Genomic DNA, 68,089 nt, shown 5'->3' with positions numbered 1-68,089 from the left:
TAGGGAAATGATGAGAGAGGGGAGAGGAAAGTTGATGGGGAACAAATTATGAACTGGAGCATCTGTGGGCCCTCTCCTTAAGAAACAAGAGACCAGATCACGAGAGATATGGAGAAGGCTGAGGTACTCAATTTCCTTGCCTCAGTCTTCACTGGCAAGGGCTCTAGCCACACTGCCCAGGTTGCAGAAGGCAAAGGACTGGGGGAAGATCCACCCATTGTAAGGGAAGATCAGCTTCAAGACCATCTAAAAAACTTGAAGGTGTACTAGTCTGTGGGTCCTGGCAAGATCCTTCCACTGGTCCTGAGGGAACTGGTGGATGAAGTTGCTAAGCTGTCAAATTGGATAAGGGTAGATTTTGGTTAGAAATTAGTAAGAAGTTCTTCACTGTGAGGGTGTTGAGACACTGGGACAGGTTGTACAGGGAAGCTGTGGATGCTCCATCGCTAGATGTGTTCAAGACCAGGTTGGATGAGGCGTTGCAGAATCTGGTGTAGTAAGAGGTGTCCCCGCCTATGACAGGTGATTTGGAACTAGATGGTCTTTAAGATCCCTTCCAACCCAAACCATTCCATGATTCTATGATCTTTCCCTTTCCTGAATCACCATCATAGTCTTTTCACCCTTCTGCCCCATGAGAACTCACCACTTCTTTGCCTGCCAACAGCCAGAAGCGTGCCACAAGTGTGTAGCTGAGGGAACATCTCACAGACACCTACTTGTTGGACATTGGGTGCTCCTGCTCTGGTGGCACCTGGACACCTTACTATTGTCCTATGAGAGCCAGGTCTACCATCATCCATGGCAATGTGAGCAATGCTGTGTTTCCTCCAGCTCCTACTTGCAGCTCCCTGACCACTCCTGCAGCTCATGGGGACACCTAACCTCGTGCCTGTGTTTCCCATGTGTCCAGCACCTGCTCTGCACCACAGCTGTTCACCTCCACTGTTGTCTCCTTCTTGGTCCACCTATTCTTCTCAGACACCTCTCTTTGAAATGCCGTTACACCAAACTTACTTTTTTCTGCAGTCTGCTGAAGCCTGTCAGGGCACAGAGTTGCTTTCGTGGGTGCTATTTGCAATTTACCACACAAGAAATACATAGTTTTACATTACTGAAATGCTATTTGTGCTGGCAGACTGGAGTTCTAACTCATTTCTTTTGCAATGGATTTGCTATAAATTCTTAAACCATAAATGAATTATTTTATTTTTTTTTTTATAAATCCACAGATACAAATGACTACTTGGCTACATAAATGCCATGTTCACTTTAAGGGAAGGATTTATGCCAGTAATGCCATGGTTTGTTCTTGTCATTGTGGTCATCACCTGTTACTTTTCAAGCCAGTACAGGTGCACAATGTGTCTCTTGTCCTCCTTCTCCTTCTCATAATATTATTAAATTCTTTAAAACTTTTTTTTTAAAAGTTAGAATCATGAACCAGTGCTGGGGTCGGTATGCTTTTGAAGTTGCTTGGTTTTGCCATCTGTGACAAGTGCATTTAACCCCTTAACCAAATTAACAATAATTTGGTACAGACTGCAAAGGAGGTAAAGGCTTGAGTTGTACCCAGGCCAAGAACTCCTCTCGGAAAACCACAAAGAATCAGAATGACCCAGTGAGCACTCATGCATGTGAGCTTGGATCACTGACCATGTGATTAACACATGAAAAGCAGTGGTTTGTTCAAGAGTCATTTATCAAGGAACAAAGAAAACTCAGGGTACAAGGAGTCTTGTGCATAACTTCCCATAGTATGCAATTTGACTATGAGCTAACCACTTTATCCCACAAATATGACAGCCTAAGCGAGCTTTCCTTGAGGTCTCCCTGCTGGTCAGTGTGACTGCATGATGGTGAGCCCCCCTTTTGCTGGGACACTTCTCAAGGTTGCTCCTCAAGACCTTTTACCAATGCAGACCATTTGATGAACCCAGTTCAAGTGCTCCCTGAATTGCTACTGGAACACACACCAGGTGACTTTTTCCTTGAGCAGGTTTGCCTCTCAAGGTTTGAGATTCCTTACCTGAGACTAAGACATCTGTCCTTACCCAAGGTGGAGAGACCTATTACTTGCAACAGATCCTTGGTAAGTGAGTGATAGCATGCTGAATTAATGCTAATTAAATCCATGTGTCTAATTCCATCAGATTTAAACCATTGGCCAAGTCTGGGGCTAAGTCTAGAACCACATGCACCTATGCTCCTCTCTGAGAAGGAGTTTAGAAAGCAAGGGAGTCCATTGTGAACATCATGACTCAACAGGTGCTTTACCTTACCCTTTGTATCTCTTCCATTAATCATAAACTGTTGACCAAGTCTGAGACTAAGTTTGGACCTAGCTGCACCCAAGCTCCATGAGGAGTGTAGAAAGTGAGAATGTCCGCTCTGAACCTTGTGGCTCAATAGGAATGCTCCCCAACTCTTTTCCACCTCCAGTCTCTGTGCAAATCATTCTAAGCTGTTTCAAACTTGATTTTCCTTTGTATGGTTCATCCAGGTATTAAGTAATAGAATGAACCTTGCTATCAAACTTCATTAAGTCACACTTCTACAAACTCACATTAAAAAACCACTTTTGCTAATACCTTTGATGGTGATTCTTTAAGTGAGCTAAATCATTTGTCTGTGACACCATCCTGGCCAGATTGGCTACAGAGGCTATTGCCTGAGGGTCTGGGGAGGACTGTACCAGGAAAATGGAGCCATGCAGTAAAACCCATCAGTCTCCTGAAAGCAGCAAGGGTGGCAACACATCAAATGAAAAACAAGTAAAACCCAAGGCATTGTTCTCACATTGTCACAGAGTGTCCCTGTTAGCTTCAGCTGTCATGTTCGCCCAAAATCAAAGACGTGGAAAAGGTCAGAGAAATTGAACTGCTGAACTCTTCCTGTGGGTGCAGTGGGTGGAATAGGAACAGTAATTAGCCAGAGGTCATTGTTGTGTGTCATATGGCTTCTAAGTGCAGGTAGATAAGTTACTTGGTAAGTTGTGAAGAAAGTTGTCTCATTAGAGAGATCCTGCTGACAGCTTCTAGTAAGACAGCCTGTCAACAAGGTAGAGGGAAATTCTGCCAAAAACTTTTGGCTACAAACAATGCATAACTGTTGAGCTTGTCAGGTATGTTGCATGCCCATGGAGCTAGAAATAAATGTCAGGCCGTTTGACTCCAGCATGACTCTGCCATATTGCCCATGGAAGAGTCCCTGTTTTGTATTACTTGTTTCCAGCATTGGCATTAGATGCATGTAAACCACAAAGATCTTTATATTCCTAGAGGTCTTTTGGTACAAGCAGTGTATAAATGGACCACAACCAACACCAGCTGGTCAACTATACATAGCAGGTCACAGATCACAGGTCACAGAAAATTATAGGTGTCTAGTAGCATCATAGCACCCCTCAGTAGCGAGTATTATAACTCTGCAGTCTAAATAACAAGCGTCTGGTGCTCATACGTCTGTTTTGCAAAACCAGCTTGTTTAATCCTAGAAAGGGAGGAAAAGAAGAGGGTCGTTCACAGCAAACAAATGTTTTAGTTTTTTTCTCCCTCAGAGATATGCTACCATCAAATCCAAGTGGAGGTATCTTAAATAAGCTTTCCTAGTTGAAGAGCTCAAAGCAACCATTGTACCTCCTGCCAAGATATGTATGATCTGTGAGGAACACAAATAGCACCTTTGGATAAAATAGCAACTAAAAGTTTTGGATATGGTTCACTCAGTGCAGAAAATTCAAAGGATAGGGTTACTAGCATAAATTAATCTTTTTTTTTTTTTTTTTTATCCTGACCTCATCTTTTCATTGTTAATAGCTATGAATATACACATACACACAGACACACACAAAAGAATTACTGATTTATCTTTTAAGGAATATTATTAGCTATCTAAATTGCCTCACATGAAGGATCTCCTTTTACTGCTACCCTTCTACTGTCATTTACTGTGTAGCAGCTCAGTACATTGAATCAGTAGAAGTACAACTGGCAGCACCCCCTTTGCTTTTTATTCACAGAGGAGCTGCTCAGCTCATACTGTTTGACAGAGTGGGAACACCCAGCAGCCAGCCTGTTCTGCCAGAGGTGCAGTGGCTCTGTACCTTTGGTTAGAGTGGGGCACGCTGCTGGCTTGCAATGGGTGATGCTAATGGCCCCATTGCACCACAGAGCACAACCTTGCACTACCTCTGCTGCTGCTAACCATGTCTCCTGTTGTAGTTGTGAGATGTTCATCATAAAATAGTCCACAGCAGAGCAACCTGGTGTAATGCTGGATGTCCCAGCCTGGTGGAGGTACAGGTGGCAGAGACCATCTTCCTCCTTCCTTCTTCTTCGGTTCTTCCTTATTTCATCAAATTCATAGTGCCTACCTACTTAATCAGTGGTTGAGACACAAAACAAGCCTCAGAAACCAATGTGCTGGTGACAAAATGCAAAGGCTGAGCCCAGAAAGAAGCCAGGGGTTCTCTGAGGCTTACAGCATGGGCTTGCTCTTGGAGGAAAGCAAGGATGTCAGTCTTCTAGTTTGTGCTTCCCCTTGCCCCCCATTTAATTGCTGTGGAAGTGGGTTTGGTGCTTTTGCTCTTTGTGGGTGGAAGCACCCAAACCAGCAGGTTGTGCTTCAGTGACTTGTACACATTCGTGAGATCTGGAAGTTCTGAAGGTGTGGTTTTTTTTTTTTTTTTTTTTTTTTTTTTTTTTTTTGTTTGTTTGTTTTGTTTTGTTTTGTTTTGGATTGGGTTCTTTTTTGTTATCCTCTGATACAGCAATTGCTGTAAACTCTTTGCTAAAATGCTTATGCTATGGATTGTACTGTGAGAAATTTTTACCTCAGAGGAAAAACTTGCAAGCCTTTATTTAGCTAATTTTCACCTATGGAAAAGTAAGGAATTTTTTTTTTTTCCCTAAAATATATTAATTCCATTAAGTGATTTCTCTCATTTGCTTCCAGTTTTGTAGCCATGATGAGGGGCCAATGATTAAAATGGAGAGTAAGTAAATCCTGCATATATAACTGTGATTTAAGGACTGAAGAAGAATGATATACCTTTTTTCCATGCTCAGTGACCCAATTAACAGACCGAGTTCTAAGTAAGGTCACAGTGCCCTCTGCTGAAATATAAAAACCTACATGAACAAATAAACAACATTTAAAAAAAAACCAAACTGGCATAAGAATAACATAATCCATGTTCAAAATATAAGGGATTAAAATAGTTTTGAAATGCTGTTTGGGCTCTTAGGCTTTCCCTTCACAGTAATGTGGTTTGGAACCATTTTGATTTTGATTTTGTGGCTCAGCTATGTAAACATGTGCAGCATGGCTCACAACAAAAGCCTCAGAAAGCATTGCTAGCATTACTGACGCAGATAAAAATGTTAGTGGAAATGTCTTTCCCTTACTTATACAGAAGAAAGAAATGGTAAACTGGTGAGTTTTTCAAAACGGGTGGAAGTCCAAGAACTCAATTTTTATCAGTGTTTTCTAGATTATATCTATACTGAGTTAGAATGTAACCTCACCCTTCCATTGGAGGGGGAACGGTTAATGTGTCATTTTGCTGACTGCCTTTTTCTTAATGGGTGTGGGAAACCACAATGACTAAGAACAGGAGAGAGAAAAACATCTGATGGATTTTTAAGGCTAAACTAATATTGACTATGGGCTCTAGAAGTTTGACACCTGGAGAAAAACTGATATAGGTGGAAAAACTCTGTAACAGGTAAGGAAGAAAGGACTCAGATGACAGAGGTGGAAATGGCCACTTCTGATATTCTGTGCCAGGAAATGCACAAGGCCTGAGCCCCCGCACAGTATTTAAAGAAGATACGCAGGCACTGGGTTAAGAACAAACAACTCTGTAGGGTCTGCTACAGCACTTTTTGAGCAGGCTGATATTGCAATCAGCGGCTGGCACCAAATATCCCAATGTACTTGCCATCCTGTGTCTTCATCTCTACCTTTCAGTGTGGTACTGAAAGACTGAAACTATCTTTATTGCCATGCAGATCTTCTCTTTAGAGTCCACAGGCTAATAACAATTACTTTGACAGAAGCATAGCTTTAAAAGAAAAAAAAAAAACTAGCTAGCAAAGAAAACCAGGCTCCTACCTCCCAACAGAGTTCAGTTTCTCCCAGCCTCCAATGCATTGTTGCTGTATTTTATTCAAGAGGCAAGAGCTTCTGAGGTTTTGTTGCAGTGTTTTTAATTACGATGTAAAATGGCAAGAGAGCTATGGTAGAGCTATCTGAGAACATCTTTGCTGGATGATTAAACCAAGATCTTCAGTCATGCTGAGAAACAGCCCAGATTTTACTCAACAGCCTCCTCATAGTTTTTTGTTTGAAGATGGACATCTGTTGGAGATTTTCTGTGAGGAACATCTGGAATTTAATGCTCAAGATGAAGTGGGAGCTAAGAGGCAAGGAAAACCCCTTCTTCAGTAATTTGTGATGTCTCTTTTATCCTTCCTTCATTTCCCCAGTGTTCCCACCCAAGATATTCTTTCATGTGTGCTCACAACAACCCACACTTTATGCTTCTTAACGTGAAGCTTGACAGATAGCTTCACCCAAAGGTCATTCTAATTCCCTTCATCGAGATTTCAATTTAGAGGCTCGCATTAACCCATTAATTAAAGTGACCTCCTTTTTATTAGAGCAGCTTCACCTTAATCAGTTAATGTGATTGCAAGGGGGTTTTTTTGTTGCTTTGCCTGGCGGGGAGGTCTTGTTAAGAGGATAGGGGATCTGCTGGAGAGGTGCCAAGTAGCAAAGCAATACAAGATCCTTGCCATTTGGCACTGCTTCTGGGTACAAGCATACTGAAGCTGCAAACACCCTAGCAAGCGACTGCTCCTCCCAAACTGGTTCCTATCAGCTCGCCATTACAGGCTATAGCTGAGGCATACCAAAAATGCCTTTTACAAATGAGCGCAAGCCTCCTAGGGTCTGACATCCCCTGTGTTAGTTAATGCTCCTAGAAGGCTCACAAAAAGTTGTGTTTCAAGAAGCTTCACTCCAAAATGTTTAACTTCAGAAATATCTAGCTACAGATTCTGGACTTCTCCAGCCACATCCTTTCTCTCACTGACTTCTGGCTCCAGACAGGGAAGGGTGATACCTCTGCTTCTCTTGTGGAAGTTTGTGTTTCCTGTGAGTGTGAGACCACAATATGCACAGCAGGGTTTTTTTTTTTTTCCTTCATCCTTTGGAAGTCCTGTAAAGTAACCAGAGGTAAGTTTTGATTTTGCACATTGCAGTGCAGCCTCAGGCTAAACTTTCCTTGAACAATTTCCTTCATAACAGAGCTTCCCTTTTTCTGGTAATATGTCAGGAAAATTTATTCTGATAACAAACATATTCAGCTGCTGCCTTCATTTGTTTTTCCCTAGCTGCTACCTCTTGATCTAAGTGTCTGTTAGGATGAGAGCATGCATTACTCCCTATCTGAAGCAGAGGTGACAGTTGTATTGAAAACTGGAGTAATTGCTTCTTTGCAGCTCTGCAATAAATTATCTTGTGGTATAACAGAGGAAGGAAACAGTAGCTGCTGTACTTGTTTTGTTTGCTCTGGCACTGCCTTGGCCTAACACACTCTGTTCCCTGCCCTTCTACGGAAGGGCTGTTTCCTGCATGGGAACCCATTCCTGTTTGTGACATACTTTATCTGAAAAAGAAAAATCTTCACAGCATTTATAGAAGTTCCTTTCCTAAACTCATCCACTTCCATCATGGATCAGCTCTCTTTCTGGGTATTCGGTGACCCCTCCACTTTTTCTCTGGGACAGTCTCTATACACCCAGTGAGAGTCGCTTTCTGGATGAGCTTTGGCTACTTGGTTGGAAATTAAACTATTTATATATATATATAATTACAGCCTTTGATTTCAAAATGAGTCCTGAAGATCTGGACACCCCATTGCTAATGCATTATGTATATACATGTGGACTGTGTTTTCTTGATAACAGTATAATTGACTTCCCATCTCAAAAAAAAAAAGATGCTCAAGTCTATCTCTGCAACTTACCTGTCTCATGAAAAACAAGTCATACTACTGCAAATGTATCAATGGTAGGGAAGATGCAGGTAAATCTGCATTAGAGTCAGTGAGCTCACACAAAACCCACGCTTGTCCCTACCCACTGTTAAATTGGGAAAGAGAGTTGCTGGTTTATTTGGTCTGAAAAATCTCACTGATAGCTCCTCAAGTTGTAGTTAGGTTCATTAATTGTATGAGAAGGTGCTTTACACATCCAGGCTGGTTTGTTGTTGTTGTTGTTGGTTTTGGTTGTGATTTTGGTTTTTTGTTCCTTTTTCTCAAAAATCTCACTGATCTCTCCTTGAATTTATGTTGGATTCACTGATTTTATAAGAAGGAGCTTTACACATCCAATATAAGGACATGGTTTGCAAGAAGCAGAAGTTAAAGCAAGAGTTCAGAGACTACAAAAAGTAGAATTAAACAGTCTTTAGGTACAAATTGCCAAATTACTTCTGCAACAATTCTCCTGAATAAAACACCACACTTAAATTAAAACACTTATTCCTATGCCCTTCAGCTCATGTAGCTGATAATTTACAGGTTAAGCATTTATGTGGTGGCACCTTAAAAAACATGAGAAAGATATCAAGATGACTGTCTTTAGAAATCAAGGCCTGTACTTATGGTGTTGTGCCTCTGCCTAATAAGAAATGTCATCTCCCTTTGTACTTCCACATTGCAGGTATATTCTACCACACAGTATGCCCCTGTTCAACTTTATTACTTTTCCATAAAATTTATATGAATTCTTAATGTTTACAGTCAAGTCACAGTGTTTGTCTTTTAACTGTTTGATCAGAATTTGGTTAACTATAGATGTGGTCTCGTGTACTGGTTCTTATGTAGGTATGTGAAACAGAAAACTACAATTTTGACTCAAAGCACATTGTGCTCCTAACAGAGCATATACTTCTCTATCCAACAACAGCCTTCCCAAACTACTTCAAAATAGAACTCTGTCAGATTGCAGTCATTTACCCTTCCACAGATCCTGAACACCAGATTTCATAGGCACAGAGGGAAACTGCACACAGTAAGATTTTTGTAATCTTAGGATCTACTTTGGGAAATATATTAATACACTTACGTGCAAACTCATCTATTAAAACACGTAAGTCTAGAAACTGCAGTTCACTTAAGAACAGTGGTTTACTACTTGTGTAATCAGTAACTGCTAGCCATATGCTTCGAAGTGTGAACTTAATTTATTAACTTCATTTTAGAAAATGGCTTCTATGTCACTATTATGATGTCATGGAGTTTGAGTAGGACTGCCTGGTGTGGGGGTGCAGGGAGAGGAAGGAGTACATAAGGACTTAAGCATGAAAGCAATGAAATTTAAGTATCATACAGAAAAAAAGTCCAAAAATTCCTATGAAGAGTAGACATCAACATTTCTAAGCATCATACTGGTACTCATTTATTTTTATCTAAGCTCTGGAACATAAACTGTTTAATCTGGTTCATTCAACATGATAGCTATGGAAGAATTCAAACCTACCCTGACTCCCACATTGCAAAGGGCCTGTTTAACAGTCAGTGAACACTGCACACGAAGATAAGCAGTGGAGATCAACGTCTTTACACAAGTTCTGTGCTGTTAATTCCTTCAGTTTGTTAGAGACAGTGTCCCCACAGGCTGCTTATTTGCAAAAGATATTGCATGCATCTACCTGTTCTTGAGTGTGTTGTTACAATGTGAATCATGGGGACAAGAGAATTTAACAAGGGAAGTATATTTTGGGTAATAGCTCTGTTGAAAAGAAACAGATTAGATTTTGGCACTCAGGTCAGTCATGGTAGACTAAAACAGTGGGAAAACAGGAGAGGTCCAACCCATTCCCCAAGATGTTTTGGAAATAGTTAATGGGGAAGAAGGATGCAAAATTACTCAGAAAACCCCACAGACAGAAAAACATGAGCAATATCAGAAACTGAACACTCTACGAGAACAAGATACTTAACCAGAGCAGCTTCCCAGCCCTTATGGACTGCAGGGAGAGTGGTGAGGAGAACTCTGTCCCCACAAACCAAAAGGAGAAAGGTGTGTATGGCTTATACAGAAAAGAGACTGTAAAGAAATTTTTCTTAAAACTCTTGTTTTCTTCCTTGTCCAACTATCAAAGCCTGATATGAGCCTTACTTTACATTGGTCTGCTAGCTAGCAGGAAGAACCCAATGGCAATTATACGTAGATGAATTATAGAAGCATGTACAATTGTATCTTATAATACTTCATATTTCACTGTTTTGCGGGACAGAAAAATCTGATACCAATATTGGAATATGAAAAAGCAAAATTTAACCAAGAACATGCTGTCTTATGGATATTTATATTACACTATTAAAAAACTACTCAAAAGCAGAAATGTGCAATATATACCCCTGAGTGATGCTCATCATAGAATCACTTCCCAGAAATTGAAATAATCTGAGACCACAGATAACTTTGGTGTTGTCTGTTACTGAGAACACTTGTCACTCATCTGCACCAGAGATGGAAGAAAACTTATTACATCATATTTCATATGCTGCAGATGGAGTAAACAATCTTCTGCTGAAGAGCCTCACAGATATTAAAAAGATGACACATTACAATCTGAGTTCCATCCCTAAAAGCTACGAGTCACACAAAACACACCCTGAACTGATCCTAGGGTATCTTGTTGAAAATAGTACTGGAAACGTTGAACAGGAAAGAGTTGTATTTCTAACTGTTTATAGCACTTCTGATTAAAAACTATTACTTCTAAACTTGCACACACACAAATAGTTCTGAAATATCACTTTATTTTTATTTTCTGTTTAAAAAATATAAAGACAAGTCATCACATGTTCTAGGAGTGTTTTCTCAGAAAAAAAAAATTGTAAGTCAGGGTATTTAGCTATCATCCCATTCAACCTGGACAAAGATGAAACAAAGAATTTGCCTCCCAGGCATGGCAATTAAGTCTGCTTTGTACTTTTAAATACAATAGAAATCAAAAAAGAGAAAAAGTTGGCCTTTAATGACAAAGCTTATACAGACTGGTTGCTTTGAAATTTCTCTGTAAGCTGATCAAGCCAATTTCTCACTAGCGCACCAAATGCAACACCTTACAAGAAAAGCACAAATTTATCTGCATTTTTTTATGGTACGGGTTAAGGGAAGGACACAAGAACAGGTACCAGATGACATATCAGGAAAGGCTAGGCAGACCTCAGGAGATTCTCAGATTGCTTTCTCACAAGATCGTTCCTATTGTATCCCAAACCCATTTATTTTTCAGAGTTTCATCAAATAAACAAGAAAAGGTGGACTTCTATGAGTTGCCAGTCCCATCATTCCCAGCCATGCAAGTCAATGGCCCAGACAGAAATTTCTGGTTTTTAGCAAGTTACAATTCTCAATACAATTTAATATGCAAAATCACAGTACTCTCAAACCATATAATTAAAAAGCTCATAAATTCTTTCAAGCCAAAGTTTGCCTTACATGCTTCAATACTGAATATTATTTCAGAATTTTAACTAGCACAAGACACAGGAAAAAAAAAAAAAAGGCATTAGAAAATTAAAATACACTTGTGTACTCTAGGAAAGGAAGGAACCTTCCCATAGAAGCTAGAACAAGTATGAGCAGAAGAGGTGGAAAAGTAATTACTGGGAAAAGCTCACATAAATACTTTTGAAGTTCGGAAGTTACTGCTTTTCTTAGCACTTCTAGATGTTTGGACACTAGGACACCACCAGGATCACCTCACACAAATATAGCTGGGACCTACCCTTTCGACCTTCACTGACCACTTCACCATAAGATACAGCTATCCTCAAACTTGCTGGACTGGGCTTTTTATTCACAGCCAGGTGACTGTCCTCAGATGTGTATCCTTCCTACATAATGTGAAAAGGAGTTGAGGGGAAGTAGAGGAAATCACAGGACTTGCCCTGAGTGGGAAAACATAATTTTGTGTCCTGGTTCAGAAGCTATCTGTGGCCTCAGCTGTCGCTGCAGTCTTACAATACATAGAATTAATTCTATCTTATCCTAAAACATGTCCCGGCCATTATCCTGGCTCTCTAGGCATGGGTCCCCACCCCCTCCTATAGTGAATTTTCAGTGGTGCCTTTGGCCAGAGTGCCTCATTGATAGTACACTTAATCTGATCACTGGTTCAAGTAGTTTGTTTATTCTTCTGCTGTTCCTTTGTTGTTGTTTTTAAAACACTAAAAAATTACAAAATAAAATGGAAAAAAAAACCCACATGTGGAACAAGAACATCAGCCCTGATGTGCCTTAAAATGTTCTAATGTGTTGCATTAGAGCTTTAAACTCACCTTTCTTTCTCTAGTTCTGTGAGTTTTTAACTTACTGCAGAACAGTATCATTTGAGTAAGGAGAGGAAATCTATTTATCTACAAAGTCTGACTATGAAGAGGCAGTTCTTGGGGGTTTGGGAGAGAAATGCCTCATTTTTAAGATCTCACCGAGCTCCAGGAATGAGGTGAAAAGTGTATGGGTGACTCCTTGCAGGCAGTGGCAGCTGGTGCACTTGGAGAAGAGAGGCTGGGTACATCAGTATTTTTAACAGCACACAACCACAGCAGCACCTGGGCTGGCAGTCACTTCTGGAGATGGCCCAGGACACGGTGTCTCAAAGCAGGGTCAACTACAGCAGCTCTTCCACAGATGAAGATGCTGCAGCCCTTCTGGCAGTCTGTTCCAGTGACTGACCACCTACTCTGTTAACAGTTCTCCTGTTTATGTGGACTTGCCCACATTTCAAGGTGTGCCCATCGCCTCTTGTCCTGCGTGACAGTGGGTACCATCAAGAACAGCTCCATCTTCTCCATTCTGCCACCAGGCAGCTACAGATGCCTCCAAGTAGATTACAACACTGCAACCAGCTCCCACCAAGCTGAAATGACTCTCCGCTCATCATATTAGGATGACAGACTTCAGAGACTGGCCCTTAACTTCAGTCACCATTCCCCATATTCCCACTTTGTCACTGAATGAAGAGCAGGATACATCCACAAATATCACAGGTCTATTGGTGTTTTCAATGAAATAGTTCATAGTGTTCACACAACACACATTACAAAATTAACTGATATAAGAACAGAGACACAAGATTTTACTGCCTCGTCAGATGTAAAAATTTATTTATGCTATTTATCAAGTGTTTAAATTTACACAAAAGACAACACTTTGATATCAGGTCCAACTGTCCATCAGTAAGCCCTACATCAGAATTCCCTTGACACTTCAAAGTACAATTTTCACAAGATGGCTTAGAACAGCAGAATCTCATAAATAATGGCCAACTTCACAAGCATGAAGGTCACTACCTCATTGGTATTTCTAAGCTATGCATGACCAACAGCACAAAGGAAGTCTTAAACCATTTTAATCCCCAAACACTATCACTACTGCACTCAGAGCATTTAAATCACCTTGCTCTGCATTAATAACACCAAATATAGCTAAAGATTCACCACATCTCTCCCTAACAAAACACCTTTTTTTTTCTTTTTAACGTTATACAAGCACTGTGCATCAAAACTGCAAAATACACAATCATCCATTTGGCTTGGTTTTACAATAAAAATAGCTGTCATTTATGTGTTAACTTCATCTCTTGTGTTGTGCTCCTTTCCTCTCCCCTCTCACTTAGGGAACCACACCAGACTAGGCAGTTTAATTGTAGCACTGAGGTAGCATATTTTAACTGAACAGAACAATAGATCTGCAACTGTGCCTCCTCTCCTTTAAAGCCTAAAAAAAAAAAAAATCCCCAGTTTTTCAACTTCTTTGGAGAAGACAGGCATATAGTTCATTTCCAACAGCCACACTAGTTTGGATTCAAAGCACAAAGCATCTGAACAGTAAATAACATTTCACCAGCTAGAATGAACGAGAATATATACAAGAGGAAGGAACTATGTCAGTTTTATCAGAATTATGGTTACATTTTAGCTCTATGGCTCCTATTGTTTCCTATTATGAAATGCATTTTTACAGTCTCTGAAATTTACTTTCAAAGACTAAGATCCTGAAAAAGGGCAGCTGTGTCTCAATTCTTTTAAATAATTTTCACACTACTTGAAGAAAGGGTCAAATAACTGCAACAACAACAAAAGAAATAAAACTGACTTAGTATAAAATCACTAGAAATTAGCAACATGCATGTATTAGAAGAACTGAAGCTAAGGGAAGAGACCTAACATGCCTGAACAAACTGTGAGCACTTTCCGTTCAACTTAAAAGTTAAAGCTAGGATAGCCTTGGAAGAACAAACCCCAACAAAACAACAAACTGCAAGGGGAGCAGCTTAGTTTCTTAACAAACTGGGAATAACAGCATGTCAGCTTTGCCCTTCTGGCTAAAAGCTTTAAAAGAAAAAACTGAAGTCAATCTGTACCCAAGACTGCAGCCTTAACACCCAGACCGTTTATTTACTCTCACAGGCACCTGTATATTTAAGGGTGAATAGTAAACAGATGGTCTTGTTAAATGATATTGCACAGTACACAATTCTCACAGAGTCCTCGTCTGGATCTTTCAATCCTCCCTCCCCATCTTTCATACAGCAAAGCAAAAATTTTACTGCAGTTAAGCCCCCTCGAGTCAGCTGCATGCATAGGGGAAACTGGTTTTTAACACCTTGGAAAACAGACTGAGAATGTAACAGAGGTGACTGATAAATAAACCCTCAGGAAAACACCTAAACAGTGGAGGGAAAATGTATGTTATAATGACCAATTCAAGCTGTTTATGGAAACTTTAATGTTAATTTTTCAAGTAAACCAAGAGGCACTCCAACACCTGTTATCAAAAATTTAAGGCTTTTAAGAACACCCTTTTACATACAAAAGGAGTATTATGAGAAGAAAATTGTTTACAGTAAATACAAACATCTGCAAAAACTCTGAAACCTGTTTATACAAATACTAATAAATTCTTTAATATTTTGTACAACTAGAAGGTGCACAGATTGGCATTCAAGCGGTCAATGCTGGCAAACATCTGTCAGACAATAACATGATTTACTTTGATAACAATATAGTTTAAAATGCCATAAATTAAAAAATAAGTTAGTTCACATTTTTTTTCCCCCAGCTTTTATGTACATCTTAGTCTTCAAAGAGATCGTGTAGCCTTCTTCAGAAGCTCGAGGTCTTCCCGTCGTCTTTTGATTGCTCTGGCACAGCCATACTCTTCCAGTTGTAAAGGGATATACTTTTCTATCTGAATGAGCCCATGCCCAGCAGGACTGGTAAACAACTTAATCCAGGATGGCTTAAAGTTTCCTCTGAAGCCCAGAAAGGCCAGGCTTCCTGTGACAAAAACAGCTCAGTGTTACCAAACTAGCCAAAGCCTGTCCAAGCACAACAGAGGACCAGCTGGGAAGGGAACAGCATGCTCCTCTGAAATTCTCCCCTCACTTTATTCAGGGCATTAATCCACTGTCCTCTTCACATGCACCTCACAAGGGAAATATCGATTTGCAATTTCCTTTTTCAATATTCAGCATTAAATACTCTGAGATCTTCAGTTGACAGCACAGCTACCGGGACACTTACAAAACTGCTTCCTCAGACAAGAGATGACAGAACTCTGAACAGATGAGAGCTACCCCATGTGGCTTATAAGGCAATCGTTCCTCAAAACACCCACAGCTTCCCACTGCTACCTTCAAATTTTGTTAGAACAGGAAACACTACCCTCACACAGGAGATTGTTTAAAAATAAATTCATTGAGTGAGGCACAAAATACAGGCTTTGGGAAAAAAGCCTGGGGCTCTTTTTCTATAATTCACGGGCACAAAGAACTGCTATCTGCTTTTCTGCTTGCAACAGGCCCCACAGAACACCCTCTGAGGCAATGGAAGGGTTTTCTGCTCCATCTCCCACCCCCACATCTCAACCAGGGCTGAAATGCAGCAGCCCACACCAGTGCAAACTGACAACCCTCCTCCGCCAGCTGCATCCTTTTCACACACCCTGTGACGAACTCTCCATGCCAACATAAACACACAGACCAAGGCGGTGGCAAAGGAATACGCAAAATTTCCACCAACCGTTGCTCTGAAGATAAGGTGGTTTGGCTGTCCCCAGAGACATTAAGGCTTCTGATAAATCAGGCACTGCTACATCACCTCTTGTGCTCAGCAGAACGACAGACCTGCAGCAGAAATGGTACAGAGACAGCACTTGTTAGAAATTTTTCTTTATATTCTGCTAAATGCTTTTGCAGCCAGCTGGCCTCACACTCCACTTGCTTAAGAGGCAAGTGGCCATGTGGTGTCATTGCATGACACACAAATATACAAACTCTCTCTGAAGGCAGTAACTAGAAAAGCACCCACCTACGATTTTTTTAAAATATCTTTTACGTTTAACTTCAAAATCATTGTAAAGTGCTATTTAAATATAGTTTAATGTTTTGTATAAAAAATCTTCAGAAATTGATTCAAAATTAGAATATTAGAATGTTGATTTTTCTGATGCTAACATTTGATCTTTAACAATAAGCAGTTTTTTTCCTTAGATAGGAAACAACATGATATCTTGTCACGTAATTCTTTTTCAGTGTCCTTAGGTGACCTTATTGTTTAGTTGAAAAAAACCTTTTTGAGGTGAAAGAAAAAAATGGAAAATTTTTAGTGTTCAAAATCCAAGTTGCTTCATTTTCTCAACAAAGGCTAAACTATCTGTTAAAATTCTCCTGTGTTCCTCCTCTTCTTCGATTTAGGTACATGTTCTGCTCACTTTCAGTGCTGCTGTATAGACCTCATTATTTAAATACTTGTTAGAGAGCAGAGCTACAGCTTACAGGACACACTGGAAATAAATGGTCATTATACGTACCTCTGTGGAATTCCAGATTTCAAATATCCATCTACATGCTTAACGTCTACTCCAGAGAATAATTTCTTTCCTGACACTGTGCCAACACAGGCATCCACTACAACAATAAGTACACCATTATCCTTGATGGAAAACATAGTGTCATTGACCTGAATGGGAGGAGAAAGAGAAAACATTTTCTTTCTTTCTTTCTTAAAGTTAATGTGAATCCAGCAGCGATTCTACTGCACTCAGTGCTAACCTACATGTAATTGAAATACAGTGATGTACTAATCTCCTCAGAAATACTTGCTTTTCCCTAGCATCTCTTCATTTTCCCCCTTGCGGGAAGGCTTTCAGTGAGACTTCAAAAGTTGCATGGGAGCCTTCAGTCCTTGGCTTCTGCCAGGAGATATACATTTCAGGGTGACTTGCTACCTGCCTTGGCCAATGCTCCTACTAAAAAAGCTAAAATTCAGATACTGAACCACTTGGACTTCTCAGCAATAGTACAGTTAATCTGTCTCTGCAGCAGCCCAGTTCCAGCCGGGTTTCTTCCCATGGAACTCTCTTGCTGTTTAGTATATGGCGCACATACTCCTGCAGAAGTTTATAGCTGCTAAGATTGCACTGCTCATGTGCTAGTTGTTTAGGTAACTCAGGAATTTTACTATTTAGAATCATAGTGTCATTTAACATGGAAAAGACTTTCAAGATCACCGAGTCCAATAACCAACCTAAACCTATCAAGTTCACTGCTAACTCATGTCCCTACACTACACGACTTTTAAACATGTCCAGGGATGGTGATTCAATACCTCCCTGGGCATCCTGTTCCAGTGCTTGGCAACTGTTTCAGTGAAGAACCTCTCCTAATCTCCAACCTAAACCTTGCCTGGTACAATTTGAGGTCACTTCCTCTTGTCCAATTGCTTGTTACTTGTGAGAAGAGACCAGCACCCACCTATCTACAGCCTCCTTTCAGGCAGCTGGAGAGAGTGGTAAGGTCTCACTGCTGCATCACTGTTCAGACTTTTCAAATAGCTGTTTCAGTGTCAGGTGCAAGTCTCCTTCAGCATCCAAATAGAGAAGCCAAAGTAAACTACTCTTTATACAGCATCACATCACTAGGCTTATCTGGAATGCATCAGAACAAACAGATAAATATCTATGGATTCTTTACTAATTGCTATTTGAAGGAGTTTGGCAAAGACTCATTCCATTAACTACCCAATTTGTCCTCACAAAACCAATTACAACAACATGGATTTAACTAACAGGTTGTATAGGTTTTTTGCTTTGTGTTTTTCCTTCTTCAAAAGTAGCCATGAATAAATGTGTATCCGTGCAGATTTGAACATGCATCTTCAATTTTAGACTCTCCCTTACTGGTACATTTTTCTCTCCAGCAGCAAAGGATTTGAATACAAAATGGAGTTTTGGACCATCATTTTCTAAGGTTAAAACATCAACTTTTTGACTGTTTGGTTTCTGAGCTATGAGCCAATACTTTTTATTCACACGGAGGACTGAGGTTAGCATTATGTAGAGCCATAATGCAAACTGCTAAAAAGAAAGATAGAAGAAAATTATCAAGAATACTTACAGAAATAAATGCTTGCTGACCTCTGCTTAGCTCTTTTTTACCAGATGAATTAATCTGCACAAGGAGGTAGGTTTTATGAGGATCACTGGTGAATGCCATCTGGATAAGAAACGAAACACATTAAGTACACATATCCATGGGTCTTCAACATTTTAACATGCCAGGCAATTTGTAACAGACCTCCCATGCTCCCAAGCAAATACATCCATTTGTCAGTAGCATTATTTATGGTCCTATCAATGGTAATAAATAAAACAATGTATAGCGTAATGCATTTTCTTCCTTACTTTCAGTATTTCTCTCAGCTTTTATAGCTAGAACAGACAATGCAATTTCAAGTTCATGCTAATAAGGAAAGATCCAAAAAAGAAGTAGAAGGTTCGCCAACAGCATATAGATCTCGGTAGCAAAGATATACTACATGGAGTACAGACAATACTGTAGTGGAAGACATCAGATCTACTTATGTTCCTTCTCTGTAGCTCTTGGAGTGAAAGATGGAAGCAGCATTTTTCAAAGAACAAAGCCTGAAACCTTTGTGCTACAAGGTACTCCCCACTTTCTAGCACACAGCAGGTTAATAAGATGACCACTGCAAACTGGCAGGTGCAGTATTCTGTGCTGAAAAGTTCTGCTTCAAAACGAGTAGACAGCCAACACCACTATACAGGTTCATGAAGTTTTTTCCTTATTGTATTTTACCTGAGTTGTGCCACATTTTGTACATGGTACAGTATTTTTTACTGGCATCTGCTTTATGACAGTTGGTGCTTGATAGTATTTTGGGTAAGCTTCTGCCATGCAGTTACTGATCCTTTTTGCTGAATCTTTGGTCACAATCTTGATTCTTTCACATCCCTGAGATGAGCAATAACTGTGACCAACCCTATCATATTTGGCTTGAAGAAATAAAAAGAGTAATCTACACAAAAGAAGGAAAAAGAATACAGATCAATTGCTGGAAAGATAGGCATTTACGTCAAACTTTAACAGCTATAGTTCATGATTTTCAGAAGCAGATAAACTACAGTATTAACTTCTGCATCATTGTTCAATTTTTTTCAAGATATTTACAGTTTAATAGAGTTAGGAAGTCTCTACTGACATATCTGAAATTCCCAAGAATTAAATGAGACATCATAATGAGTGCATATGCTTTGAAAAGAACAGCCACTCCTCAAATAAATGGCTTGCAGACAACCAAATATAAACTGCAGAGCATAAACTTTTCCTTTTTTCTAATCTCAGATCTTCACAGACACCCAGCAATAACTCCTTGGATATTTACTTTACCCACCAGTACTGGACAATGTAATTGTACTCAAAGTTGACCACATCTTAAAGCTCTCAGAAGGATCTCAGTGGCCTCTGTTAGAAGTACTTTTGAAAGACAGACTAGGGCTTTCAAGTACTTTGAAAAGGCTGAAAACAGATCAGGATTTTCAGAAATACATTCTTCAAATGTTCTTGGAATAGAAATCTCCTATGAAATTTCCAGAATTTTCAGTTTAACAAGAAGGCACAAATTTTCTTTGACGACTTAAAAATTACTTCTTGAAAGACATTGCTCTGCAGCATGCTGGATACTACATTTTCCCCAGGCATAGGGTAGGAAACATCTGTGGAACTGTGATGCTCTTGGAAACGTATTTCAATGAGAATTACTGTATTTTGGAGATTGAAAGTCACAGAAAGTATTCTCTCAAATAGGCTGTGGGCCCCTTCACAACAGCTTTCCTCTTAATGCAGGTTATCTCAGCAACTGCTTTTAACACTATCAAACCGGAAATTTTAAACAACATCTTCCAAGAGGGTCTAGCTACAAGGAATTACCCAGTACTGTTGTCAAAGTAAAATCTGTTGTCTGATCGATTCTTTTCGAGCTCCACCATTGAAGACACAGGCACGTAGCGCTCCAGCTTGCTTGACATGGCAGATGACCGTCTTTGGAAGGTTTCCAATCCTATAGTAAATTCTGTATTTGGTTGATAACAAAGACCAACACGAATCCAGTCATTCCTGAAAACAAAATAAAATCTATGAATCACAGAACAAAATAAAATGTACAAACAGTTTAGACATTCACTAAACAGATCACTTAAAAAACAAGTAACAGAAACACAACACACTCCCAAACCGACAACCAGAAGGTTTTTCTTTCCCCTCTCCACACACAGTGTTTCACTAAATGTCAGTCTTGAGATGTGTTCACTTTCATATTTTAGACATTCAGTAAGTTTTTCTGACAACAAAATCAAGTATACTGAATTATTCAACTTCAGTTCTCTTCAAATTCACTATTTGCACATTTTGTTCTCCAAAGGATTTTCCTTAAAGACCCTGCACTAAACAAACGTCCAAGGTTAGATGCAGGTCTATTGCTTAATGTCATTCTTGTCATACTTTAGTAGTTGTGATTATGGAAAAAATACCAACGAAAGATCCAGCCTTACTGATAGCTGCAAACTCTTACGCATGCTAATTTTGGAGGATATTACTTCAGTTATTGTCTCACGGACCAATGACATGAAAGAAAGCAAACATACTTGTTGAAGTTAATGAGATAAAGATAGGTGACATTTGGAGCTTTTCCATTCCAATGTATTGTGTAGCCCTTTTGGAGCATCACTACTGGCTGGTATTGTTGGAAGGCAGCAGTTCTCTGATTAATACCTCGAAGAACCATTGGATTGGATGGGTACTCATCTCGTACAATACTCATGGAAAGATTTTGTCCATTCCAGGTTTGGACATAAACCTACATGATATTAAGGAGGATGACAAGACACAGGAAAGATTCAGACACTGTGCAAAAGGAAATGAAGTACTGAAGAATAAGCAGTCATTATTAATCAAAATGCTGCATTTGATTTTCTAAATTACAAAACACACGAATATCTCCTGAAGAAGAGCCCTATTAGAAAAACTATTGTAGTTTTTGCCTGTTTTACAGACAGAAAAGGGGAAGGAAGAGGAAAAAAATCCCCAAAATGTGGAGTAAGTTATGGTACTGGCCAAACTCATATTAACAGGAACCAGAAGGGAAATCAAATCTATTTGAAATTTGTATTCACAAGGTGGAATTCAACAGCTGTAAAAAAAAAAAAAAAAGGCACCCCCTGAAACCCACTCTGTGAAAAAAATATAGACAGAACTCCAGTGGAAGAAAAAGCAGATAAGGCTGGAAGTAGAACTCCTGGCATACATACGCATTTGGTTTTACCTTGCGGCACCTAATACTGTACTCCCAATTGCATGCCAAGGGGAACATGATACACACAACTAGCTGAGAAGTGCAATACGCATAAAAGTATTTTTAAAACATCAAAGATTTTAGAACTTTTTTTTTAAATCCAAAGATAGGTAAATACGTAGTTCTTACAATTCTCCCTGCCACCACAAGTTGTTCATACTTGTTTCATATTGGGATTTTCCCCAAGCAGAAAGCTACAAGAGTACTAGCCTGTGCATAGGTCCCACTGCAAACCACTCCACTCCATTCTGTAATATTAATGCATTTGGGGTGTTGTATCAAGTAATTATCCATTCTGCCCACGTAAGTATCTTTGTAGTCAGTCACTGAACCATCGAGATCATGGAATATTGAGTTCTTGTCACCATCCAGATCTCCTTCTTCAAACCAGGGACCAGGTTTTCCAAAGAAGGCTTTCAAAGAAACCTGGTAACAACAATAAAAATATTTGTTTATTAGTCCATGCTTTACCTGGGGAACAACACTTGCACACGTGCAGAAACAGAGGAATCTGACAAAGCTGATTAAAAACCTTACAGCAGGACATTGGAATCTTGAAAGCAGGTTATTGTGAGTTTTAGTAATAGGCTCAGGCCAGCTCTTGCTTCCGAACAGTGTTAATATGTGCAACTGAAAATTCATTACTAAGTATATACGAAACCTTAAAGAAAATGTTCATGGCTAATGCTAAAGCTGGAAGGACGAGATTGTTATTACAACATATCCTACATCTCCCTTGCTATTATTTTTTGCTTGGAAGACAAAGGATACACCTTGGATGACTTCCAACCAGAATAAAAACTCTGGAGTATGGATGAATGGAAAAGATGATCTAGGGACCTTGGATGTTTATTTTAAATACAGCAAGAAGAAAATAAACCTGTCTGCAAAAATAAAATAAATATTTGTAATAAACTTACATTTGGACCAAACTTCACAAGAGAAACGTTGTTTTTTGGTGTCATCTGCCACAGATTTTTCATCAGGAATCCAACTGCACTGGTAAATCTGTCTGGAGTTGGCACAAAGTTTTTGAATGTGCACTTGGTAAGGTGAATAGGGCCATCATAAATTTGAAAACCCCTGATTGGAAATGTCCTGTTAATGCAAGCATATATTTATAGCATCCTGTAAAAAAACCATGATAAGCTTGAATCGTTGTCAAATATACATTTATTCACAGATGAATCAGGAAAGCAATGTGAAGAGAATGACTTCCAGGTTAGACCTTAGTAAAGGAAATCTTGTTTCTGCACTTATCTAATGAGTCAAGAGTGTCCACAGACTGGAGGAAAGCAAATGCCATTTCTAACTTCAAGAAGGAACACCAGGGAACAGCAGGCTTGTAAGCCTCAGCATGGTCCCTAGGAAGGTGATGGAGCAGCTAATCCTGGAAACTATTTCAAGGCATATGAAGGACAAGGAAGTCATCAGGAGTCATCAGTGCAGATTCACCAAGGAGCAGTCATGCTTGACCAGTCTGATAAACTCCTGTGAAGAAATGACTGGCCTGGTAGCTAAGTGGAGATCAGTGGACATGGTCTACCTAAACATCAGTAAGGCCTTTGACACTGTCTCCCATAAGATCTTGAAATACGGGCTGGATGAGAGAACAGTGATGTGGACTGAAAGCTACCTGAATAGTTGGGTCCAGAGGCTGGTGGCATGAAGTCTACTTGGAGGCCAGTAACTAGTGGTGCACCCCAGGGGTCAAGACTGGGTTCAGTCTTGTTCAGAATCTGGGTGACGGCACTGAGTGTAGACTCAGCAAATCTGTAGAGGCCACAAAGCTGCAAGTAGCAGCTGATACACCAGAAGGTCTTGCTGCCATCCAGACAGACCTCAACAGGCTAGAGAAATGGACAGATGAGAACCTCATGCAGTTCAACATGGGGAAGTGCAAAGCCCTGCACCTAAAGGAGTAAAAACCCTATGTACCAGTGAAAAGGCAGGAGGTGTCCTGGGCTTCACTGGGAAAAGTGCTGCCAACAGATCAAGGGAATTGATCTTTCTCATTTCTTCAGTACTGGCGAGTCCAGACTTGTCTCAAGTACAGGACAGATGTGGAGCCGCTGGATAGAATCCAATGAATGGCCACAAAGGTGGCTAAGTGACTGGAGCACCTCTCCTAGGAACAAACATGAGGATACTCCAGACTCTCCAGCCTGGAGCAGAGAAGGATCAGGTGGGAATCTCATCAACATGTAAGAATCTCTGGAGAGAGGGTGCAAAGAGGATGGAGCCAGGCTCTTTCTAATGGTGCCTAGTGACAGGACTAGAGGCAATGGACACAAGGTGAAAACCACTTGGATGTTCCTCCTGAACGTAAGGAGAAACTTTTTCACTGTGAGGGTAACTAGGCACAGGTTACCCAGGGAGGCTGCGGAGTCTCTATCCTTGGAGATATTCTAAAGCCACCTGAACATGGTCCTGGACAAGCAGCCCTAGGTGGCTCTTCTTGAGCAAGGGAAACAGCCAAGATGAGCTCTAAAAGGTCCCTTCCAACCTCAACTGTTCTGTGCCTGTACTCAGCTAGACTGAATACCTCATTCCCTTTAGATGGCTAAGCAGCACAAAACACAGGGTGGTGCAGACCTACCTCACCCTTTTTTACTTATTCTGTGGCAACACTAGGACTTGGCACTATGTTAAACAAGCATTACAGCAAGACAGAGAGAAAAGAAAAGGATCATGGTCACAAATTGGGAACTGTAGTCTCTAGTCCTAAACTGACCCTTGAAATTCTTTTACTCAAAAGCTTTTTCCTTCTCTTTCCCAAGTCCAAATGTTGTTTAAGACTAAGGTTTCATTAAAGCGAATGTACCTTGTATCATTTCTACTCCCTTCACTCACCACGTACTCACCGGTTCCGGGGCAGAGTGCGCGCCTTGCTGTCTATTCCTCCCGTTCCTGCATACTTGTTTTGGCCGCCTGGAAAACCGTAATTTTTGCTCTCGCCTATGAACAGAGACTCAGATACCTCCTGGCTGGCACCTTCATCATTTGGGAAGCTCCCAGCACTATCAAAGCAACATCAGAGATAAGCTTTTAGCCAAGACTCTCCAGCAGAGGAGCACATTAAAGCATAGTCCTACTTCTGTAACAGTCCCCCTGAAGCAGAGCAGTCCAGACTTCATTTATAACACACAGAACAACTTAATCATTAATAGTATTACATGCTAACTGAAATGCCAGCAGAGAGCTGAGCATTAAATATTCTATCACCATAGTGCAGCACTCTTTTTTTTACAGCCCACTTTTGCAATCCTATAAATAGTTTGTCATAACCTAACTGGCAGCAATTTCACTTTACGACCTAAGTTGCTCAATTCATTTTTATTATAAAGACGACTTTGTGCCTGGTAAATGTTCATCTCCCCTTTCTTTTCCATTACACACTTTCAAATGTTAAGGAGGAAAATCAAAACTGCCTAAGGAATCATACAACACCAAAAATATGTGTTTAAACATAACCCTTCTGGTGAAGAGGCAGGAAATTGTGGTGTAAACTAAGCACAGGTTGAATTCAGGTGCAAGCATTAGCAGCTCTGTCAGTTTACAGCTTTTATAATATCATCTGCACCAGTGGAAATAGAACCAGGCCCAAAAATGAGAGTAGAGCCTTACAAAAGTATACCCGTTAATTTTTTTAGAAGGATGCATATTTTCTCATCTTCTAGGCAAGAAAAAAACAGAAGTGATTAACAGAGTACTCACCTAGCAAATGTTAAACCTATTCCATTGTCTGCAAATCTGAAAGAAAGTTCAAAGCTTCAGTCATGTTTTCCAGTTCTCCTGCAACAAGCTACTGCAATAGTACATTCTGCTACATAATGAAGAAAGCCTGAATTTTTCTACTAACGGAAACTAGAACAACCACCCACTTAACAACGCTTATAAAAATGCTGCTGTTAAAAAACAATCAAGTCATTTTCTACATATTTTAAGCAGGAGCATGAGAACTATGAGAAACCATAGATAGCTCAGTATAAATTTACTGTCTCCACCAACTTTCAGAACTCATTTTGTTGCATAATTTCTTTTCACTGTTTAAGGCAGGTTCTCATCTAATCACACAAAATTTTTGCATTTATAGCAGGATAGCATGAAAGCAGTTCAAGATATTGGGAAGTTCCTCAAGTTAAGCATTAATCTCCTCTTACAGCCATGTTGTAATGCACTTTCATAACCAAAGTTTCAGTGGAAACTTAACAGCCTGTGGCTGTTTGGTTCTGGATACCTACCCAGAGTTTTGAATGAGGATGTCCCCTCCCCTGACCCAGGCCCCATGGTCATTGTTTTTGAAGGAGATTAATCTGTCAATCAGGGCTGCAACTCGAGGCTTTTCAGGGTCTGCATCTTGATGAGGTCGAAACCTGGGACAGATAAAAACCCACTCACTCAGTATAAAACTACTGTTTGTTTTACATGTGCTATATACATCGGGCTGAGAGAGCCTGAAATATATACACCGTATCCTGATCACCCTCTAATTTGGATTTGCCCTGTCCACCACCAGAGGAGGAAGAGGAGAGCAGAAGAATGTTTGGTTTGACAGTCTCAGGCTTCTCCATTGATGTTTAGACACCTCCAGTTTGCTTCCATGTACAGTGATTAGTGGCCTCATGTAGTTAGCGCGAGTCATTATTTCTTTGGCTACTGTGAAACACGAACCTTGCCTCACGCACAGAATTCCTCACATGCTGTACTGATACCCTGTCAGCACACAACAGGTTCTCACAGGTCATTTTGCCCCTCACATATTCCTTGACTACCTGTTACAAGTAAATGAGGTAATCCACAAGGGTTATATGGGTTTTTTGCCAAAACTCTGAATGAGCGAGCTCATTCCCAAATAATGAAGTACTGAGCATTGCCAGAACTGGGAACTCTTCTGTCTGCATCTGCAACTATCAGTTAACTATCTTCATACTAAACACAGGTCATTCAGAAATAAGGGTATTATTATGAACCCTATTTCCAGTCTCAATGCTTAGTTGTCACAACAAAACACTGATGAATACAGTTATTCAATATTGTAATTTGACTACTATCCCAGGCTATTTTATTTGAAATTCAGGACAAGACTAGGCAAGCACAGTAAAACCTGGAATCTTGCCTCCATTATTTTGCCTCACTTTGTAAACTATAGAACATATAGTTGATTGTACTACCTCTACAAATAACCTCCAGTAAAACTGTACCACTGAGCTATGACCTCAAAAGTCTAGAAGATACAGCAGGAAGCATTCAGTAGTACGAAAGGCAAGGGGATGTATTACTTGGCTCTTTAAGCTGTTTTTGAACAATTATTTATAACTCAGTCATAAATCAGATGACTAGATTTTAAAGTAAGACTTTACTTTTACCAGATAATACTTCAAGTGTGACAGTAGAGCACAGTTAAAATGATGTCTTCTAAGAGACTGCAAACTAGCCTGAACAAGGGCTCAGAAGAAAGAGCCAGGTCCTTTAAAGCACATCATGGTCTTTTGTTCACAAAACAGATGAACAAATGAGGGAAAAAAAAAACACCTATGGACTTATTGTTTGGTTATTACTTATAGATAAATACATTTGGTTTAAAATGTTTTCCTCAAGTGAATGTAAGAGCAACCTCACAACTTTGCCACTTTCCACTCAATTGAAAGGCAGTATCCTTTACCTTGCATTGTTGTCCAAACAAAGATATTCTCTGGGATCATCCATACTAGCGTTAGTTGTTTTAACACCCTTATCAATGAACAAACCAGCCTGAAACATGCAAGGAAAGAGAATTCATATTATCCAAAACAAAAGATAGATAAATATTAAATTTATAAAATTTAATCTTTACATTGTATTTAATAGATGTGCTAGAAAGTCTTAGAACTTTCAGTTTAGTCTTAACTGACTTACTGTTTAAGCAAAAACCAGCATCTGTCTCTGCTAATTTGGGCAGCAGAAAAGAATTGCCTGGGATTACAAAAAAAAAAAAAAAAAAGTAATGGATTCATTTCAGACTTGTTTCACAACATCTAGCTATTTGAGGTTTTACACTTATTTCCAGATGCTGATCTCAAAAATATGGAAGCCAATCCTGTGGTGAATTCAAAGTATCCTCATGAACAGATAAAAAACTCCAACAAAAAAACACCCCCCCCCTCAATCAACCAACCAAACAAAAAAAAAGCACTGTGAAAAATGTTTTGTATTTCACTTTGAAACTAAAATTCCTTCACCACTGAAGCTGATTTTTGCCCAAGCAATCATCGACTTAAAACTCAATAATCCAATATGAAATTTTACTTGAGAAAACAGAAGCTGAAGGGAACATTTCTACTACTTCATCTGAATTAGCTACACAAATACCTGCAGCTACTTCCACCTCTGACCTAAATTACAAATGAGTGCTCCTACATGAGGAGATCCTCATACCTGCTAGTGGAGTTTGCTCTTTTGACACGGAATTTTAGCAAACAAACTGCCACCCTTGTTTAAAGGTAGTATGAGCCACAAAGCTGAGAAAAACTTTTTATTTACAACACACTTTTGTATTTGCTACGTTTTAATTCCATTCTGAACAAGTGCCCTATGGTTCCAAACACACTGCTAACAAAACTTTCATACAACAGTGCATCATTTCATGGTTTCCTAGACACCCATCTACCAAGTAAAATCAGTTTCACTTGGTAAAAAAAAGTCCAGTATTGGTCCTGAACTTCATTACGTAAATCCCAAACACAAATTAAGAAAGTTAGGTGGCTTTGTAAATGTTGTTTTTATATTTATATCTATATAATATCTATCTATCTACATACACAGAGAGCAGCTAGATTAAAAATGAACTAATTAAAGGACTTTAACTTCACTTAGCTGAATGTGGAAAAGATACTGAAGTCACATAAATGAAACAATACTGAATACTTGTATCTAGGCTGAGAACTCTTTAACAAAAAACTGCTGCCAATGGCTGAGTTTTGAAGGCAACCTGGGAGCTTAATCTCTAGTCAGAGATTATGCCATCATGTGCAAACACCTGAGTTACTATATAGTAGAGACTCAGGAAAACAAGTGACAGCTATTCCAGGAAGCTATCAGATAAATCACAACAGTAATAATCTTTGATGCTTCAAGGGTCAGTTTTCTTCATCACAGAAAACAATACCATCAGTGAGAGAGTAGCATCTGAAATGCTACTTCTGAGAGAATGTGTTTCATTAGAAATATCAACTGATTGCAGTTGTTTGTGCCTTACAAGGATATTAACACAGTGAATACTCAAAACATGGCAAGAAATTACATATATGCTGATTATACACCATTCTACAACACCCAGACAGAATCTGCTCAATTCATGCAGCTCAAATACAGCATAAATCCAACACCTTAGTAGTTTAAAATGTAAACAGACAAGTTCCAATATAGAATAATAACAAATAAAGAATGTTTTTTTTAATTAACTAATACAGTACCTTAAAATTAGAATGAACCCTGTTGTTATAGAATATGCCTAGGGGTGTAAGCTCTGACTTAGTTTCAATGCCCAAACCATGAGAATCTCCTGTTGCAACCCTGTGGAATAAATACCATATTCCAGCATCCTGCAAGTAAGAAGAGAATGATGTTACTTGTAAATGAGTCTGATACTACTGTCAGTGCTGATGTATCTAATCACAAAATATATGCATGCTAACTTGAACTTGGATATTTTAGGTGTGGAAGCAGATAGGAACAGAGCCCACATCAACTGTGCACAATGAAATATATTTTTCAAAATAAAGTATCCAAACAACTGACAAATGAGAAAGTAGGACTTTGCAACCAAGCCTATAGTCTAGTGAATAATGTGCACTAACAAGTGTCCTGCTTCTCTGTGAAGCCATGTAACATCCCACATTTAAGATCCTCTAGTATTTCAAACCAGTCAAGTATCACAGGTAATTGAATTTTTGCATTTGAGTTAAATTTCATCACACACACTGGATTTTCCAGGAAAATCATACCATTTACAGTAAAATACTCAATACCCCTCCTCTCCTGACTGTTACATTCTGACTAAGGTTTGTTCATCTCTGCTTACATCAGAATTTAATGACAACGAAAAAAACCACAAGAGCTTTCAGAAGGAAAAAAAGCACATCAAGAGGTCTGGCCAGTTCAGAGCACTGTGCCAATAACATGCAGTAATAATTTCAGCATCAGCATCTGCTCATTTTCTCCACTTCTTCAACATCCCTGCCCTTAAAGAAGCTGGTTATCTGTTAAATGAGACCTATAAAAAAGCTCCCCTTTCAGCCACATCTGGTTTCACAAGAGGTGGCATCCCCACAGCACCTGCAGAGCAGATACCTTTAAATATGAAAATTTTTGCCTCACCTCATGCTCTGTGCCCTTGTAAAAGAAAAAAAAAAAAAAAAAAAATCTTTGCAACAAGGCACATTAAAGGGTTAAAGAGTAGCTAAAGAAGCCCTGCATACAGAGCGCTCAATCTCTTGAAAAATAGTCATCATCTTCCTGTTCAAGAAACAGGGATAAAGCCAATTCAGTCTGTCTTAGATGATCTAATGAATTTCACTCTGAAAATATACCGATTTTCAAAACAGTCCTGAAAATTCTGCTTCTCAGTAACATATTCCCATCCGTAATGATGACACACTTGGACATTTCTGGTGATTAATAATTCCAGAGCAAATGTGGATGTTCCATTAATAAAAATACCAACATCTTACTTCATATATAATTAAATACAGCTCCGTGCTTGGCAGACTCAAGTAATTTTTATCCAAAACTCATCCCAATGCTTGGAAAAAAAGTTTAGCAAACTTAAAAGCTCCACAATCACTTGCAAGCATTCAGAAAAATTATATTCCCCCTATATACAGCTCAAACAAACAAACAAAAAAAACAGCTATTGCTGATACACCCTCACAATAGACATCAGTGTATAATGAAGGAACTGGGGGGAAAAGCAATGGAATTGTTTTACTTGCCTGTGAACTGCTATAGCTTATATCAGCAAAACCCCTACAATAAAGAGCTTGTTTCTGAAATGCAATGAGCTGTAATCCCTTATACTAATGTATTTATATGCAAGCAAGGGATGTATATTGGAGTGGCAAAACTGTAAGATACAGAAATACCTGCTCTGCCCACACACATCCTGGTAACAAAAGGAAGTGACATTTACTGGGATACGCTACAGAGGCAGAAAAAGACCTCATAGGTTTTAAGCACTAAGCCAAGAAACCTGCTTCCTCTAACTCAGTCTACAATGCCAAAACATAGTAAAGGAACATTGCATAAAGCAGACAAAATGGAAATACACTGCACTGGGAAAAGAACTGGTTCAATTCAGTGTGTCCAGATCTTTCCTCGTGGTAGATATTCAACCAAGAAAGCCTGTCCAAAAAAAATCCCCAACCAACCAAAAAACAAAAGTGCCAGGCCATCTATATACTCTAGGTGTTTAAACTCACTTAAGTATTTTCAATCCTGTTCTAAGAATAACAGTTTATTATGTATTCTGTACCTAAGAATACACTGACACACTCATATTCTGCTTTCAGCACTGCAGCCTTTGCTGGCTCAACAACAACAGGCTCTTTCCTGCTTTCCATTCCCACTGGTCTCTTCAGAAGAATCTCCTCAAAGCCATGAACACCTCTGCCTCTCATCCAGTGCAGAACAGACTCCAGACCCCTCCTCAACAACACACACCCAGTATTTCAGCTACTTTGCAAACAGTTGTGACAGATCTGCACTAATACAAGGGTCAGAACAAGTAAAAGCATATCAGCACTCAATGACGGGAAACAAATGACTAACAACTGACAATAAAAGTGTTTTAGCTGTTTCTCTGACAATTAACATTTTTTGTAGTCATTTTTCATTCCAATGACCACAGCTATGAAGACAAATCTGGCAGAGCAGTCACACAGTAAGCTCACGACAACCTACAGGAAAATACAGAAGCATTAATAAGAAATGCACTAGTTCTTTGGAAACAAAATAGTTTATTTGTATTGACAGTATTCTTAGGTCTACTAACTGAAAAGAGGAAAAGAACTCCCATATTCCAGCCAGAACAAAGATTTTTGGCACCTCTTAAAGGCACCCCTAAACAAAACCTGCACTTCTGACAGCAATATGTTGCCAAACATAAAAGTAACTTATCCATCTATAAAATAAAAAAAAAAAAAAATTGTATGTATTTTTGGCAGTGTAAATGTTACAGGTTTTACAAACACCAGTGGCATGAGCACTTTGTGTTGAACTACATCCATATGCCTCACCTGTGAACCTGCTGCTGCATTATTTATAAGATGATTGTTGGGATGAGAAATCCAGAATGTTGAAACTGCCCTGAAATATTATTCAGAAAGAAGTTATTATGGAAAAACTCTTGCTCCCACAGAAACATATGCCCTCTGTAACACGCACATCAGAAACAGCTAAACTGATGTCTGAAGTCACGACTTCACATATGAAAAAATCAAACACTCCCTGCATTTTGAAGTCAAAAATACTTTTTTTTGTAGTTCAATGCATAGTAATTCATTGTACGTTTTTCAGATACTCCAGGTCATGATAAACTGTTTTAATAAGATGCTGTAAGAGCTTAATTGTATGCAGAAAAACTAGCAGTGATGGTTGAGAATGTGCATGCCTTTACACAAAACTAAAGATGCAGCCTGAAGAGTATACTGAACAAGTCTCACAAGGAACAACAATATTTGTAGAAATAACTTATTTTTTCTCATTAATAAAAGACTAAATGATTTTTTTTAAAAAAATACCACTACTATTCAAACTACATAAGGTGTCTGCATTCATTACAGAATCACAGAATGTTAGGGGTTGGAAGGGACCTCCAGAGATCATCGAGTCCAACCCCCCCTGCCAGAGCAGGACCATCTAATCTAGGGCAGGTCACACAGGAACGCATCCAGATGGGTCTTAAAACTCTCCAAGGAAGGAGACTCCACAACCTCCCTGGGGAGCCTGTTCCGGTGCTCTAGAACCACTGTAGTGAAGAAGTTCTTCCTCATGTTGAGGTGGAACTTCCTGTGCTCCAGTTTGTGCCCATTGCTCCTTGTCCTATTGCAGGGCACAACTGAGAGGAGGTTGCCCTTTCCTTTCCGACACCCAGCCTGCATATATTTATACAGATTAATTAGACTCCCCCTAAGTCTTCTCTTCTCCAGACTAAAAAGCCCCAGGTCTGTCAGCCTCTCCTCATAAGCCAGGCGTTCCAGTCCCCAAATCATCCTCATAGACCTTCACTGGACTCTCTCATTAAATGATACAAAAACGTTCCCATTCGTAGATTGTCAAAATATCATCAGCAATTTAACTGCTGTAGCTAGTTTGGTTTTACTTTTTCCATCATGAAATACTCACATGCAGTCTGTGGCTGGCACTGGGACATAACTTCCATACACTTTATCCCTAATACCAGTACACATACTGCTGTTTCTGTCTGTAGGAAGAAGAGTGCCTGGTTTTGTGACTAGCCCAAGATTGTGGAACAAAGTATTCCTCTGCTCAATGCCATCTTCTGTGAAGAAACAGTGACCTAGTGTGTCATAGCCAATGGTGTCCTTTATCTGCAGAAATACAAGTTCATTATGTCAGTAGCAATAACACTTCGTCAGATTTATTTGACAAGTACCATCTAGTTTTACTATCTTGCCCCAGCTGCAGAGTGAAGCTTCAGTATCAGCAGTTCAAATGATCTAAGCAAACAGTTTCATTTATCCCTTACAAACACATTACTGTGTCTGGAAAACTAAGCTGCCTGGAAGAATCTGAAAAAAATGGACTATGAGATCTGTTATAAGTAAGTCACTGTTTGCACTTGTTCCTTTATTTGTTGCAATATTTTTTTTTTAAAGCCCATGTTGCTAAGCATTAAACTTGAAGAAGGGAGGGGACTATTTTTGATCTAAATGTTCTTTATAGCATTTATTTCAACACAGCGTGTTTTACTCTCCTTGTACCTACCAGCAAGCCATTAGTTGCATGAACAGTCACACATCTGGAAAAACAGTGATGAATGGAAAGACCTTCCAGGTAAGTCTTAAAACGATAACCTCCTTTTTCATCCACATCCCCACACAGGTGAAAGTGAACAGGGTAACTTCCAATCTGCTGCTGGCCCATTTGCTTCAATTCCACATAGGAGAGATGCACAGATGTAAAATTCTTCAAAATCTAAAAATATAATGAGTAGTCCATAATGAATAACCAATTACTTGCTTTCTAACCAATGAAAATTTAAGTTAATACAGGATATATACCAGATGTAGAGTGTTAGACGTACACAGTTATCACAGACAAACTCAAACTGTTGTAACTATTGTTAATGTCTTCCTCTACATCCTGCCTTACAAAACATTATCCTTCATAAATAAGTGTAAAAGCTAAATCTCCACATGGCTAAACCAGCAATTTTCACCAGGTGTGTTGCAACACTTTACTGTTTGGTCTTTACCAGCTGGTGTGTTAAATATTCTTTACATAGAATCATGTATTGTCCAGAAAAACAGAATTCACCCACATCAGGGCCTGTCTATACTGAAGCTCAACCAAGATAGCCCAGCTGTGTCAGGCTTAGCTGAACAAAATTACAGAATAATACAGATTCAAAGGAACCCGTTGAGATACTTGGTCCAATCACCAGCTTAGCACAGAGTCAGCTTAAAGTCAGCATATTGCTCAAGGAGTACGTCTGGACACAGAGATGCTCCTACAAGTTAATTGTTTCTTCCCTTTTGTTTTCCTTATCTCTATGCAGAATTAGCATGCAGCTCCAAGAACTCCTGTGGTCTCTCTAAGCCACTTCCATTGTCTGAACATAGCAACAAGATCCCTCCTTTCTGCCTTCCTCACATCAAACAAGGTTTGTTTTCTCAGCTCCTTGTACTCTTACACACCATCTTCACTGGACACACCCCAGTGTATGTACATCTTTATTGCACTGGAAATCTAAAAGCGGACACCACACTCCAGATGAACTTATTTATTAAGAAAGACATGAAATTGCCTTCAGAATCATACAAGTCCACAGTACCATTACCTAAAGAAAAGAAAAAGCATAATGGCGCTGTATGAGTAACAGAGGAAAGGAAAGCAGAAGTATCTTCTTCCACTTAACCTGCTATGGCAACAGAAACAAACTGGAATAGACGAACTGCAGGGAGCTGAGAAATTTTGTATGTTATTTCATTAACTTATCTGTACTGGGTGTTTATCAAAATTAACCATTTTCATATCTAATTTGTCCTCTAGGGAAATCAGTAGTACAGATTACATTTTTCCCCTCCTCTAACTGCACTCCTAAGGTCTCTATGCCTCAAATACAGATGGGCAGTCAAAACGAGGCATCCCTGAGATCTCTGCCTGTTTAACATTTAAAAGCAATAATGCAGTTGTGAAACTACAAATCAATGCCTCTCCTCACTGCCACTAAGCCTCGTTTATGCTACCGTCCCAGTGACTAGGAAAAAAGTCCAGGATGATCAAAACCCCCAAGGCCATTAACATTTGCTAGTGCCTAAGCTCCCTCTGTTTGAGCATGTAAGATTAACATAAACTAAAAATGCTTTTAGTGCTGAAGTCTAGGTTTGGCAGCCAACACTCAGCTACTCTGAACAGTCTCCTGGGAACAGTTTAACAACTTTGATGACTCAAAATGTTTGTTTTATCTTCTATCTTCCAGACATTTGAGGGGTCTGCTGTATTTGTGCTATTGTGAAAATTAAGGTCATGCTTTGGAGGACTCACAGCCTGCCATTATCTTCTTTCATTACATTATTTTAAGCACAAAAGAATGCCTTGAGCCCACCTACTTCTCTTCCACAAAACAAATGGGAAAGATTGTAATTTCTTTCCCACCACTATAAAATTAAAATCTGCATCTATGTATGTTAGAAAGAGATTTAAACTGTGACCAGCACATAATGAGCACAAATACATTTGCATTTAAAATACATGGTCTCAAACTTCTCCAGCATCAGTGAAGAGGTGATTACACTGTTGCTCAACCCTTTCATCTAAAAACATAAGTGAATTAGAGTTTAAATACTAGTTTCTGTAATACTTCTTTCCCTCAGACTCTTTATGTTTATGGTAATACAAGAAATTAGTTGTTTCCTTCACATAAACTTAGTACTTCCAACTTTTAAAAAAATAAATAAAATCACCATGGTTCCAACGGTTTTTTGTTCTCCATGCCCTTCTAGTGCCCAGACAAGGCAGTTCTCTGGGATTCAATGCTCATCAGTTGCGAGGTGAGGGAGAAAGGCAGTGAAGGGAGGGAAGATAGAGAAAAGGGAGACCAAACCTTATTCTGGATGCATGTGCATGGACGTCACTTGTAATGTTTCATCCCTACCATGTACCATTGCAATATATGCTGTATATTTCTACCACATTTTGTGCATCCTTCCTCCGATTCTACAGACTACATCTAGATGAGTTAAATCTAATTTGGGAAAGCTGAGATGAAGTACTTTCTACTCAAAGCAGCTGTAGGAATTTATGTTCTTTAAGTTAATCTCTCAAAGTTTAGCATCAGACTTTTTGTCCTCAGTATGCTTTTAAATGACAGAAAGCTATTTTAAAATGTCTTTCAGACCTTGATATGTCCACCAAATGTGTCATAATTGAAGAATTGACAGTCCTTTTCACGATAGCAGGTATTCTCTGTCTCCCCCTTGATCAAGATATTCCTTGTAAGAACTCCGACTTCTGCCCTCATGTCCACTCCATCAATAATTTCTCCTATATGAGGAAACTGAGGATTTTCTGTCCAAAAAGAGTTTTGAAGGGAAAGAAAAGAAAAAAAGTTGTCATTGATTAAAAACAAAACCAAACTTATTTTATATAAGCAAGTTAACTGCAGCAAACCCAATGCATTCTGATATTTTCATATGCTCTCTTCTTTTTCTTACACTAAGGCACCCAAAAAGTACAAAACTGTTAGACGATAAACATTAACCCAGATAACACGAAGCAAATTCCCCTCTTTCAGACTGCAGCTGGCTCAGTGATAGTTGAGCATCTAGCAGGATGATGAATCAAGTATGCTACTCCATGTTTCCTCCCAAAACAACATGCTGTCTATGTATTCTTCATTTGTCTAAGACAAGTAAGCCTAAACAAATCCCAACATTTCATTTGCAAGTGCATCTTAATTTCAGTTCAACAGTAGTTTTTGAACAGAATGGATAAAAAAATAGAAGTTGAAATTAATCCCATGTATCTAGAAAGCATTTAATAAACAACGATGCATATTTACTTTAAAAGAAAAGATGCTGGGTGCTTCATCTGTTCCTAAAAATGAAGAACTGAAAATTAGGCCAAAACACCTTTAGAAATTACTGTATTCATCACCCTCTGGAATAAAGAAAGATTTGCTTTCCTAATGAAATTTACTCATTCCTAGACAGCTACTCTGAGGACACAAACTATAATTAGGGAAAACACCATACTCTAGTTTTACAGTATTCTTTAAAGAAAAAAAACCAATCAATTTCTTATTTTTCTATACAAACTGAGAGAAGTATCTGGTCCTGTAAACCTTAAAAATCTATTTATGCAATTATTTTTTTTAAAAGATTTTTCCCCGTGGGTTTTTATTTCCATTTATTGATTCCCTGAATACAGACTGTCACTATCCCCTCAGAGCTTAAATGAAGCGTAAACAGGTCATGACCGCAATATGAAGTGGAACCAAGAGTGGTATTAATGCTATACCTGCTGTAAAGGATTTAAAAACACAATAGATGTCTGTAGATGGGACTGCATTCATCTCTTTCAAGGCTTACCTATTCCCTATACTTGACTAGCATACATAAATCAAGCTAAGAAAGAGTAACTAAACCTCCTACAAAACAATACTTTTACTATGAAGGGGCCAAAATATCTAAAAACTTTGAAAAAATTCAAAGAGTCATTTCAAAAGATGGAAAGTTCTTCAGTATTTCAAGTTTGCCATTCCACAGAAAACACATTCTTTGTGGAACATGTACACAGGGTGGTTTGGGGACTTTTTAAACAGTATCCGTTGCCATGTAAAAGGAAACTTTACACTGGAGGTGAAAAATACCCAAGATGGCCCAGATCACCTCGTTTTAAAGATTATTTGTATGGGTTCATAGAATCATAGAATCATTTAGGTTGGAAGAGACCTTTAAGATCATCCAGTCCAATCATTAATCATACAGCATTCTTAAAAAAAGCCAAGATTTTGTATTTTATGCCATATAATTTTTTTTAAAATCCCTCAGAAGTTACTGCTCTTTCACAGTACATGATTTTTGAGATGAAACAGAGTTTGCATACACACTATTCAGTTATGACAAAAACTGTCTTAAACTTCATACTGCAACCTTCAAGTTAAGTTTGCTATCTAAAATATTGTGCTCAATTACAAACAAAATGTGAGACACTCAAGAACAAAGGCCAGAAAATTTCATGCTCTAAGTCAGCTCCGTGGCTTCTCACAAACTCATATATTCTCTTGAGGTGTGATAAGGTGAACTGAGGTAGGATTTTCTCCTATCTCTGTCTTCACAACAGAGTAAAATGTATATGACCCATGCTAACTAATGCTGTGGGATGCAAACTGCACTGTGAAGTGGGCATTCAAACTGACAGCCCCTTAAGACACAGGGGCAAGAGGAGAGTTTGAGGCCACTGACAGAAAACTTCTCAGAATGGAGAAAGAGAAGAGTCTTCTGAAGAGGAAGCTGCACCATACAGAGGTGAAAGGGACAAAACCAGACCCTGAAGAGCAGTGATGGGCTGCTGAAACTAACTGTGCAAAATAACACTAGTTATTTTGTGCTGCAAACTGATGTGGGAGCCCACCAGAAGGGAGCAAGAGGGGCAGCTCAAGACCTGAGGCTGCTGGACCACTGAGGAAGAGAGCACTGGCTTGGAGAGGCACTAAGCGACAGAGGGAAAATAGATGCCAGCAGAGCCAAGGAGCCAGTCCCACAGGAGGCTCTTGTGAAGTCAAGTAGAATGACTCAGTTAATGAAAAAGGAAACTGATAACAACATGCATGACCATTTTGCATGCATCATGCCCAAGGGAAAAACATACTGCAACTACTCAGGGATATCCTGTGTAAGCAGAGGCTTGGAGTGTCATTTATTTCATAACCATTTTACTGGTAAGGGTGGGGGAGGGGGGAACTAAGGAAAATGGAGAAAAAAGACAGGTTCAAAGATTACCATTTTCACACACACCCCCTTTTTTTTCCCCCCTCTTTTCTCCTTTTTTAACAACAAGAAAAAAATAACCCTTCAAAAGGTGGGAAGGGCACTAAAGACAAAGGAAATGGCAGTGACTTCAACAACCACTCAAGGATGTATAAAAAGAACTAGTGAAAAACAGAAAGGAGCCAAGGAAGGAAAACAAGCATAATCCTCTTGGAAGAAAATTAAAACATTCAATGAACCTAGGAAGAAAGGAGAAAGAAAAGTTAGTATAGTAAGCTAACCTGATATTATACAGAGCAACTTTATAGCAATGAGAAGCACATATTCCTGTATAACGTCAACGAACGAAGACAGGGATAGGTGAACAGGCTGTTCTCTCCACTGCTCCCACTGAACACTACTATGTATAGTATCACAAATATGTATTTCACACTAAGCTTCAAGTGGTGACTGCTCTCCTACCTTTGACTTTGACCTGATGCTTGGTACACTCTGGGCAGGGAAGGAGGGTGAATTCCTCTGTTTGATACATTGAATAGTCTGTGCTTGCAACCACAATCCGGTCTCCAGGCTCCCAACTACTAGCATCATCCAGAAGATTCAGTATCACTCCACCTACAGCTTCCACCTGGAAGCCTGAAATTGGGACACCTAATTAAATAAAAAACGAAACCATAATTAAACACAATATAAGATTATATTTCCCATTATATGAAACCATCTCCAAGAAGATACTAGTAAGAAATGTGTGAAATTTCAGAAGCTTCAAAGCCCTGTAAAGTGCAGTTCTGCTCTGAAACATGCCATTACAACCTGCTTATTTGGTGGATCTCAAATAAAGCAAATGGGAAAGAGGGAACTAATAGTGGCTGGAAAAAGAAAATCTATGATTTTTAAAAAAAAAAATTAACAAATCCTAATACATGTGACAATGAACTGTAGGTCCAGCTACCTCTACTTGTTTCAAGTGACATTTTTCTGCCATTTAAAACTCTACAGATGTAATCACGGACCTGGCAAAACAAAGAAAGGAGACTTTCCTTTTTATTCACAACTAATAAAACTTTAGCAGGTTAAATTAAACACACATGCTAATTCAGTGCTTTGTGATATATATTTGCTTAAGTTCAGCAACACTTACTTACTCTGGACCCTAACTCAACAGTACCAGTAAGTAAAAGATGTATTTAGATGGATTTTTTTTTTTAATATGACTCTATGCATTTTCATAGGGCTGTAATGAACAGTGAAGAAGTAGTAACAAATAGCTCAATTACTTTATTAAATATCTGACTACCTTAAAAAATTTCTGAGGCAAAGATAATACTGCTTAGTAATTCCACAAACACAAGAAGATGACTGCTCATAAAAAACAAATCTCAGATCAAACGTATCTTAAATACAAAGATGAATAAAGGATAAAAGCATATGAGTGGTAAGCCTTCTGGGCTCTTTTTACCACATATTCAACTTGGTATGAGAAAAGCTGCCTAAAGCTCAGCATCAAACAGCAACAGAAGATTCTAACAAGAACAAAACATTTCTCTTGGACTCTATCTACCAAGTTTTTTTTTAGGATCATCATCACCATTGCAGAAGGTTAGATTTAAAATACATGTGCCTGACAAATTACTAAAAGAAAAAAAAAAGTTGTTTCAGCCTTTAATAAGACCCCTTATCTCTATCTAAATTATTTAAAATGAAGACTCTTATGCTAGTCTATTTGTATGCAGTATGGGAACAGCTTAAGAAAACAGGTTGTACTGAAAAACTACATGATCATACTTCATAGCAAGAAAAAACCCAACAGAACAAAAAAACTTAAATTGCAGCCAACAGTTCTAGTGAAAAAAGCACAGACAGTATTGTTTACTTCTTCCTGAACTGCAGGATTTCACAAAATGCATTCCTACCATCGTTCCATTCGCTATAAGCTCTCACAACAAACTTCTGACCATCCACTGTGAAAAACTCTTTCTGAGCAAGAGCTTTCCCACCAGTGCTGTGATTTTCATAGTTTCTCACTGATTCATTACAGGAAGAATTTCCACCACCTATGACACCAACCAAAGCCCAGGCTTGCCTGTGAAAAACAAAAGTAAATGTTTAAATATAATGGTCCTTAACAAGTTCTTCACAAACAGGTAAAGTACATGACATGGAGGAAGGAAGTCATAAATAATCCTTTGCCTGCTCTTCCAAATTAATTTTGAAATGTAACTTCAAGATACAGAAGAAAAATGGGCAGATCTCATTGAGAAGAAACATAGTTTATGATAACTGGGTGTCCTAGATACTAATCGGCACATACTAGAGCTCTTAAGACTTTCAGATACCTTTTTAGCACAACATCCAACAAGATGCACTTTGTCCAAAAGCCAATCACAAGAGATGAGCAATAGAAGTGGTACAGGATTCTACTCCCAAACAGCTTTGCTGGAGCACAGGAAGACCAGGAGCCAGCGCTGACGTTGTTGCCGCAGCCTGCTGCCGTCAGTGGCCAGGGGTCCCTTGGGACCATGTGTCCGTCAAGTCAGGGGGGAGCAAGACAGCCAGCAGCAGCCACTGGCCATCACTCTAGGGGATGGGCAATACCTTCTGAATCTTTCAAAATACTCAGACCCAGAAAAGGAACTGCATACAGTTACACAACATTTGTTGAGTGAAATCACCAATGTTTCTGAAGGATGAGACCAAAGACTTTTGCTTTTCCTTCTCACCAGTTCTTCCCTCAGCTGGACACCTACTTGGCTGAGCACCAGCATGGAGCAGGGAACTATCCTGGACGTGTTTCCCCGTCCTACAGCTCTGCTCAATGCATCCAAGTTTTTGGAAATGAAAAACAAACCACACACCACAGAAAGCTGCCAACACACTAAAATAAAAAGGCTATTTTGCTCTACTTTACTATTCTCGAATGCTGTAATTACATGTGCAGAGGATGCAGTTGAGATCATCTATTAAAAAGCTGAACAACTTTGCATCATTAAAGTTGAATCGTTCACCCCAAATGAAAACAGTGGTACCTAGCTGGACTCTCAGATAGCAACAGTAGTCTGTTGCTAATGATTGAGTCAAAAGCAGATATTAAAACCACTTTCAGTTCAGGTGCCTTTATTTCAGTCCCCCCATGATGTTTATACTGATTGGGATTAAAAGGCTAAATGAAACTCTTCAGTGTTAACCTGTTCATAGGAGTAGGGCATACTGGGCCAGCTTTTCAGTAGCAGCAGCAAACGTGCTGAATTTTTCACATACTAACATTTAAAATAAGTATCAAGGTATTTTAATGCATGCTCTTGCAGAAAGAGGCAGAAGGGGAGAGGAATGTAATGGAGTATACACCTCCAAGACGAAATCTTCTTTACTAGCTTTACATGTTTAACAAAATGACCCTGCTTTTCCTCAGGGAGAGCTTCCTGCCCATCTTTCACAGCAGAACAAGGTAATTTTTTGTGCTTACAGAGCTTCTAATGACTAATAAGAACAGACAAGAATCAGTTCAGTAGAGAAAGAAGGTAGTTTGTTTCTTCTCAGCCACAGGCTGGAGAAGTTCCTCATTTCAGACAAACTAGCATGAAGGTCCTGTGCAAAGACAACAGAAGGAAGTCACACCTCCAGGCCAGGCTGCGGTGGCTGCACAGCGACGTGAACAACTGCCATGTGTGCCTCACTGCTTTCAGGTGGGGTCCTTTTATAGGACATCCAGGTCTCAGAATCTTTGACGAAACTGCTTCAGAGGCAGTGCTGCACACACTTCCCATCCCATGACCACAGGCTCACACAGCCACTGACACAAACGTGCTCCTGACAGGAACGGGGGTCAGAACATGCCATCCGGACTGATGCCCCAGCCTGCCTCTGCCAAAGCAGAGGGAGGAAACTGAGGGGAATCCAGATGTTGAGGGGTAGTGAGGGGTAAGAACAGAACGGAAAAACTAAGTGACTGACTTCCTGGAAAATGTACACAGGTTATACAACATGATCTTAACACAAGCTAAAGAAGAACAGTTAGACTTAGTGACCCTTTCACTTGTATTACTAACCCTGTGCAGCACTAAAGATGTGTTCAGAATGTGCTCTGCAAAAAGTAATTTGCAACAACTAAATGAACGGCACAGCAGATAAAGTTTCCCGCTTTACTTATTTCCATTATACTTCTTCTACTGTTTGACTAAACAAACCCTGATCAACTTAAAAAAAATGGTCAAAAGATACAGAAACACCTTACCTGTGCATTTCAATAACAGAATTACAGATCAGTTCCCTTGCAGAATCAGTGGAGGGTATTTTCAACACAACAGTGCACAGGCAGGAGGTATATGACACTGTTTGGTACACAGGATTACCAACCCTTCCATGTATTCAGTTTCTAGCTAAGTATTCCTTGCTCCTTCAGACATAAAACTTCACCTATCAACTGGTTTCTTTGTGTTTGAACAAGAAAAATTTCCTTGCCACACCCAGTTTTAACCTCTGTCACCAACAGTGAAAAGAGATATTACTTACTGTGTTTGTCTATCACAGCAGTATTTGTTACTATCAGTCTCTGCAGTATCAAAACACCGCACACTGAATACTCCTACTGCAGTAGTATGTACAACACCCAGAATCCCCTGAAGACTTTTAGAACAGACACTGCCAAAGTTTAACTAATCCCCCAAAGGCAGCACAATCTGAATCTAATATTTACTCGGTGTAAAAGGGAAAATAAATTATTTACCTGTAACTCAATCCTCTGACAAACTTACTTCCCAGAAGATTTTGAATAGTCAGCCTGGTTTCATCCAGTAGATTTTTAGCAGCTGAATCTCCTACAGCAATAGCAATAATGCGACCAAGACTTCCATTTTTCAGTAAGTTCTGGAGCTTCAAGCTTTCTTCTGAAAATTCATGAGTATCAAACTTCAGCACTTCCAGAACCTCTGCTGTGTCCTGATCAATCACTCTCACATTTAGTCCTCGGGAAAAATTCTTTTTGAAAGCATAAGGACCATAGGCCAGCCCTGAGAAATACACAGTCTTTGACAGGAGAGTCCATGATAACTTCTGGTGCCCATGCAACTCTAGTGTTCCTTCAGGGCCCACACCAATAAATTTTTTGCCAAATTCTGGCACATCAGCACCTTCATTTGACTTCCCATACAAAATAATAGTTGCTTTGGATTTATATCGGCATTTCTCTGCTCCAACATGAAGCATTCCACCATCCTTTACCAGGATAAATCGAGTTCTCAAGGTAATATTTTTAGAACCTTCTTTATCATCACCAAAAACAAGTAACCCTAAAGGAAAAAAAAAATAAATAAAATTCAGTAGGTCAAAGGAAAATTCAGATAGGCTCAAAGAACCAAGTTCTGCAGTAAGATCAACCGAAAAAATTACAGATTTATTTTCCACATCCTTGAATTAACCTGTTATGCTCTTATATATGTTTAAAAATATTTGGGGAAGTAATTCCTACCAATAGTGATTTATCTTTCTAGGAATTTGGTTGGTTTATTCTTAATTTTTTTGCCATTTTGACAGACTTACTCACATACCACAGTCACCATCAGAACACAAGAAGATCTTGTACAAGGAAGGCTACACAAGTCTTGTTTTACTGTATCTTACAGAAAACCACATCAATGCTGCACTTAAAAGATTCTGCAGAGTTCACTCATTTTTTTAATGATATTCCTGGCATGGTAGCAGGTTGAATAGTAAAAGCAGAGGAACCGGCCAATAAGCTGCAACAAAAAGTTCCAACACATTTTTCATGTAATCACAGAAGTAAAAACTAAGCCATAAACTGAAGCATGGTCATCTTGCCATCTCATACCTCCATCCTGTATAACTATAGAGTGTACTGTAGCATCTGAGTTCAGGCGAAACAGATCTCCCTTTCTGATAAAAACTCTCTTTTCAGGATCTTTTCCAGGGCTCCAGTTTTTAAGACGAGGATTCTGATCTGGACAATTCTCTGCAATCAGATGTGAAATTCAGCTGTTAAAAAGCAAGCTCAAACACATCAGTCAAAGCAGCATTAGGATGAACATAAGCAAGGTACACTCACCCACAGAAGATTCCCACCTCCTTTGGTGGTTGCAGTACTGCAGCCACTGATGCTACTTGTTTGTATTTGAACAGCCAAAAAAGGGACCAGAAAGGTGGCTAAACTCTCAAGGGTGGCAAGGCATTCTTACACCGAATTAAACTAGATGATGGCAGACTGGACTGTCATGAAGTATTGTTGACAATAGATCACAGAATCATACAGTGGTTTGGGTTGGAAGGGAGCTTAAAGATCATCTAGTTCCAAACCACCTGCGATGGGCAGGGACATCTTCCACTACACCAAGGCTCCATCCAACCTTCTCTTGAACACATCTAGTGATGGAACATCCACAGCTTGCCTGGGCAACTTGACACAGTGTCTCACCACCATCATTAGAGAAGAACTTCTGCCTTACATCTACTCTAAATCTACCCTCTTCCAGTTTGAAGCCACTGCCCCTCATCCTATCACTACAAGTTTGTAAAACTCCTTCCTCAGCTTTCTTGTAGGCCCCCTTCAGATACCAGAAGGCCAAAATAAGGTCCCTCCAGAAACAACATAAACTCTCTCAGCCTGTTCTCACAGGAGAGGTGTTCCAGCCCTCTGATCATCTTCACGGCCCTCCTCTGGACCCACTCCAATAGGTCCATGGCCTTCTTGTCCTGGGTACTCCAGAGCTCGAGGCAGTACTCTGGTGGGGTCTCATGAGAGCAGAGTAGAGGGGAAGAATCACCTCCCTCGACCCACTGGCCATGCTTTGAACCACATCTGATTGGAGCACCTTTGAACCCTGATTTTTTTTAGATTTTCCACGCCACCTGCAGTAGATGAGGAGAGGTCAGTGGGAAATACTCGGATCCCCAGCAGTCACACTGAGCACTGGATGTCCTAGGTCAGGTACCTGGGCTAATTAACACAGTTGGAAGTCACCTAAATATCTTTCCTCCCTCAATGTCTCTCCCTGTTCCAAGCGAGAAAGGCTGATGTCTTCTAGCTTTTAAGCATCCAAATCACTCTTTCATTGTAGGCTTGTGGGTGAGGTATAAAGTGGGATAAGATATCCTTAATATGATTAGTATAGTATCTTACTGGTTAGAGCAGTTTCCTGGGAGACAAGACATTTGAGTCTGAACTCATGGTTTGTAGTCCCTGGGAAGTCAGCTTAACTATCAGGCTACAAACCACACAAGAGCATAAACACATGCAGTCCTCAATGCAACCCTGCTGAAGGTCTGGCACTACACAGGCAATAACACCACACTACGAAGACAAAAAAGGAAGGAGCAAGAAGTAACATGGTTGTATGATTTCAGATGAAGTTACAGTAATGTAGCATTTACAACATCCACATCTTTAGCATATTAAGCAGTTGAGTAGTGCAGTGGCAACAGACATACTACAAAACCAGAAATGTAAAGTATATTCTTCGGTAAGAAAATCCAAGGAAAAGTCAGACAGAAAATATTTTTCTTAAGCAAAAGACAACCAAAAAGATGCCAAAATACACAGGATAGAAGCCCAATTGTGAGCAGGAGTCAAAACAGCCTTTTCACATCTTATCTTCTATAGAAAAACACCCACACATCTGCAATCCACCTTTTGGGGGCAAAATGCTATTAGCAACAGCCCATTCTTGCAAAATCTAAAGAAAGCAAAACCTATCCACAAGTTTAACATAAGCCAGCCTTAGTTTTGCTGCCAGCAATGTGGTGTTACCCTCCACATTTCAAATCCGTTCAAACTCCAGAAACCCATATAAACTAAGATTTGCTACCAGTGGTAAAATGTTAGCAGAACTTTCTAAGGGCAAAAGACATCCAGGTATGAAAATAAAAATAAAGCCAAAGCAAAACAAAAAATCTTTTGGAGGATCCTAAAAAGGATCCTTTTGGAGGATTTAGAAAATGAAATTCCACACTGGAGGGAAAGCCAAAAAAGCAAGAAGTACTGTGATCAGCAAGACTGCTGAGCACTCACTGGATAAACTCAAGTCTGTTGCCTGACTCATGCAGAGTCACTAAACCCCCTTCCCTCAGACACCACACACAAGCACTGTGAAGAAACATCTATTTCCTGGCTGGTAGCAAAGGGCAATGTGAGGAAACCATGAGTCAGCACACTCATGATTTCTGCTTAGCGTGATTCACGGAAGATCTAGTAACTGCAAATTTTTCTGTAGAATCAGAAAGGAGAAGCACAATAACTGAAAAATAATAAAATTATTTTTCATCTGTTGTGCATTACAATCCAGCAAGCAAGCCATCAGCATCAGAAATAGGTACTCCTGTAATGCAAGCATGCTTCTGAAGCAGTTGTTCAACTTCTAGGCAAGCTGATGTGTTTAGCAAAACTATTCTGAATTGCTTCCTTAGAAACTGCAGTGAGGTGCAGGGAACCATCAAATATTTAGTACTTCACCATACGTTACCTCAAAACTTACTGATTAGATTTCATAGACCATACTCATTGCCTTTACAGTTAAGGTTAAATGCAAACAGCAGCACAGACCAGAAAATATTAGGTAGTTATAGCCTCGCCGAGTTTAATCACTCATGTTGAAAATTTTTCCAGTCAAGCCTTTGGTTCAGAGCATTTTAGTAAAAATATGTCAGCTGCCCTTAAGGTTTAGCTGCTTCTAATGGGGGGAGGAGGAGGGAAGAAGAAGTAGTGATATTTTTGCAAAAGGTAGGGGAAAGAAACCACCACAAAAACACACCTTGCCAAAAAAAACTCCAACATTTCTAGAACCTTCCGCAAGCTGGAGCAAGGATATGAAATTTGGCAGGAGAAAAGGCAGGAAACTTCTCAAGATGTAGTTAAGTAGTTGCTTTCTACCTGCTTAGCCACCAAATCTGGAGTTTTTAAGGCCTCTGGGGAAAAGTTATCACTGTTACATTATGCTTAGCAGAAGTTTATCAGAGTCTGGCAGCTAAACTTCTGAGGATCCTGTTTACCCTGGGCAAGCTCCAGCATAGAGCTGGAAAGGCCAAGCTGAACTCTCCCTGAAAACCTCCTTAGCTTATCATCCTGACCCTGCAGCACAAGGCCCCGGAAACAGGGAAGGAAATTGCATTTTCAGTGTGCTCCCTGATGTCCAGTGTTCAGAACTCCTTAGAAAAAAAAAAGGTAATGACAGGAAGATAAAACCAAGGGGGAAGAAAGAAACCAGCTGACAGGCAGGAACAGAAATGCAGATAAGTATCATTTTCCCTTTGGGGAAGGTATGCCGGAGGTTTATGATTTACATGCAATTACTACTAAGCCTCACATCCCCTCCACTACCTTTTAAAACGTCATTAAATGTACTGACAATATGGATTTCCAATTAGTCCTTAAGAAGAACACACCTAGCTGGAGCTGGTGTCCTCAGCTGCAGTAATGTATGTGCTAGGTTGCAGCTGAGTCTATAACATTTCAGCCTCTTAGGAACCTTTTGAGGAGTGCCTGCAACAACAGTACTGCAAGATAAACATTTCAGCCAGGCTTTCCTTGGTGCCTGTACGAGCTTCTCTTGTGTCAGGGTTTCCATAGGATTCTGTGGATGAATGTTTGGGGTTTTTTTCTAAAGGATAAGGCAGGGAAACTTCAGAAAGACACAACACAATTCTGAAAACTGGCCAAGACTTCCAAGGAGAAGCTGTGGGATTTTGAAAAACAAGAGCCATGACTTAGGGTTACTTCTTAGCCCTTACATAAGCCCATCTACTAAATCACAGAAAAACTTCCTGCCGCATCCTCAGAATTCTCAGTGATCCATCAACCACATACTGACCATGCACTCAATGCAAAAAATCTGCACAACTCAAGGCCTCTGCAGTGAATTACTGCAGAAAAAGCAAAGCCATTCCAAAACCACTTATATTTTTAAAAAGCCAAGCCATCTCCTTTACCTCATCAACTTTTAAAGCATAAACGCATTATTATTTTATGCATTCCACAGCACATGCTAACACTTCACTTCCACTAAAATCATCACCAAAACCTAACACTTTTAGTTAACGAAAAGTTACAAGTCTTGGTAGCAAGGCAGAAAGGTTTTTTTCTACTCCTCAAGTACTTGTCAGAGTCAACCAGCTAAGTCACCCTTGTCTTGAACTTGGCTATAACTGAAGTAATTACTGCAGATGCATACCCTGTGTCATGGTTTAGACCCATCCAAGAGCCAAGCACCACACGGCTGCTCACTTACCCCCGCACTCCTTGGAACTGGAAGGAGAAAAGGGAGAAAGATACAAAACCCCATGGGCCGAGATAGGGAGAATTTAACACAACACCACAAAAGGAGCAGTAAACGACAGTGAAAGAAAAATACCTATATAGCAAGTGACACAAAGAAAGAGATCACGACAGTTTCCAGTGGAACTGGTGGTGCAACCCTGCCCACAACTGCTGGACCCTCTCCTGAAACCCATACCTAGGCCACTCTGCTGAAGACATGTCAGGATGGTACTGAACAACCTATCAGCTGGTTGGGTTGTCTGTCCCAAGTGATACACTGTCCCAACTTCTGGTGAAAATTAACCCTATCCTAGCCAAACCAGGACATTATCCACTCCTTATTCGATACCATCTACATCATGCATGCAGCAGCTGCTTAACAATTAGCAACATACAATTGAATTAACTGGCTTTTCCCAGACAAAATTAAGACCCCTTGCAGCACACATCGGTATTCTCCTCTGCAACACCCACCAGGGACACCCAGATTCTTGAGCAAAAGCAACCCCGTGGATGGGTTTGCCTTTCCCAGAAACACAGCTCACCCAGACCATCTTCCCCAATATGTTCCTCAGGTGTGCTCCAGGAACTATATCCCCTTCTACAGCATGTGGGAGTTCTGACTGGGCGAGGCCAGCTCAATTGGCAGATCCTCTTGTGTCAACCAGCCAGGTAGCCTTTGCTAAATTCGTGCCCCAGCATTGGAAGGTCTTGCCCCCACATTACTTCCAGTGCAGTTTTTAACAGTCCATTTTACTGTTCCCAGAGGCTGGTGCATGATGGGGAATGTGATGCACCCACCTGATGCTGTGCTTTTCAGCCCAACCTTCTGTAAGGCTGCTTCAGAAATGAGTCCCATTGTCTGACTCAGTTCCTTCTGGGGTGCTGTGTCACCACAAGGCTTGCTTTTCAAGGCCCAGGATGGTGTTCCGGGCGGTGGCATGGAGGTTTCCGGCCACCCAGTAGTTGCTTCCACCATTGTGAGGACATGGTGCTTGCCTTGGCAGGTCTGTGGCAGTGTGATATACTCAATCTGCCAAACCTCTCCGTATTTATACCTCAGCCTTCATCCCCCATACTACTGGGGCTTTAACCATTTGGCTTGCTTGGCTGCAGCACACGTCTCACAATCATTGATGACATCTGCGATAGTGTCCATGGTCAGGTCTACCCCTCGGTCTCGAGCCCATCACTTTCTGGATGCAAAGTGCCATGGGCCCACCAAGCTATAAATAATTCACCCTTACACTGCCAGTCCAAATCCACTTAAGCCACTTCAATCTTCGCAGCCTGATCCACCCACTCATTGTTTGATGTTTTCTGTGGCCTGACTCAGGGTATGACATACTTTCACAAGCAGGTTTTCCACCCGAGCAGCAATATCTTGCCACAGTCCAGCAGCCCAGATGTGTTTACCTCTGTACCCCTAGTTGCTCTCCTTCCACTGCTGTAACCACCCCCAAAGGGCACTTGCCAGTATAGCGACAGAGCACTGGACACTTTCCCCACTCAGCAATATCTAAAGCCAGCTGCATGGCTTTCACCTCCGCAAAATCGCTTGACTCACCTTGTCCTTCAGTAGCTTTGGTGACTTGTCATGCGAGACTCCATGCAGCAGCCTGTCACAAAAATATCAATGTTCTCCCACAACCTGACAGGACCCATCAGTGAACAGGGCATACTGCTTCTCCTTGTCTGGTAGTTTGTCATATGGTGGGGAGTCCTTGGCACATGTCACCTCCTGCTCTACCTGTCAACTTCCCAAAATCTGCCCTTTGGCAAGTTCCTGATCACTTCCAAGATTCCTGGGTGGCTGTGGTTCCCTATTTGAGACCACTGTGTGATCAGTTTGAAGTACAGTTGGCCTCAGCTCCACTGTATCCTCGACTCCAAAACCCCAGAGGTCAGCCTCAGGTCTCCCCAGGTGCTCTCTGCCAGAGGCCCCAGGTAGGACCGTTCTTCCTGGCTCTGGTGCAGAGAATGTTTTTAGTATCTTGTCCTGCCTGTACTGGCCCAAGTCAATGTGTTCAAAGGCTGGTTGCTGTGCAGTGCCCCATTTAAAATCATTCTTCTTCCAGGTCACTTGCTAGAGAGGGCACACAATCAGACTGTAGTCTGGGATGTTCAACTTCCAGAAACACAAAGCATGCAGGAGAGCCTGTGTTTTCTTTTTACCGTTTGGCAGGGACATAGCTGATACCTTGTTGTTCACACCCACTGTGACCTGTTGATGCCTGTCTTGCCATTTCAGCCCTAGAAATTGGATCTCCTGTGCAGGTCCCTCAGCTGTCCTTTGTTCTATGGCAAAGTGAATCCTTCAGAAGGATTTCAATTATTTTCTTCCCTTTCTCAAAGACTTATTCTGCTGTGTCACCCCATATGATGATGTTGTCAATGTACCACAGGTGCTCCACCCACCAGTGAACAGGGCACATTGCAGTGCAATATGGATCAGGCCATGGCAGATGCTGAGGCTGTGTTTCCACCCCTGGGGCAGTCAATTCCAGGTGTACTGGATGCCCCTCCAACTGAAAGCAAACTGTGGCCTACATACTGTTTCTACAGTAATCTTAAAAAAAAATGCATTAGCAATGTCAGTTGTAGCCTTGTACTGGATGCCCCTCCAAGTGAAAGCAAATTGTGGCCTGCACTCTGTTGCTATGTGAATGGAGAAAAGCGCATCAGCAATGTCAGTCGTGGTGTCCCACTTGGCTGCCTTTGACTCCAGCTCGTACTGAAGCTCCAGCATGTCTGGCACGGCAGCACTCATCGCTGGTGTAATTTCATTCAGGCCACGGTAGCCCACTGTCAGTCTCCATTCTCCATTAGGCTTTCACACTGGCCACATGGGCTGCTGAAGTGTGAGCGAGTTTTGCTGATCACCCGCTGGCTCTGTAGCCAGTGACTCAGACCTGGATGGGGATCAGGGAATCTCGATTCCTGCGATACTGTCACCAGGGCACCATCATGGCAGCAACTGGCAGCTGCCCCTCTTCAACCCACGTTAACCCCACCACAAAAAGGTCCTCTGAGAGACCAGGCAAGGTGGGCAACCATCCAACTTCCTCCAAGGCAGCAATACCAACGGCCCACCAGTATCTTACTGGGTTCCTGAAATCCCCTCTCCTGAGGTAGCCTATGCACAGGGCCTCTGGGCCAGTCATGATGGAGTGTTGATGCCACTCCTTCCCAGTCCAGCTCACTCAAGCTTCCAGCACAGTGAGCTGCTGGGAAACCCCTGCCACCCCAGAAATACAGATGGATTCAACCCCACTATAGCAGGATGGCACCAGGGTGCACTGTGCACCAGTATCAACTAAAGCTTTGTACTTCTGTGGGTCTGACCTGCCGGGCCATTGGATCCACACAGTCCAGTAAATCCCATTGTCCCTCTCCTCCACCCGGCTGGAGGTAGGGCCACTCTACTCCTGATCAGAGCCACTTATTTCTTGTGAAAGTGACTCAGAGGTCCCCTCAAGTGAATGAGGCATGATGTTCTGTCTGCAGGATTTCCCACTGGACACTGGAGCAGCATTTTTCTTGGAAGAATCCCCTTTCACAATAGCTTTCCCCACAACTTATGTACTTGTCCAGGTAGGATTGAAGTGGGTTTTCCATGCCTCTTCCTCATGTCCTCTCCACAGTCACGTAGGTAAACCCACAAGTTACCATGTGGTGCATACTTTCCATATTCTCTCTCGGGCAGTGAAACACCTGCTTCTAATAGCTGAGACATGGGCCTGTACAGCTCGACAGTAGGACATGTCTTCATCCATTTCCTGGACCTTCCAGGACAATCCCTCCCCAGCCAAAATCCAGGTGTAGGGAGGAAAAGATACTTCCTTTGTATTGCCAGAAGTGGCCACTCAATTCATCCACCATTTGTCCCTGACCGTTTTTCCAGGAAACTACTGCCCATGGGTTGGCATATGATGGCGGTGCACTTCGTAGGAACTTCCACCACATCGGCTGTGTGCGTTGGACTTCATTTGGATCTGTGGGTGACTGCTCATCACTCTGTTTATTTTAAATTATCTCCGATACAGCTAATTCTCTTAGGTACTAAATACCTCCCACCATGGTGGTCCACTGGACTGGGTGACACGTAACATCTTCCCTGAAGGTGTACCTTTCCTTTACACTCAACAGGAATTGCCTCCACAGACTGAGGGCTTGTGTCTGTTTTCCAATCTCCTTGCCCATGTCCCCTTCCCTGGACAGAGATCCCAGCTGCTCAACCTCTTTCCCCTCCAATTCCAAACCACCAGCCTCACTATCCCTGCATTAGAGCAGTTAGGTAACAATCTGCTCACCAGGTAGAAAGCTGAAATGTTTTCACCTGTCCCTCAGCTCTCTCAGAGACAGGGATCGGGTGACCACCTCTGGCTCTTCCTCCTGTTCTCATGATGGCCCTGGCTCATCGTGGCCTATCATTACGCAAACTGATTTCTTTGTGTATTTCTTTTCCTGTATTGTGGTGACTGACACATGCATGGGTTGGTTCTCTGGTTCAGCTGCAGTACCTGCTGGACTGTTTTTAGGGCCAGAGACCTTCTCTTCCTTTTAAGAACATTGAATAGTGTTGCAAAGCACTCAGTAGGCGTGGACAAGGCCCCAACACGCTGCAGTGATTTCTGTCTCTCAAGAACTGCCAGGCTGACAACACACCTTCTGTAAATGCTTTACCAGTTTACTGGGACTCTGCACCTGTTCAGGGGCAAAATTCCAAAACGTTGGAGGTGACCACTGACCTAGACACTTGCCTGTACTCATCCACGCACCCTGCCACTCATAACTATTCAGCCTTGGGGCAGGTCTCTGGGTGATGTTCTTGGAAGAGGATTGTATAACCCTAATCAGAACTTGGCAAACATTCAGAAGGCATAGCACCGAGAGCATGCTGGCCTGGATGTTCCAAGGAGAGACAAAATTCTCAAAAGCTGAGAAAGTCTCCTTCCCTGTCTCGCCCACAGATTGGGTGAGATCACTAAAAAACAACAAGGCTGCATACACATACCACATTAACCTCATACCCAGTGACATAATCGTATCGTAAGTCAATAGTGTCCAGTGAAGCAACATGAGACCCCTGACCCATCTCCCAGAGATGACAAACACCACCACAGGGAACACATACAGGTCATAAGGATTAGTACAATAACACCATGCAAACAAATGGGCTAACACTGTGGACATGCACTATTGAACAAATAATGAAAAAAAAAGTGTGTAACAGAATTGTTTTAACATGCTTCAGTCAGATTTTGTTGTTATCAGAACCCTTCGGGCCCCAGGTTCGATGCAAAAAGACTGCTGTGGTTTAAACCCAAACAGAAGCTGGGCACCACATGGCTGCTCACTCATCCCCTCCTCTAACCCTCTAAATGGGAAGGAGAAAAGGGAGAAAAAGCCTGTCGGTTGAGATAACGAGAATACAACAACACAAAAGGAGTAATAAACAACAGCAAAAGCAATATATATGTATAGCAAGTGATACAAAGAAGCAGACCATGTTAGCTCCAAATAGAAATGGTGGTGCCACCCAGCCCACAACTGCTGGACCCTCTCCCGACACCTGCACCTAGCTCCTACATCACAGGCATGCCATCAGGATCAAAGAACCCATTGGCTGGTTCAGTTGTTTATCCTGATGTGTCCTCACCCTGTTACCACTGATCTGGATCACCACATAGAAATGACTTTTCATTTACTATTCTTCGGTTTGGTTTTTTGTTTGTTTGCCATTGTAGTAATTAGGAAAACTCAGTAACATCACCCAAGTGAAGAGATCACAAGCAAGACACCACCCGAAGTGTTCTGGTTAGATGTGTGCATTCATTCTGTACTGTCATCTGAAATCTTCAACTGACTGTCTAATTTGCTTAGCCTGTGTTGCACTGACTTTGGAAACTGAATCTTTTGAGTTACTATACCAGAAGCCACTGAAAGAGTCTATTACATAGCCACCAGTTTCAATTCAAACCCCTCTCTAGCTTTCAGAAATGCAACTTCCAAAAAAGGAAACAACAAAACAACCTGTCCTCCAGACTGTAATACCAACTTTTAGCAACTGCACCTCATAGCAGCTCCTAGCAGTAGAGGGACGTATACTGAGTGATCAGCAGTTAATCACAATACCTATTAATGCTTTATAACCACTGGCACATTTAGGAGGTTTCCAGAATGCCATAAAAGCTGCTCAGTTTTCTAAGATGAGGTGAAAAAAAAAAACAACAAAAACAAAAACAGAGCTACTAGATCAGAAAGGTTCCTGCCCAATTTGTATATAATCAAAGCAAACACAATGTTGGTATGAATTCTTGCAGATTTGATAATGTTTTTACTTCAACAGCCTTTTACCACCTTAGTTAGTTACTGTTAAACAGACAATTTCATTTTTTCTGCAATTTGTGAATGTATCAGCTTCTTCTGCAGACAAAAATAATTACTTATACAACATTCATGTCTCCTTCCTCTTCACCAGTAGTCTTTAGTTACTGCAACAGCTTTTTGCTTCCTGTAAGTAAACCAAATCGTTCACAGTAAAAACATAAAAATGACACCGATAAAAGAAAAAGAAGCTAATTTAGTCCCAAAAAACTGCTTTCTTCTTATTAAAATTGCAGCACGCGTCCTGTTTTTGCACTCAACTTTTAACACTAATCCTGACGGTGAATCACCAAATTACATTCACAGGGGCTGTGACTTCTAGGACGATTTTGTTTGCAAAGAACTTACCATCTGGAGCGTATTTTGAAGCTATTCCCAAAAAAATCCCCAGTGCAACAAAAAGTGAAAGGCTAGAAAAGGCGAAGCAAATGAGAGTATTTTTATGCCTGCTGGCTTCTGCCTGGCGGCGGTGCTGATCCACGGGTAGGGACGGGAGTGTTGTCCGGGCTTCCTGTCTTGCGGAGGTAAACTCGGCGGCAGCGTGGGTCTGCGAGGGCGGCGGAGGACGGAGTGGGGCAATTCTCCCTGGGACGTACCCCGAAGACCTGCAACCGTTCCCATTCTGAGGCCGGAGGAAGGCAGGGGAGCTCCCCCTGGCATCAGTGTCTTGCATGTTATAAAGTCACTGGAACATGCAAACACACACACAGAGGGAAAGAATATGAGACGGGCTTTCAGAAGACAGAGTACAATACATACAAGAAAACAAACAAGCAATTTTAAGCCACATGCCTTCTTAAGAGGGACAGACACTGAAACTGTGCCTATTGACAAAGTACCAGTCACTCAGTTGCTACTGGTCATTTGCCAAGGTGTAACAGCCTGAACCAATAGTATATACATCTCCCACAGAATTAAACTCAAAAGCACCTGGTATGGAAACAGTACAGCACAGACCATTTCTTCATAGTTCCACTAGGTATTTTTCACAGAGTGCTTTCACAGTTGACTTGTTTTATGTGATTAAGAAACAAGCTGAACAATGAGAAAGCTAGCAACCCCTTCTTTCCCACAGTTATGCAAAGAATGCCTAAATGTATTTCTTCTGCACGCAGAAGCTGAACAAATGCCTCATTGTTCTCCTTTATGAAACAGAAGCTGAAAGAGACAAGCCTTCATTCCATGCTAGAAACAGTAAAAAGTGTTTGAATTTAATCCATAAAAAACAAACCTTGTGTTTATATTCATGCTGGATGCAACTTGGTAAACACTTCTAATTAGCTGAGGCAAACAGATCCCACAAACTCTTAATTTACAGACAGCAGTATTTGGTTGCTAGTGAAGGTTCATCAAGAATGGTCCTGTAAGGAAGTCATCTGCACCTTGTCCAGCAAACCTCATGGTCTTGTTGCTGCGATGTCTGGGTTTGGACACAAATACTGGAAGCAATCGCTTGCTCCAGATTTCTGTACCTATCACCCAGAAGGGAGTGCTACTTCTGTCTCAGTTACTAGCACTGTTTTCATCTTTTTCTGAAGCAATGAGGAAAGCCCACCAAAACCATCACTGCCCAGCCCATCCCTGCCAGCAGTTCTAACCCACCCTGCTTTTCTGGTTGGGTCTAAGAGATGTGAAACTGCATTTGACCATCTTCTTAGGCTTTCTGGTCAACTTTGTTGTATTGTATGGAGTATTCATAAAGCTGGCATGATTTTTTATCTTTTTACTAACATTTCTTACAGACAGGATTTCTGGAGGAGGCTGTTTTAAGTTTCAGTTTACTAAAACCTAACTTGCTAAACTAAATCCTAACAGGGATTTGGGCATAACTCATGTGTCTTAAATCTCAAAATGACTTATGAAAACAAACCCCACCAATAACAGAAGAGCATAAAGACTGTCTTTCTCTTCCATTAACAAAGGGAGGTTCGAGCTATACTCTGAAGTGCCAGGCACACTGGTGAAGGAGGAACGTGACAACTGTTAATTTTATTCTGAGAAGTATCAAAGAAGTCTTTTGTCTCACACACTGCAAAATCTGATACTTCAGTGTTTCAAGGCAAAAGAGTTGTTATTATTTAACAGGCTAGATTACCCTTTCATGAGAGACAATGCATCTGCAGATGTAACCACAATGACAATAAATGCACTGAAACTTTAACTGGAGTAGCCATCCCAGAATGAAAAAACTATGCCAAGCCCTTCAGCAGTATTTCTCACACCTGTTCGTTGTAGCAAATTGATTTGCACCATTCTTTCTGTTCTTTAAGAAACTATTTCCCAAACCTAACCCTCTGCTCTCAAACTTAACTGCCCAGTGGGTTATAAGCACTGTGGAACAGCTTGTTTTCACCACATATGCTTTTACAGTGAACTAGTCATCTTTCAGCAGTGCAAACTCAATCATGTCTATAGTAAAAAAGTGGTGTTAAACACTGAGTAGAGAAGATTCTAAACTAATACAACAGAAGCTTATCAACTAATACAAAGGCAGTATTTATGTCTAGCTGAGACAAATACTGTACTGAAGTATCTTTTTTATTAAAAATGTAAAGAAATCTGATTCAGTATTGAGATCTTTTCATGCTTTGGACCCCCAGCTCCTCAAACTGAGTTACAAAGCTTTCAGATATGGCAATTATCTATCAGACTGACAAAATTACTACAGAATGTTCATTATGATGTGAAACAAAGAGCTCATAAGTTTGTTAACTGCTTAGCCATATCAACTAAACCTGAAATGGTTACACAAAACATAACTTTTACTAAATTTTACAATTTTGCCTACTAAGGCTTCTTAAAGTACGGCTAGCACTTTAAAGAAAAAAAGTCATTTATTGCAACCAACACCGGAAACACTTGTGTCATATTTCAAGCATATTTTGTTTTGTACAAAACGTTCTGCCTTGTTTACAAGCCTCATTTTGCAAACTGTCCACCCCACTTGAGCAAGCACAGGTGACCCCAAGAAAAGGAACTACAGAATCCCTGTCTTACCCATTACAAAATAAAAATAATGATACAAAACCATAAGGAGATACATAGCACCATCAAAAGTTTTACTATATATTTTTTCGTTACACAAGGACTAACTATTTCAGTATTTCCTTCCCCCTTCCTATGCTGTTTGAAATTCTCTAGCTGAAAAAAAGGGTCTTCTCTGTCCTGTACAGCAGCTACTGGCTTTTCCTTAAAATTAAGATGCATTGATAATCTGATTCAAATTACTGAATTAATTCTGCTCTGTGGAAGTCTTCAGATAGCACTACACAAATTCAAGTGTACTAATTGGCTATACAGCCAGTTACACGCTAGTGTGGTTACTGGATTGCACAAATGCACTTTGAGAAAAATGCAACGGTAATGGGGTGGGGGAAGAATATGTTTGAATGAGTTAGATAGCCTGTGTCCCTGCAAGCTCCCATGAACCTGTTTTTTTTTTTTATAGAACACTTTCTTTCTCCAGCCATGGTTTGCCATTTCTCTTTGGCACGTGCCTATGCTGTGTTCCATTGAGAAAAAAAAAAAAGGTAAAAAATATTGAGATCAAAGGCCCCAAGAGACCATTTGCAATTAAAACCACCACCAGAGACAACTGGGTCCTGTCACTAGACTCTCCTAAACTCACAGAAGCAGATGAACTCCTAAAGAAGCTTGTAACCTGGGCATCTCCTCCTGCTGGTGCAGTCCTAGGCAAGACCACCACCACTTGCACAATTGTACCACAGCATACCGAGTATGCAGTATTTTACTTTACAGCTTGTTTCAGAGTCATTTCAGTGAAAGTCAAGTTCTTGCACAACATAAGACCTTACCTAACAGAGTTATATGGAATTCAGTCTCTACAAATCTGTTACTTGCCATGCCATTCAAGCTGACTGCTATCTCAGTATTCCCAAATTTCTCACCCATCAGCCTTCAACAAGGTATTATGCAATATTTTCAGATCTGTTATTCACCACAGCTTTTAGTCAGGGCCACACGTAAGTATCTGCTTCCAACTCAACAGCACTAGATTCAGCTAGAGCATCTCAGATGCTTTGGCCCAGTATATACTCATTACCACCCATCTGCTGGAAGGCTGACCTATATGCTTGTCACTCTTGAAATTTCGAGTTGTGCTGCTCCACACAATCCAGATTACTACTTATAAACTCTTTTGCACAATGTATGCAAGCATTTCTCATCACATGAGCCAACTCAGCCTCAACTGGAAAAAAAAGGCTATGCTGCAGATCATTTAAGTGAAAAGAGTGGTTACCTGCAAGGCTGGCTCTGCCAACAGAGCATCTGAGCTGTGTGGACGGCAAACTCCAGCCGGCAGACAGCAATGAGCCACTCCATAGGCTGCAACATCTCCGGCTTCCTCATGTATCCCTTCACTACTTTTAACTTGTGCCACTACCACACGCTCATACAAGCCCACATTGTTCCACACCGGCAGAAACAAGAAACACATGCACTGTACAACCAAGGAATAACAGCTGAACCTCCTGAGACACGAGCGTGCACTCAGAAGCAAGCAGCATGCTTATCTGTTACTTGGTTAGGGGCTGGTTTCCTGGAAAAGAATCTGATGCTTTCACAAGGTAATTCAAAACATCAACTGACATCACCCAAAATGGGAGAAATATACCATATTCACACTTCTTTGCTGTCAAATACTGAGTGTAGCAAAACACATCAAACACACTAGAAACTCCCACATCCTCACACCGTCTTAGAATTTTGTAAATGCAGTACACCTACTTCCATACAGTGCAAATTAATGCTTATGCATAGTTCACAGTTCTTTAAAAATAAAAGAGAAATAGAAGAAACTCCACTTCTATTGCTCCAGGCTATCAAACACCACCAGCTGTAGTGCTGACCTATTACCACACCATTTGATCTCAGACTATATGATCACCATTTAGGAAAAGACTGAGGAAGGGTGGGGGAAAACCACAAACATGAAGAAAAATATTTCCCATGCAATACAATGCTACATTGGTTTCTGCTGCTTTCCTGGCGCAGGCATTTGTCTGGTAAGAGATCAAAGAGCAGTGAGAAGCCCAACAGAAAGGAAAGAAGATTTTTAATACTGACTTCTTGTCCGTAAGTGGCTGCAACTACTGAACAGAAAGTGGTGTAAAGCAAACTCCTCAAGTATGACACACACATCTTTACAAGCCTCCAAGCTGGTCAACTAGAATGGAGATACCAATTTCACAACAATGTTTCAAGTGTCTTAAAAGTCCCCAGACGAACAATCTTAAACCTACCATTGAGAAAAACAATTGTGCCGAGTAGAAACATGAGGTGCCCACATGCTTTCCTATTTAGTTCCACATTTTCTTCCACTGCCTTGTTTTGAAATTACACCTATTCACTATAATAATAGACAGCATGTTTGTGGGAACCTACTTTTTCCACCCAGTTGTGCAAATGCTGGAAAGTATCTGTGCATACCAAAAGAACACAGTTGACAATCACAGCGATGTTTATAACAGCCTGAAAAATCCCAGCTGACTTGAAAGTGTAAAAATTCTAGAAATCTTGCATCACACACACTGTCTGCTGCATGCCACTACTGAGTCTGCTCTATTGCCCAGCAGTTTCAGGGGAAACTCAGAGGACAAACAACAACAATCAATGAGAAAGAATTACAAACATACCAATTATAAAACTTTGTCTCAGATAAGTTATACTGCACCAGATTTTCTGAATTTCCTGTAGAGCAACCACTAATTTTTACTGAATTTTCTGGCACACAGAAAATGCACAGAATTGCATGATATGCAGCCACTGGAAACTATTTTAGCTGAGGTCCTCATTTCCTAAAAGAAGTCTTTCCAAAGTACCTCAGAACAAGCAACAGAACTGCAAGCATGCATAGTATATACAGTATGAGACAAGGTCTGTAGACAGAAGTAGTCTTCCTCAGCTGGCCCAATGAAAAATTTGAGCACACAAGACTCTCTCCAGGTAAAAAACAAATTTCAAACTTTTGTTTGAGTAGGGAAAATCTAATCACACATTTTTATGTAATAGGCAAAACAATTTAGTTATTATCTATGGATTAGAAAGGTTGTGGGGTGGAGGGGCAGGCAGGAAGCTGTGTAGGATGGTGAGAAGATTGCTTCCAAAGAGGAGACAGCTAATTTGTAATCTGTGGAATGTAAGTGTCTGCGGGAACATGTACGAAATTACAGCATGTCGAAGCAAAACCACTCTCAAGTTCATGGCTTACAGCACACAGGAGAAACATGAATTTACTTCCTAACTTTGGAAGGCATTTGGTAGATCTCTATTAGTGATAAGGCTGAAAGATCATAGGCAACGTGGTGTTCTGCACAAGAAAAATGGTCCCACTCTCTGACGACAACTGGGCTTTTGTTCTTCACCCACGTTTTGTGTGAATGAGCTCTGCAGCAGTCACTTGGTTTCACTTACAGAACTGTCTGGAAAGCATCTGATGCAGCAGATGAAATATTTATCTTCTCAGAAAGTTCATGTACAAAATTTAGAATTTTTCATAGTTCCTTTGCAGAGATGAGTCTTACCACAGAAACTGCACGGATGTGTTGGTCTTTTCCAATTCCTGGACACCAAACATTATCCTGCAAGCATTCGAGTGTTCTTAAGTGACCCCAAGACACTGCTATTCTCAGTCTGCTCCAACATGTTTATAACATCTTCAGATCTTGCCCACTAAACAAACATAAGCCAGAAGCCGCAGCATTGAACTGTGGCCTCTCTATCTAAATGACGTCTGACACTTCCAGTGACTTAATTTTTTTCCCCCTTTGTTTCTGACACAGTCATTTTTTATAAATCACTGGCAAGTTGGGAAATCTAGTCTGTCCTTCATTCATTGTTACATGAATGAATAACAACATATTCTGCTGGAAGACATTATTCAGAATCCATTTGTTTCTTTCCGTACAAGTGAATCAACCAATGACTTAAACACAGAGGATCCAAGAGCAAACACTGGGAAGTATGGCACATGTGCTGCAATAGGCAACATGAAGAGAGTAATTTTTACTTTCCCCTCTAGTTTTCAGAAATTAAAGATTTAATAACAGACGTAAGACATCACGAGTGGAAACTTGCATTCTAATAATGCATCTACACTAGATTCCTGTATGAATTGCAGCTTATTTGTGCCCCAAGCTTGTAAAATACCAAAAAAAAAAAAAAAAAAAAAGGTCACTAGCCTCATAGAGACACTGCATGGATTACTTTACAGAACATTTTGGTCTTCTTCAGCTCACCAATGCATCTGAGTCTATATCTGTTTAAGTCAACAGCTTCCACATGAAAGTAGGGGGTATGCAGCATTCACCTTCAAGAACCTGAAGATGATGGTAGGGGAAAAAAAATCTAAAAACAGGGAAAAACAAATTTAACTGCCTCTCATTTTGATGATAAGAAGTGGCAGCCACAGATATCTGCAGACTCTAGAAGCACACAAATGCCACCCAAACCAACTGCATCTCAGGAGTTTGCTGTGGAAAAATTTTCTGTGTAATGGTAACACACTTCAGAAAAATAAAATCCAGTGCTGGTATGTCCTGGTTCCGTGTAAAAAGGGGTACAGGGCAGGACCCACACGGAACAGAACTATGTACTCGCCTCTCCCCCCCGAGAGAGAGAGAGACACTTTGGAAAAAAATGAAGTATATTGTTTAACAAGGAACAGAAAATGAAAAAAGGAGGTAAGGAAAATAATATATACAAAGATTAGGGGAAAAAATACAAAAAAATAAAATATACAAAACCCTCAGAAATGGTTCCAGGGTCCCACGGAGTGAAAGGACAACTTCCCTCTCCGAGCTCCAAGGCAGGAGTGAAATTAGAAACCACTCCCTGCCTCTTGCGTGTGTGTGGGAAGGGGAGGGAATACAATGGTTCACCCCCACCCGGGGTCCTCCCAGTTGCTGGAATGTCACGCCCCCATTCCAAGCCTCAAACCACAACATGGTACTACTTGGAATCACTGATTAAACAAAGTTCTGGCCTGCAATCCATTAATCAAAAGGAGGAAGGTGAGAATAAATAACTTTTCTTCTCACTGAAACACAAAAACTCTCATAAATACATTAAAAGCATATAGAACAGTGCAGAATATAACAGGCGGTAGGGAGAAGAGTCAGATGCTATATTCAGCTTTGGATAACAGACTTAAGTATAAACACTCCATGAAACTCCTGAGTGTATTGATAGTATCACTTAATAATCCACAGGCTGTCATGTTTAAGTTTTATTTAAACCATGAATCAGGAGCATAACATGTTCTCTTCCACATCAGTATATGCATTTTTTCCATCTTCATCCTGGTTCTTTTTACTTTACCCGAGAAGAAAACCAGGATAAGCTCTCAAATTCTTTTTTTTTTTCAGTCCAAATCAAATGTCAGTCAATGATATGCCACTCCTTATTCTCCTTCCTTGAAAGATTGTCTCTGCAGCTTTTAGTTGTGGATCAGCCACAAAGAAAACAATACTGCTTGAGAAGCTCAATTGCTGCAGCTCCACCCACATTCTTTTGAAGTTTTCTTTAGCCAAGTTAAACGAGTTTGCATTAAAAGGTAATGAGGCCAAGAGCTCCAAATTACATTCACTGAGCAAAGAGCTGTGACATCAGCACTTCTTAGCTGTTTGAACCCCCAAACGATTCTTCATCTTGGAGACAGATGACTAAGAGAGAGGATATATGACACAGGTCCGTACAGTCAGAAGTAGTGCTGAGAAAGCAAATGACTGTTCATGTCTCTTCCAGGAAAAAAAAAAACAAAACACAACCAAAAAAAAAAAAAAAAAAAAAAAAAAAACAAAAAAAAAAACAACAAACCACCATAAAAAGGTTTCTGAACTCCACTCAGTACTGGATGCTATGGACTTCAAGAATTTACCTTTGAACGTTGTTGTTCAGCTGAGGAAATGAGCTGAGGACTGTTGCATAAACAATACTGCCTTGAGCTAGGAAGTTCTTGAACGGTAAGCTGTTAGAGGCTGGAAGCAGTAGTATCATTTGCTAGTATCTGTACCAGACATCCATTACTCATCACTGTCAGACATCGGGTAACTGTCTCGATGGACACTTGACTGTCTGATATGATGTGGCCATTATTCTACTATGCTTAAAGATCTCATTCAATTTCTTCTGCCTCCACTTTTCCAAAATCACATCCTCCTTTAAGGGCCAAATCCCCACTCAGAGCAGCCACTGCAACTGTCCATTATCAACACAGAATACATAGCTGATGGCTTAAATATAATGTGCCAGACTGACATACAGTAGCTGAAAGACAGGAACAGTTTTCATTTTGCTGTAAGAATGGTGGCCTCCACCACAAGGGCAGGGCACATTCCAGCTGAAGCTGCGAGAGCACAAAGCTGTAAAAGTAACAGTCTTGTGAAAAGTTTCTACAGCTGAGCTAATGCAGAATAACCTGGCCATACCTCTGAATGCCAGCATCCTTTAGGGTTCTAAGGTATGACTGGAGTCACAGAACTACACAAGAGCCTGGTGAATGATGTACAGCGATTTAGCTTACAGGACATAAAACTCTCATACAATTTTGGAAAATATTTTCCACAGTTTCCCTTTTATAATAATCATAAAGGGCATATTTGATATGTCTCAAAACACAAGCAAGTCTTCAGAAAGTCCAACAAAGCCTCCTAATCCACCATTAAGTATGCATTCGGCTCAGCTGGTCACTGCATTCATATTTTGGATTACTGTGGTAAATTCCTTTCTAGGAAAATCCAAGCACTTTGCACCCAGCAGCCCAGCTTTGCAATACCCTGCCAGGTACAGCCAATCATTTTACATGACTACAGCACTCTTCCCTCTTCCTTCACCTCCCGCCCCCACCTTCTTAATCCCACATGCCTAAAAGAGGAGAGCAACTAGTATGGGCCCTTCTGTTAACCTACCTCACAGCAAAGGAATAAAAAGTTACAGGTTCTCAAGTATGTATTCTTCAATGTCTTCAGTATTTCCTTCCCACATTGGCAAGCCACTCTTCTCGAGGTCTTTCTTCAAGGTATACAGTTTTCTACTCCTTCTGCATCTCCTTTCTTAGTATTATTATTCCAAAAAGGTATTTTTTTGGATTTCTACACCCACATCTAAAATTAATTCCCGCTTGTCTTGCCAAAACCACCTCCATTAAATCAGTAGTTAAATCCTTTTCAGTAAAAATAAGCTGAAAATGGATCAAGTCTAATCATTAATTGATTCTGAACAAGAAACTGATTTCCAATACAGGTTTAAATCACATTTTGATGTATACTTCAGGTGATTTTACAGAACTGCCTTTCTAATGCAAAGAATGAACATTACTGATGCACTTCTGTGCTCCTATCATACAATTTTTTAATACGCAGAGAATGAGATTTACTAGATTATCATTGACATTCCCACTAATTTCTGTCAGCAGTTTTAAAATCATTGGCGCAAGCACGCAGAAGGTGAAAAATGGAGTTGTCCCATGCACTGCAGGACAAACTTCCTTGCAGAGACACACGATGACGTGGCTGGCCAGCGGAGGAGCAGTGCAGGGGTAGGACTGGTGTACCTCCACCGCTGTGAAGGCTGCACCCTCAGCCTCCAGCAAACACTGGTGAACAGGTTCCCCCTCTTCCCAGCTCTCTTCTCCTCCCCATCTCCCCTCCAGCTCTCGTACAAGCCAGAACAAAGAGGAGGTGGAGCTCTGGTGCCAGCGCAGAAGGTGGTCTGCGCCTTCCCAGGAATAAAGCAGCAACGTAACTACCTCAACACAGAACTATATCCTTGACATTTCTAATACTCATCCTTCTTTCCTCAGGTGCAAGACAAATAATGAACTGTAGACCACTGCTCATTTTGTGCAGACAAGACTTCCACACCAAGAAACTGAACTGACTTCAAAATGCACAAAAATAGTATGCTAAAACTGCTTATTAAAGATTTTTCTGCAATGTGCTGGATCCATGAAAAAGGAAGTTAATGACTGTGCTTGGTATTAAAAGCAAATTAGTAAGTTATCTGTAATTAAAGAACATTTCTAGCCCAGATCGGCCAAGGTATGTAGGCATATGTTTGCATCTTTAGCAATAAGAATGTTGTTTTCAATTATTTAAATCAGACTGAAAAGCACCTGTCCCACTGCACCCTATAACTCCTCAAAGAAATAAAACCTCCTAATTGCCTTCCAAGTACAAGCTACTCAAACGCGTATCAACAGAAATTTAAAAAATAAAAAATTAAAATCCAGTTGTAAAACAACCAATGATGCCCCACATTTGTTTTTAAAGCTTCTAGAATTAATAGAGCTCCTTGAGCTGTACCTATTTTTATACTCACACCTTAAGAGAAAAACCAACCTTTTTTGTTCTGCTCTCCCATCCTCTGGGTTGACAGCTTGGAAGAAATGTCAACTGTGCCACCATGACTCTTCCAGTCATGGGACCAGTTGCAGCTGGGAAGCCTTAACTGTTTTTTTTACAGGGCCTGCTTTAAACAACAGTTTTCCCACACTGGGGTCACCACCCTCTACTGCTTAGTTTCTCTACCAATTAGGAACAAGTCTGATAACAGGTTAAAAGCTTCCAGCCAACTCTCACCACCTCCTCCCCACAAAATATTACAGGGATTAAGTGTCAATGTTAATTAAAAAACACCACAGTCCACCACAGAAAAAAACCACTGATTCACATCCCAAAACAGCACACGGCACAGGTACAGTTCAGATTAGATGGTAAATTTCGGAGCACGCTTCCGCACTCTCACTTCAGCAGGGACCTCGCCTCCTGCGGACTTCCTCCCCCAGCGCCCCCCTTTTTTCTCCCGAATCCCTTTGTAGCTGAGGGGACATCACTTGTGCTTTACATAAAACCGTAACTCTCCTGGACATTTTGCCTAGCTTGAGTCCCTGTCATATGCTCTGCTGGATGCTGTACCAGTAGGGAGACAGAAAGAGGAGCAAACCCAACAGACCTGACCTGGAGAAGATTCCACATTAGTGGCAAGCAGGGAACGAGCAGACAAAGCACCTCCGAGAGCTATGGACTCCCAGGAACAAAGATGACCCTCCCCTCCTCCTTGCTGCTATCCCCGGGCCATTGCACACCAGTAACACATATAAACCCTTACAAACCTTTTCCGGTGACTCATCAAAACTTGACTGATGCCACCCAAAAAAACTGATGTACTGCTTTATCTTTCTTGTTGCATTGCTTTTTTGTCAAGCCCCAGACCCTAATTTGTTCCTATAATTATTCGTGAGTATAGAATCTTTTCCCTTTCCAAGAATCTGTGCCACTAATTCACACATGGAATAGAAACAAGGATAGCGCGTCCCCAGCACACACACCTCAATTAAGCTGCGATGCAACACAATGGGCTCATTGCCTATACCCTCTTTCAGGAGAGGGACTGAGAGGTACCACTCCGACTCCGCTTCTCCCACGCCTCGGGGCAAGGCGGAGGGTGACCGGGCTCAGCAAAGGC

At 40.5% G+C, this 68,089-nt stretch overlaps 1 protein-coding gene across 1 annotated transcript; it reads right to left on the bottom strand.

Annotated features, from left to right (window-relative positions):
• Positions 1–15,173: 15,173 nt before the first annotated feature.
• Positions 15,174–56,276, bottom strand: TMEM2 (transmembrane protein 2). The gene is made up of 23 exons (XM_008944215.1): positions 55,952–56,276; positions 44,780–44,920; positions 43,679–44,240; positions 40,869–41,038; positions 39,418–39,606; positions 36,363–36,532; positions 33,728–33,937; positions 33,125–33,330; positions 32,017–32,086; positions 29,197–29,325; positions 27,408–27,496; positions 25,987–26,118; positions 25,460–25,495; positions 24,607–24,762; positions 22,663–22,840; positions 21,953–22,168; positions 21,036–21,247; positions 20,323–20,508; positions 19,192–19,411; positions 18,490–18,588; positions 16,905–17,053; positions 16,115–16,218; positions 15,174–15,370 (listed from the first exon to the last, which is right to left on the bottom strand). Exons 1-23 carry the CDS (start codon positions 56,274–56,276, stop codon positions 15,174–15,176), a joined length of 4,146 nt encoding a protein of 1,381 aa, XP_008942463.1.
• Between the last annotated feature and the right edge of the window lie 11,813 nt (positions 56,277–68,089).

The sequence above is a fragment of the Merops nubicus genome, unplaced genomic scaffold (assembly GCF_000691845.1).
Source record: "Merops nubicus isolate BGI_N331 unplaced genomic scaffold, ASM69184v1 scaffold3887, whole genome shotgun sequence".
Lineage (NCBI taxonomy): Eukaryota > Metazoa > Chordata > Aves > Coraciiformes > Meropidae > Merops > Merops nubicus.
Note: the sequence above shows the minus strand (reverse complement) of the source record. Positions and strands in the feature narration are given on the sequence as shown.

Bases quoted from the DNA above. Each gene is read 5' to 3' on its own strand.
- TMEM2 (XM_008944215.1), bottom strand. From the start codon at position 56,276: ATGCAAGACACTGATGCCAGGGGGAGCTCCCCTGCCTTCCTCCGGCCT. The intron at 36,533-39,417 runs GTAGGAGAGCAG...CTTTTTGGACAG, and splicing joins GCATCAGGTCAAAGTCAAAG to AAAATCCTCAGTTTCCTCAT. The intron at 27,497-29,196 runs GTACTGTATTAG...TGCATGTTTCAG, and splicing joins GGGTTCATTCTAATTTTAAG to GCTGGTTTGTTCATTGATAA.